The 72,089-nt window shown below is 44.4% G+C and overlaps 1 protein-coding gene across 1 annotated transcript; it reads right to left on the reverse strand.

The window, feature by feature from the left end:
* Positions 1-671: 671 nt before the first annotated feature.
* On the reverse strand, positions 672-54,945 carry LOC120983001 (NACHT, LRR and PYD domains-containing protein 12-like). The gene is made up of 5 exons (XM_040413115.1): positions 54,849-54,945; positions 17,579-17,742; positions 15,456-15,627; positions 12,847-12,912; positions 672-2,374 (listed from the first exon to the last, which is right to left on the reverse strand). The coding sequence occupies exons 1-5, from the start codon at positions 54,943-54,945 to the stop codon at positions 672-674; spliced, it is 2,202 nt and encodes a 733-aa protein (XP_040269049.1).
* Between the last annotated feature and the right edge of the window lie 17,144 nt (positions 54,946-72,089).

Genomic DNA, 72,089 nt, shown 5'->3' on the forward strand with positions numbered 1-72,089 from the left:
CCCCCCTTCCAAATGTATTTCTGTTAAAATGAGAAAAAATTAAAGGATGCCCTTGCCTGTAGCTGCTTCGAGATTTGCAGCAGTTGCAGTTTTGCTAGGAGGCACAACAAGCCTCAGCTCCTCACTGACAGCTTTCCCTGCCTGTCCCATTTCTACACACACTATTCTTCTTCTTTGTAATTCTATCCCTTCCCTTCTCTGTCCCTGGAAGTACAATATAAGCTTGATTGTGACTTTTCACTGTCCCTGACTCCCTAAGATCATTTTCCTGGCAGACATTGACACCCAACCACCCTCATTCACAGCCCCACACACAGTGACTTTCTGCTTGTTCTGCTAGGGCACCTCCCTGCCTGCTGCAGCACTGATTGGCTCCCAGGTCAACAGACAGCCTAGATGAGCCAATCAAGGCAAACCTCCCCCCATCTACCTATCATGGTCATGTGAGAACCCTTCTTCCTCCCTAGTGATTTTTCCCACTGATATGTGCAGGAAAATGGTGCTATGTGCTGTTTTACTGCATTTGTCCAAAACTAACCTGAAAAAGTTTGGGTTGGTCTGTCAGCCAAAAATTTGCAAAGTTCGTGACAAACCGGTTTGCTTATCTCTAATACATACAATAAATCTTTCAGATCCTGAATACTGCAGAAAAATGAAATATAATTAGTATTTTACCTCAGAAACTGCAGGTTATGTAATCCTGGAGCAAGTCTTTCTAATCCTTCATTGTCTAAGGAACATCCATATAGATTCAGGTCTTCTATATTTTTGCAAGTGTCCAGAATAAATGCTAACACTGTGCTGTCTAGAGTCGACATACGAACATCAGAAAAGTCAAGACTTTCATGTGATTGTAGTGATTCCTTCACTAGATTCTTATTCCGAGATTCGTATAGATAGAAAAATGCACTGAGAAGACATTGCTTGTTCTTCTTACTTTGCATTGGCCTCTTTTCTACTAGAATGAAGTTCTTTAGCCAAGTGATGACATCTATAGATGTCTGAGTTGCTTGTCTGTCCAGGTATCCAGTTAGCATTGACCTGGTGGAGCCGTCTGATAGACCACACAGGAAATGGAGGAACATCTCACCTCGTCCATCAGGATAGGATTTGGCATCTTTTAGTGATTTCTGTAACTTCTCAGGAGAATAATCCACATAATGCACCAAGGCAGAGAAGAATTCCTGAACTGTGAAATGTAAGAAGGAATAGGACACAGGTTCCTTCGATTCCATCAGAAAACTTGATAAGAGCTTTGACTTATTGTCCACATGGAAACAGTCCAGATCTCGTTCATCAAAGATAATCCTGTGATTCATGACTCCATGTTCTGCCATCCATCCGATGGACTGCAGGATCTTCTGGGCGTCACTTTTGTCCAGGCAGTGATTGGACAGGATGTTGGCGACAAATATTGCAAAAAGCTGGGTGACAGTTTTAGGTAATAATGACACCGGTTGATCACTACTTGTTGGCTGGAAGCTCCTGGATAATACTGTACAGATGATCCAGCAGTAGGACGGGAGGTAACAGAACGTGTACAGGATGTCATTCTGCTTCACATAATTAAAAGCCTTTTCCGCCAGTTCAGGGTCAGGGAAGAAATTTTTAAAGTACATCTGTCGTTCTTCAGGTAAAAATCCAGTGATTTCTACTATTCTCTGGAAAACTCTACAATCAATTAATGCCAGTCTGGTTGGGCGACTGGTCATTAGGACAGAACAACCATCAAGAAGAGACTTTCTCACCAAACTAACCACAATCTGACCACAAGGTTCAGGCTGTGTAGGATTAGAGCACAAGTGACGTGATGAGAAATCCATGTTATGAAGACTTTCATCTAAACCATCAAATATAAAGAGAAGTTTTTCTGGTTCCAGTAAGATGTTACTAAGCTGCTCCTCCAGATATGGGTAATGATGAAGGATTAGAGAGTCCAGACTAACTTTATCCAGTCTGTTGAGTTCTCGGAATTTGAAGAAAAAGACAAAGGAGAATCTTTGATAGAGATCCCCCTTCACCCAGTCATAGACAACCTTCTGCATCAGTGTGGTCTTCCCTACACCAGGCACTCCGCTCACCATTACCATATGTGGCACTTGTTCGGATCGGTGGCACCAGCGGAACAGTTTGTTGGGGGAAATGCGTAGTAATTCATTTTGTTTTCTCTTTAAGTGTTCCTCATGTTTTACCCCGGTCTCTATGAGCTCATTCTCAGAGCGTTTTCTGAAGTGACCAGTGGAGACAATGATAAGGTTGACATAACGTGTACAGAATGAAAAACTTTCCTCTCGCTGGTCACATCTTGGAGGTTTGTTCTCTAGAAGTTTCTCAGTTCTTTCCTCTAAATGTTTCTTGTGACTGATCTGGAATTCTATAGGAAATAGGAAAATAAAAGGTGAAGATAAGAAGCTGAAACAGAACTAAATATCTTGATTAAGAAATGTCAGATATCTGTACATTGCTGAATTTTCCAGCTCCTCTTGGCCACTTTTCTAGACACATTGGAGCATATTTACTAATAGCGTCTGAAAGTAAGACAGTGTAAACTAAGACCAGACCGCCTGACACTGCTCCAGATTTATCACACAGACTGACACTGGATGATAAATCTGGATAATAACTTTACACAACATCAAGGGCACCACAAACCTGGTAGATCTTAAACCAGGGTTTGCAATGAGGGGGACAAAGGGTGCTCTATTCACTGTGCACGGTCCAATGAGTACCAGGGAGGACCATAGTCACAGTGAGTACTAGTACCACCATCACACTCACCTCCCACCCGGGCCACTGCTGCATGTTACTAACTAGAATACTAGGTGTGGTGGTGCTGTACGGTGTAATTTACATGAAATGCAGGCAGCATGTCATAGAGCAGGAGGAGCTGAGCAGATTGGTGTATAGTTTATGGGAAAAGATTCAGCCAGTGAAACTTGTACTTTATTAAAAGCAGCACTGTCAGCATGATCAACCCTACTAAACCAGACATAGTGCCTGGTAGGGTTGATCATACTGATACAAATTATAGTTTTTTTTAGGTATTAATAATGCATAGATATCATTACTTTTATAAATATGCAAATTACTTAGTTGGAACACCGAGGGGTGTGCTGTAGCTTTATAAGCACCCCTGGTGCGCTGAACACTGCACCCTGACATTTCATTGATAGAGCCAGACATGGGCGTAGGAAGCGGGGGGGGGGGACGGACGGATAAATAATGCGGGGAGGACAGGTTTGGTTAAATCCCCCCCAGGCTCCAGCCAGGCCAGCTGCAGTGTCTGTGTGCGGCGGGGCAGGCAGTGTGCGGCGGCAGCGGGGCAGGCACTGAGATGAGCGCTTCCATTGTGGAAGCGAAGCGCTCATCTCCATGGTGATCTGTTTCTGTTTATATCGCTGTCCTCTGGACAGCGATACAAACAGAAGGCTGCGGAGGAGCAGGGCAGGGAGGTGTGTCCCTTTCCTGTTCCTCTGATAGGCTGCCGGCACTACTAGGCCAGCAGCCTATCAGAGGCCGGCGTAGGCCTCCTGAGCCGTACAGCGCTGGAGTCAGGACACAGGCTGGAAGAGGCCTGCATCGCATCGCTCCAAAGAGGCAAGTATAAGTGTTCATTTTTTTTTTAAACTATATTATATACAATAATTTTTTTTTTTTAACTGCCACATAAAAGGGGGGCACTGGTATTATACTGGCACATGATTGGGGAATTTGGGGGGGCCCTGGAAATACTGGCACAGATTGGGGGGGGGTGTTTGGTATTACTGCCACATGATTGGGGGGTCTGTCTGGTATTACTGGCACATGATTGGGGGGGTCTGGTATAGTGGCACATGATTGGGGGGTCTGGTCTGGTATTACAATACTGCCACATGATTTGGTGGGTCTGGTATTACTGGCACATGATTGGGGGGGGGGGTCTGGACCATATGGTATTACTGGCACATGATTGGGGGGGGGGTCTGGTATTACTGGCACATGATTGGGGGGTCTGGTATTATACTGGCACATGATTGAGGAATTTGGGGGGTCTGGTATTATTGGCACATGATTGGGGGGTCTGGTATTACTGGCACATGATTGGGGGGTCTGGTATTACTGGCACATGATTGGGGGGTCTGGTATTACTGGCACATGATTGGGGGGGTCTGTTATTACTGGCACATGATTGGGGGGTCTGTTATTACTGGCACATGATTGGGGGGTCTGTTATTACTGGCACATGATTGGGGGGGTCTGTTATTACTGGCACATGATTGGGGGGTCTGTTATTACTGGCACATGATTGGGGGGGGGGTCTGTTATTACTGGCTGATGAGAGGCACCCCGGGGGGGCTGATGAGAGGCACTGGGGGCTGCTATGAGGCATGGGGCTCTTATTTGAGGTCTGATTGGGGGTCATTCATATTGGGGTCTGAGCTAAGGTGTGATCTGAGGCCTTATTAACATTGGGGATCTTATTGGGGCTGTTAGCTGAGGTCTGATTGACATTGGGGGTCTGATTGGTGGTCTGACCTGAGGTGTAATGAAAAATATTTTTTTCTTATTGTGCCCACTTCCAGCCCGGAGCCCAGCTGCCCAGACCACTGATCCGGAGCAGCTTGGAGAAAAAGGCCTCACAGTCTCCCACACTCCTTCTGCCCGGCCAAGCCAGCCAGCACCCCTGAGGCCAAGCCAGCCAGCACCCCTGAGTCTTCAGAACTGTAAGTAATCTAAATCTTTTGTTATCGTACAGTATTATGATTCTTCATTTAAATTTTGTTTTTTCTGGAACCTTAAAAGTCAGTTTGAGTGAAGATCAGAATGTGAAGAAAGTCAGAATGGATATCCGCTGGTTTTTTACAAAGCCTAGTAAAGCAAATGCATCGTCATCAAGCTCAGAAGCATGTCATCAAAAAGAGGTCACTGAATCACCAGTCTGGCATCATTTGGTTGAGCCAGAAAAATAATATGCTGAGACATTGTCTTTAGAAGCAGTTGGCCTCATGAGTGACTCAAGTAGTGATGGTGAGGAAGACCATGCTTGTGGTCCTGCAATCAAAACTGTAGATGTTCATAGTAAATCTAAAACCTACATGAAAGGAAAATGCATTTCTCTTCCAGCTGATGATGAGAAAACATTACGAACGGCAGTGGTACCAAATCAACCAGACTACAAAACAATTCCAGCTCAGACCATTGTAACGCAAAAGGCAAAGAAGCGTGTTCTACATTTTCAAGAGTGCTGGTTCCAAAGCTTTCCATGGCTGCACTATAGTTTTAATCTTGAAGGGGTACTATGTTTCTACTGTGCTAAAGCAGCCGTCCTGAATCTGACTCAACTAGAAAGGAACACTGAGCCAGCATTTGTGGCTATTGAAAAGTTTAAAAAACATCAAGTTGTTCGGCTCATACATATTCTATAAAGCAACTATTGCATCATAAAGATTCACAACCGATTAATGCTCAGCTTTCACTACAAGTTCAACAGCAACAGAATGATGCATGGCTGTGTCTCATCGAGATAGTACAAACAATAGCCCTGTTGGCAAAACAAGGTCTCCCTCTTCGTGGCCATGAAGACAATGATGGCAATTTTAAACAGCTTCTGCTTGCACGAGCAGATGATGTGTCTTATCTAAAAAATTGGATCACACAAAGCAGAATACATGAGTCCCGACATTCAAAATGAGATTTTGAAGTTATTGTCTCACACCGTATTATGCCTTATTCGGAAACAGATTGGGAATAATGTTTTTGCAATTATTGTTGATGGCACACAAGATATATCTGGTCAAGAACAAGAAAGTTTCTGTATCCGCTATGTTGATGAAGACTTGTACCCACATGAGGACTTCATAGGCTTATATCAAGTTGATGAAACAAGTGGATCTGCAATCGCACAGATTGTGAAGGATGCTTTATGCCGTAATGGGCTTTGTATGTCAATGTTGCGAGGGCAAACATATGATGGAGCTTCAAATATGGCTGGTAAATATCATGGTGCCCAGGCATTAATCAAGCAGGAACATGCACTTGCCATTTATGTCCATTGCGGTGCACATTGCACAAATTTAGTTATGCAGGCCGCAGCACATCAATGTCCAATAATGGAAGATGCACTTATGTGTGTGCAAGATCTTGGCAAACTCTTTGGGCAATCTATGAAATGCAGAACCACACTTTCAGAAATTGTGCATCATGAAGCTGAAGGGCCTGTTAAAGTCTTGCATATTAAACCATTGTGCCCAACACGCTGGACTGTTAGAGTGAAGTCTGTGAAAAAAATTCAGGATAATTACCAGCTGATTTTGGAAACACTTGAAGAAATTGCAAATACCAGAAGTAGTGGAGATATAAATCCACGTGCACGTGGCCTACTACAACAATTTAGGCAAGGGAAAACTCTACTAGGTCTTCAAATCTCTCTTAGCATCATGGAGATCTTAGAATGCCTGAATGTCGCCTTGCAAGGCAGAGAACAAACCATATCAGGACTTTTAGCAAGTATACAACGGACCCATGATGCTATACAAAAGTTACGATGTGACACGTCCTTTGAAAGAGTTCTTGCTACCACTATTAATTTAGTGGAAAAATACCAGCTAAAAGAGGTTACTGTACCAAGGCAACCTAATATTCCTAAACGTCTTCAACATGGGCCAACTGAACAATTTCATGCAAAGACTGTGAAGGAATACTATTGTCCTCAGTATTTCCAAATAATGGATATTATATTGACACAGTTAATGCAGCGCTTTGACCAAGAGGGCTTACTTGTATATGAAAAACTGGAACATTATCTGTTGACAGGACAAGCTAGTGAAGTTCTTCCCCAGTATCCAGAGATTGAATATCATCTTCTCTCTGCCCAGATAACCACCTTATCAAGTGTTTACAAGTACACTTCAGTCTCTGAGGTTGTAGATATTTTGCGAAAGATGCCTGCCAGAATAAGATGCTTTTTCTCTCATGTAGAAAAAATGGTCAGAATCCTATTAACTATTCCTGCTTCTTCCTGTGAAGCTGAGAGAAGTTTTAGTGCACTGCATAGATTAAAAACCTGGTTGAGGTCCACAATGACCCAGAAACGTTTGAACCATGTTGCTATATGCAACATCCATAGAGACATAATGGATAAAGTAGACATCGAAGCCATAGCAAAGGAATTTGCAATGTGTTGTGATCGTCGCAAAAAAGTTTTTGGATTTTAAAAACTTGCGTTCTTTAGATTTGGCTTAAAGGAAACTTTATGGAGGGTACTTATTTGTTCCATTGTGCCTTGTGTGAATGTGTGCACACTTACCACATATCTCCTGTAGCTTTAGTGTGTGAGCTGGCAGTGGCAGGCACACATTTACAGGAACAGCTACCTTGCACCTAGTTAGCTGAAGTACGCTGCTGTGGTTGTGGTGCTTAGAGGGTCTCGCTCTGTCTGCAGTTAGAAAATTGTTTCTATTTATATAGTTATAGTATTTAATTGTATTTATACAAGATCTTTTGTTTTGTTAAAATCAGGCAAAGTGCATTACTTAGGGCTCTTTCACACTTGCGTTGTCCGGATCCGGCGTGTACTCCATTTGCCGGAATTACACGCCGGATCCGGAAAAACGCAAGTGAACTGAAAGCATTTGAAGACGGATCCGTCTTCAAAATGCGTTCAGTGTTACTATGGCAGCCAGGACGCTATTAAAGTCCTGGTTGCCATAGTAGTAGTGGGGAGCGGGGGAGCAGTATACTTACAGTCCGTGCGGATCCCGGGGCGCTCCAGAATGACGTCAGAGTGCCCCATGCGCATGGATGACGTGTCCATGCGATCACGTCATCCATGCGCGTGGGGCGCCCTGACGTCACTCTGGAGCGCCCGGGGAGCCGCACGGACGGTAAGTATACTGCTCCCCCGCTCCCCACTACACTTTACCATGGCTGCCAGGACTTTAGCATCTTGGCAGCCATGGTAACCATTCAGAAAAAGCTAAACGTCGGATCCAGCAATGCGCCGAAACGACGTTTAGCTTAAGGCCGGATCCGGATTAATGCCTTTCAATGGGCATAAATTCCGGATCCGGCCTTGCGGCAAGTGTTCAGGATTTTTGGCCGGAGCAAAAAGCGCAGCATGCTGCGGTATTTTCTCCGGCCAAAAAACGTTCCGGTCCGGAACTGAAGACATCCTGATGCATCCTGAACGGATTTCTCTCCATTCAGAATGCATTAGGATAAAACTGATCAGGATTCTTCCGGCATAGAGCCCCGACGACGGAACTCTATGCCGGAAGAAAAGAACGCAAGTGTGAAAGAGCCCTTAGGGTACTTTGACACTATCGTTTTTCTTTTTTGGCATAGAGTTCCGTCACAGGGGCTCTATACCGGAAAAGAACTGAACAGTTTTATCCCCATGCATTCTGAATGGAGAGTAATCCGTTCAGTTTGCATCAGGATGTCTTCAGTTCAGTCGTTTTGACTGATCAGGCAAAAGATAAACCCGCAGCATGCTACGGTTTTCTCTCCTGTGAAAAAAACTGAAGACTTGCCTGAATGCCGGATCCAGCATTTTTTCCCATAGGAATGTATTAGTGCCGAATCCGGCATTCAAAATACCGGAATGCCGGATCCGTCCTTCCGGCCTGCGCATGCGCAGACCAGTAAAAATGTGAACTAAATATACAAGACGGATCTGTCTGTCCGCATGACAAGCGGAGAGACGGATCCGTCCTTGCAATGCATTTGTGAGACTGATCCGCATCCGGATCCTTCTCACAAATGCTTTCAGTCAGCGGCAGATCGGCGGATCCGGAGGGCAGTTCCGACGACGGAACTGCCCGCCGGATCACACTGCCGCAAGTGTGAAAGTACCCTAAAAGTATTATTACCACTAGTTTTAAGTGGAATAACTGAAATATATGTCAAATGTTTGGTTCATTTCTGTGACCTAATAAACAAAGAACTGTTCCTTTTTGCATACTTTGTTGTTGTGAGATTTTTCACACACAAACTTAAAATTTAACGATATAAACAACTCGCAGTTTACTGAATAAGAATATACCAGGCGAGCAAAAATGCTGTCCCCCCCAGATTTTTGGGGGTTCCTACACCCCTGGAGCCAGACACCTCATCTTTCCCTATCTTCTGCGCCTGAGTACTACCTCTAAATATCTGCGCCTGTACTACAGCTTTGCTGCTTCTTACAGAGCATTTCATATCCATACCGCACAAGAGCTGATGACCTCATTTAACCCAGAAGCGATCCTCCTCTGTCTTTGTAGCCAGGGTCGCCCCTACTTCCGCGTTCAATTATGTCATCAGCACCTGCACTTGTAGCTGTACAGCTAAGACCTGTCCTAGGTTGCTAATATGCCTTATACTGTATAATGTTCCTATTGTTAGTATTGTAATTAGAACTGTATACTGAACTAGTTATGTGTTTACTTACAGTTCCACCAGTGCATTTCGTTGCAAATTACAAACTGCTCATACCAGTTCATACTGAGCCATAGAAAGCAAACAATCCAATCCAGATTGGTTATAATCAAACCAATAGCAAATCTCAGATATACCGTACCTCTCAGAGAGATTGCTTAAATAACTTAAAGTGAGAGTACAGATACTGAAGAGAGAAATATATCCACCATTTTATGTTGAATAACAAGATTGAACAGTTAAACCACCATCTTATGCATGCCGCCATGTTGTGAATCTTTCTGCTGCGGAGGCAACAGTGTTATATATGAAGAAAAGTTAAAGGTAATAAATAAGTTATTTCAAGCATTTGGTGTGCTCTTTAAACCTACTGCTTCCATAGAACGGTGCTAGAGGAATTACAGAGATATCAAAATTTTTCTAATGCCACAGGGCAAAAGGCACTTCACAGTGCTGTGCCTGCCACAGCACTGGTCAGCAAGCAGCAGCAAAGCTATAGCATAAGTGCAGACTTTTGGAGGGTTAATCATGCTGACAGGGTCGCTTTAAAATCTTCTGCTTTTTCATAAGTATATGACATTAATATCTAAATATCCTAATTACAGTGGATTTGATTAGACCTATAAGACACCATATTGTTATATGTTATGTATTTTAAAGATGACCGAGAGGGGTTCATGGAAAGGACACTGTTCATAAGGTTTCTTCTCATGGATGTACCAGTCTGAGAGGAAGCATTCTTGTCTCCTTATAGATTTATTACTAAGATAAGGATATTTTCCAGACGCAGCTGGTGCTCATTACCTCTACAGTTTGGTATCTATTAATGAAGCAGACAATCTGTAATATCTATATACACTTATAATCAACCTTAGTTTTTGTATAAGAAAATCAATAGGACCTATGTATTGTATTATATTGGTATGTATTAAGGACGTTTATGTATCTGATATATTTCTCAACAGGAACGCATACACTCCTAAAGTATAATGAAAACAGTTTAAGTGTAAACATTGTTAATGAGTCTCTGTCTAGGGAAAGATGCATTATTTTAACTAACCATCAATTACCCATTGGAGTAAAAGAGGGGGCACAGATGTCTGTGAGAGAACAAAGTCCATTATATTATCTGTACCATAAATTAACAGTGTGAGAAACATCCAACTGGTACCTAAAAGTCTGTGCTTAATTGGTATACGTGTCAGAACTAATCCCTGGAGCTCTGATTTTTATGTCATGTGTATGGAATGTGAGATGAAGTCAAACTTGGATATTTAACCCTTACTAGAATGATACTAATAGCTTAGGTAATAGTGTCACCTAGGGGTAAATGAGTAACATTACACCAACAGCAGAAATGCATTTTGGGTAATACAATGACATCACCGTCATTATCATATGTACACGCCTAGCCGTAAATTATTGGAAAACTCCAAGCTAGGAAGGTGTATCTAACTGATAAGTTTTGGATACTAGACCACACACTAGAGTGAGGAGGAAAACAAGGGGAACAAGGAAGAAGAAAGAAAAAGAAAGGGACAAAAGAATGGAAGCACACCCCGGATAAAATCCCAATGACCAGAACGCACTTTAGAGCTGACTTCCCTTAGACTCTGCATATCATCTGCATTCTCTGGTAACATATAACTTTATTATGCGTAGTATTGATATAAATTAATAAGCCTGATATTTAGAAAATATGTAGGGCGGATGTATAGTACATCAATATTATCACTATTCAGTAAAGATGCATATTACTGAATAAAAGATCTAATATTGATTTCAGAGCAAACTCTGACTGGAATAATTTTATTCCATAGTCAATACCAGGCTTGATAATTTATAAGTTGTGTGGCAATACTACCCGATTATCCGAGATTTGTCATAGTTTGTGCAGAGCAAGGGCTCATATCTATCATTAACATTATTGAGTTATTTTATATCTCATAATTGTGGTCGAGTCGGTTATATTACATTCTTCTGTTTGAGAGGTACTGTGTATACGTTGGTATTTGTGTTAGTGCCATCTAGTGGCCAATTTTGGGTATTGTTATTGCATATTATATGTTATTGAATCTTATATTCATTAAGCTTTGCTTGTATTTTAAGTTATTGAATTAAAAATTATCTATATTTTTGCATAGACGCTTGTACCATGTTTTACTGATTGCACAATCTAATTAAATAACCGATTAAACTCTTTTTGAGGTGTTTTATATGTCCACCTCGAGGATAAATTCCATTTGAAATTTTTTTGTTTTGATCCATTTTTTTTTTATTTAAAGCATTTGCTTTATATCCCCGACAAAAATCATTCTCATTCTGGGATAAGTCAAGGAGGTGGTCCTATCAGTGATTGTCAGCCTTCCCTCTATGAGGAGGAGGTCCTATCAGTGACTGACAACGTTCCCTCTATGAGGAGGAGGTCCTATCAGTGACTGAAAACCTTCCCTCTATGAGGAGGAGGTCCTATTAGTGACTCACAGCCTTCCCTCTATGAGAAGGAGGCCCCATCAGTGACTGACAGCCTTCCCTCTATGAGGAGGAGGTCCTATCAGTGACTGACAGCCTTCCCTCTATGAGGAGGAGGTCCTATCAGAGACTAAGAGCCTTCCCTCTATGAGCAGGAGGTCCTATCAGGGACTGAGAGCCTTCCCTCTATGAGGAGGAGGTTATACAAGAAAACATTGTCACAGAAAACTAAATATGAATCTGCTCAGCTCCTCCTGCTCTATAACAACTCCCTGCAGTCAAAACACCATGTTCTATGTTACAGGTGTAATATAATGTAGCAGGGGTCAAGTCCTGGGAAAAAAAGTGTGGGAACTCCCCCGTCAGTGCCTCTGATCAGAGCCCCCCCCCCCGTCAGTGCCTCTCATCAGCCCCCCCCGTCAGTGCCTCTCATCAGCCCCCCCCTGTCAGTGCCTCTCATCAGCCCCCCCCGTCAGTGCCTCTCATCAGCCCCCCCCTGTCAGTGCCTCTCATCAGCCCCCCCCGTCAGTGCCTCTCATCAGCCCCCCCCTTCAGTGCCTCTCATCAGCCCCCCCAGTCAGTGCCTCTCATCAGCCCCCCCCCCGTCAGTGCCTCTCATCAGCGCCTATAGTATAAATAAAATATGGAAAAAAAAAACCACTTACACTTACCTCTCCTGCTCCTGGACGCAGACGCTCCTCTTCTACTGCTGTAGGCTGCGCACGGAGTGACGTGACAGAGCGACTCACTCGGCTCCTGTGCGCAGCCCTCACAGCCGACAGCCGAGGACCAGGAAGGCGGCGGTGAGTACAAAGCCTTCACCGCTTCCTCCTGGTCCTTTTGCCCTGAAAGGGAACGGCGTTCCTGCCATGAAAAAAGTGCAGGAACGCCGTTCCCACGCGTTCCCCCTCGACTCGACCCCTGTAATGTAGACAATGAGCAGTTTTATTATAAAAGGGCTATATAAATCTCACTTACCTTTGAGTTGTGGGGACAGTTGGTGTCCATGTTCATCCAGCAGGATTTGCTCCACCAGAGTGTCACCTAATAAGAAATTATATGGACGTCATCAGTGCTGGATGTAGACATATAATGTACAGGAAATATCACATTATACAGGGCCCGCATGAGGTCTAATGGTCCTAAATGTACAGCTGTGAAATAATGTCCCCCACACTGTGCTAGTCACTGTGTATGATCACATTGTGGTAGCCATTGTATGTCCTGGCATTGTGATGGATACTGTATGAAGGGGCACTAACGTCGTTACTATGAGGGTGCTGTAGTATTATTATAGCGCCATTCATTCCATGGGGCTGCAGATATGATAAGGGGTATGCATACATAATAGAAAACAATTGCAATAAGCATGAACAAGACGAGTTACAGACTTGTACAGAAGAAGAGAGGTCCCTGCCCGTGAGGGCTTACCATCTATAACAGGGGTGCACAACCTACGGCCCGGGGGCCACTTGCAGCCCTTGATACCATTTTGTGATGCCCCCAACCATGTGGTAACAGACATGTATGTCCATGTTTTGTGGCTGCTCACATGTATCTTTCATGTATTCTCCCATCGGATGGGAGTACTAGAAGTGTAACTAGACATTAATGATATACAGTATACTGCATGTTCAATGTGCTATAAATATAGTATTTCAGTTGGTAATACCCCTTTAAATTTTATTTTCGGCCCTTGGAATTGGTTCAGGATGACAATTTGGCCCCCAACCAGAAAAGGTTGTGCACCTCTGATCTACAAGGTATGGGAGAAGGACACAGTAGGCGAGAGTAAAGTTGGACATAGCGGTATAGTGGCAGAGGAGTTACTGTAGGTTGTAGGCTTGTCTGAAGAGGTGGGTTTTCAGGTTTCTTTTGAAAGTTTCCACTGGAGGTGAGAGTCTGATATGTTGGGGTAGAAAGTTCCAGAGTATAGGGGATGCACGGGAGAAATCTTGGCGGCGATTGTGGGAAGAGGTGATAAGAGGAGAGAAGGCGGTCATGTGAGTATCGGAGATTACATGTGGGGATGTATCGGGGAAGTAGCTCAGAGATGTATGCAGGGGACAGGTTGTGGGTGGCCTATTGTCTACTAGCATTTTAAACTATTCACATGGCAGTGGGGGGCAGAAAGGAATGGCAAATCCATGGGACTCCATGAGCTGTCCCTGGCCGAAGGTGTACATTGAGAAGAGCAGGGGTCCTAAGACAGAGCCTTGAGGGACACCAACATAGTGGGGACAAGATGAAGAGGTGGTGTGCAAGTGGGAGACACTAAATGTCCAGTATGTGAGGAATGATGTGATCCAGAAGAGGGCCAGGTCTGTAATGCCAAGAGATTAAAGAGTTTGTAAGAGAAGGGAGTTGTCAACGGCAGGGGTGGATTGGCAATGTATTGTACCAGGAAACTTCCCGGTGGGCTGGTGGAGCCCAGCTATTCTTTTAAATGCTTGCAGCCAGTGCCAATACACATACCGCCGGCTGTGCTGGCTGACCAAGATCCCAGCTGCTGCGCTTCTCAGTCCCAACTGTCTGACACTTCTGGGGCTATAAGTGTGTGTGAAGGTGGGTGGTAGTTGAGGCCGTGTGGTGTGCACAGTGTCAGGGATTTACTGAGTGACTCAGTCACTGCCTGCCAGCCCTGCTGCGCTACACTGACTGGACTTACTAAGGGTGGGGCTCGGCCCCTCGGGTGTGTGAGATCTCTCACCTCGCTGCCGCTCTACGCCTAGGCTGCCCGAGTGAGTTTGACATTTCCAATTGTGAAGTTCCACACAAATGAGATTATAGGGCTGGCTGGCGTGCGCAACCTGGGCTGAACTATTCAGACATATCACTCGCCGTCCCTAGTGATGTGACCCTGTGCATGCTGCCGGCATGCTGCTGTGAAATGTGATCTGGACAGTAGGGTGAAAAGGCTTTCCTCTATAATGGTGGACAAGCAGGTTTTGGGGGGAAGAGGAATAAGTAGTTGTGTAGAGGGGCTGTGGGGACTGTAGGCTGAAGCTTCTCTGATGTCAATCTTTTCTCTAAAGTCTGTGGCATAGTCCTCAGCTGAGATGAGGGGTGAGGGTGGAGGCACTGGGGAACAGAGGAGAGTTACAAGGGTTAAAAAGTTGTTTAGGGTTGTGAGACAGAAGATATGATGTGAAGTAGGTCTGTTTTGCAGCAGTGAGTGCGGACTTGAAGTTGAGAAGGGATTGTTTGGATGTTATAAAGTATATAGGGGCATTGTGGTGGTCACTATGAGGACACTGTGATGGTCACTGTATGTGGCGGTCATTACATGAGGGTCCCTGAAGCCTCATCGGCAATTGCTGCTATCATTTATATATGTTTGTCATGTTCACATTGAGTAACTTTTGGGCTATTTTTTAATATCACCGGTGGCTTGTTTTGGCATCAAATCCTAAGCCAGACCCAAATCAATTCAGGCCACAGGCAAGACCTAAACTTCAAACCCCAGACTAGACTCCAAAATGGGTTCAGATCCCTAATAAATCCAGAGGGAGACCTTTATTACTGTGGACAATGTAAGTCATGAAGACCTCTATTTCATGGGTGACACGTCTCATACACAATGTTACCTCTATGACGGAGTTCCTCCAGTACAGCGTTCAGGCCGGGGGAACCATGATCCTTCTGTAATACATACAGACTGACCCACAGTCCTATCACAGCTTCTCTTCCTCTGAGACAAATATCCTGTAGTAAAATCTGCGCCAATCTTCTTCTATCGTGTTCTAGACTCCGGTATTTCTAGAACCCAAGAAAGATAAGACATAAAAGGGCGTTATACACAGATACATAATACAAAAGGTTAATACACGGCAGATATTACATGTCTTCTCTATAATGTGTTGTCCAGAGAAAGACAAATCTATGGAATAGTTGTAGAGAAAATCCTTCCTGAATCCACAGATAACAATCAGAATTTTTCCAGGATGTAGTGACCCCTACTGTACATGTTCGGGGGAGGGGATAAATCCTCCACAATACTCGATTATACACACTAATGGTGTCATCTAAGCAGCCCCTCTGGTCTTCACCCTTTAACCCCACCAGAAAGCTACTGTAAAGCCCTGCATGGGGGCATTACCACTCTTTTTACCCCTCCACTATCGTTAATGGTGCACCCTGTATCATCTTGTGTATGTATCCTTATGTCCTGCATAATGTGTAAATGTATTTATGGTTTTGTACTGGTTGTCATGCAATGTGCCTGGTTCACCAGCAGATGGCGGCACGTCTGGTAGAGCTGTGTTAGATAGAATGGAACCCCTCTTCCATTTCAGCCCTCTCTCTGGACAGGGAGGAGTTCAATGTTAATGAAGGTCAGAGTAGCTTACCCACTGCAAAGGGAAGCAGCAGGCCCTCGTCCCTGCTGGGCGAGGCTTGCTCAAGCCAGCTTGAGCACCATCAGCTCAGCTCGATCTAGAGGCTTCAGCCTTAAGCCTTACAAACCAGGAAGAAGTTCCCTTGTCAAAGATAGAGAAAGATAAAGACAAAGACATAGAAAGATATAGATCCAGAGAAAGATAGAGTCAGACTACAGAAAGCTTAGTACAGCCTACATCAGAAAGTTTAAGTTTTTATGTAATCCAGCCAACAGAGCCGAGAGAGTTCACATGTAGCAGACTGAGTTTGTTTGCCAGCCAGAAGTTAAGCCAAAATCTACTGATAACCAAGATAAAGTTGTAAGATTGTTCTATGATGCAAGCTTATACAAGGAAAGCCGTTAACTACTTCAATACCAGTCTGGACTCACTTTATTCTACCAATCCCTCAACTGTTCATCCTATTTGCACTTCTTCAGATTACAACACCAGGATATCCAGGTAGGAGCACCGTGATATGTGCAGCCATCACACCTAAAGGGACATTCTAGGCTACCCTTACACCACTCTGGCATTCCTACACCTGGGGTCCACTATTGCCATCTAGGGGGACTACATCCCTTGTTGCTGAAATGCAACTGGCGTCACAAAAAACTCACTTTAAAGGGACCCCTTGCACCACCACGTCCATTGCACTAGCTCCTGGAGTAGTCTCTGTTCAAGTGATTGGCGACACACAGGGGTCAAGAGATGCTGAGGCAGAGCATTCAGCGATCAGGCAAAACTGTAGTTGGGGAAGGCAGGCAGAGTTCATGTAATCTATTAAACATAACGAGGTCAGGACAGGCAGCTCAGGGTCAGTATAGAGATAGGTGGTCAGGTCAGGCAGTGAAGGGTCAAATATGGAAAAACAGGCAATAGTCAGTACACAGGTAAATAGACATAGCTTCTTTGCAGGGATCTAGTCACTAGAAGCCATTGTTCAGAGGCTCTCTCCTGTGGGAAGGCTCCTTAAATACCCTAGGGAGGTCTGCCATAAGTTAAAGTAGATGATATGCGTGTATGGTGCATGTGCCCCTTCAGGTATGGAGAAGCATAGCCATAGAAATTCAGGCTGCAGCCTGGATGGAGTAAAGAGAAGAACTACTCCAGAAGTTGGAGTCCTCAGAGTAGGAGAGAAATATTTGTGAGTCCAGACCTCTGGCATCCAGGAGCTAGAAAGCAGGTGACCACAGCGATAGCCATGCCCGCTAGAGGGAGCGAAGCGGTGGCGGGCATCAACCACCACTATAAAAATGACATAAACTGTGCCTGTAACACGTGATATCACTTGGGGCATTTATATACAATACCGGCGGCTCATGTCCTCTTACCTCAGGATCAGCAAGACTTCGGGGATGTAGCTCATTCAGAAGTGGTGGAAGACTCATGTTCTCCACAATGTGGAGCAGATCATCCTGGAAATATTCATACGTCATCCTCAGGAAGTGACCTTCATACTGACGGAGCTGCTGGTAGAACTGCCGGGTCTCATCATCTAGGAAACGGAGGGGACACAAGAATGAAGTCGTCTAGAACATGGAGGAGACTGATGGCAGTTTATGTGGAATATTCCTGTCCTGGATCATTTTACAGGTTTTCACTAATGTGAAATCCACAACCCCCTGTAATTCACCAGCACAATCACTTCAGGACACATTCACAGGAGACATCTTTACATTGATTTCAGTATTTCTATACATGTAGATACATGGCAGATGTCACTCACTGGTGAGAAGTGAGGGGAACGCTCCTCTTATTCAAGAGAGAGAACCAGTCTCAATAATACACTGCCCTCAGAGGGAGTCGGTCAGCGGTTCTGTCAATACTAAATTGGACTCCTGGCATCTATTTTGGTGGGTACACCTCTGCCATCATTTGTACCTCTGCCTCATGTATATTTATTTACCGCTATACTGTGACTGTGCCTGAAGAGGTGGTTAGTTTCATGTCACACTTGCTGGATGCTATTTAAAACATAAAAACTTGACTGAGACAACAGGTCATTTCCTGAGGACACACTCCCTTTAAGGACGCCGTCTAATTTGGTAGTTAATCCTTGGTGACTTTATTTCACTTTTTCATCTCCACATTTCAAAAGCCATAACTTTTTTGCTCTTTCATCCACATACCCGTATGAGGGCTTGTTGTCTGCAAGATGAGTCTTATTTTGTAATGGTATCATTTTGGGGTACATTTAATAAACTGCATAAATTTAAAAAAAAAATTGGGATGACGACAAGAAAAAAAACTGCGATTCCACCACAGCTTTTGAGTTCTGTGTTTATGTTGATTTATATAGTGTTTATGTATTTCTACTTTTATACAGCAAAAATTATTTTTCTTGAAAAAATGTATTTAGTATGTCCCTTCACCCAGAACATTTTTATTTTTCCACTGATGGACATGTGGACCCTGATGGACCCTGCAATTTTGTCATTTTTATGCAGTTTACCGTATGAGATAAAAAATGTGATGATTTTATGGTTTGGGTCGTTATGGATGTGGTGATAAAAACCATCTATAGGCTTTTTATTTATTTTTTCACCTTTTTACATTAATAAACAAGGGAATAAAGGTGTTTTTGGGGGGGTGCTTGATTTTTCTTTTTTCCTCTAAGAGGTTCTGTCACCATGAACAACCCTATTAAATTAGTTATACCGCCTGGTAGGGTTCATCATGCTGATTAAACGATACCTTTCTTTTTTCTGTATGATAAACAGCTTTATTCATATGCAAATGAGAAGTTGGAGAATCCTTTGAGCACTGCTGTGTAACGCCCCCTGTTCTCTGCACACGCCCCTTCCTTTTCATTGACAAGGCTAGACAGCAGGCTGAGGGCAGAGCCCTGTCTAAGAGCTGTGCACTAGCATCTACATATCATATACACTATGTACTATAGCTTCACCACGCTGAGATCTGCTCAGAAAGCTAATCTGCATATTACTGCTTTATTTACAGGCACCATATAGGATCATACAGACACCAGTCATATGTGTTAGCTTATAAACATAGAAAAAACATGTTTTTTCTATATGGTAATATTATAGCTTGGTGGTATAGTTGTCTACCATGTATGTAGAGATTCTCAGTTAAAGTCCCAGGAGAGGCTTTTTTTTCTGATTTTTTTTCTCTTTTATTTAAAACCATATTAAAAAGGATATAATATAATAAATAATTTATCATATAATAATATTAAGGTTCCCTGATGAAGGAATCTGTGCATTCCGAAACACGCTGGAGGAAGTGTGTACTCAGGAGGCATCCGTAGACACGAGCATATCACGTCATACTGAAGGCCCGTTCTCCTGGTAACTACAGTGCGGCTTCCTTCCGTGCGCGCAAGCTACGGGCCGGAGCAGCACGCTTGAGAAGGAGGAAGCTGAAGACAGTGGAATCCCTTACATCGATAGTGAAAGCAATCGGGATGGGATCTATTATACTTCGTTAATGCCAAGTATTTGCACTCTATAATATCTGTTGGATTTATTTACAGTCAGCGCGGGTTCTCCTCTTTCAACCATTAGTCTTTTGCAACATTAAGGGTACCAGCAGTTAACCCTCATGGACTCAGCAGCGACAGAACTTACTTGCAACTTGGTGAAGCTTTTACGGCGGCAGCACTGGTATCCAATTACTGTAGTTCATATACTATATAAAGCTTAATAATGATGTAATAATACAGTACTGACCTTTCCTCCCAGATTTTCCAGCTGAGCAACTCATGATTTCCTCAGTGCAAGAACAGCCTTCAGAACAAAGTTATAAAATAATATCTCAGTGTAGAGTGTGTTATACAGCATGTATCATTGCAATATAGTTCCGAACCCCTTGTTTTACATTTATTATGCCCTATACACAAGAGTCTACGCCTCCCAACATGACCAGTCTAGTATACTCTATATATACACACACAACACTACAACTCCCAACATGACCACACCACTGGGAGTGAACATACAGTAATATGTCTAGTATACTCTCTCTCTCTCTCTATATATATATATATATATATATACGAGGACATGAACATAAGTCCAGTAGTTATCGCAAGAAGATGAAGTACAGGTACGCTGTCATCCCTCCTAAATATGCAAAACAACTGATCGAGCAATGACTTCTGGAAATACACATATTTCTCAAAAAAATCACAGACAATATGAATTTGCAGACGTTCTGTCTTGTTGCCTTTTACCTCACCTCTCCTGGTTGTCCACGAGGTTTGAAATGAGTCACTGGAAAGTCTTCACTCATCCACATCCAGGCAGCTTGTAAACTTTAGTTAAGAAGTGCGGGTGTGTTAGATACAATGTGCTAAACTATAAAAGAGGCGAAAAACTGGTTTATCTACACGTAGTACGGAAACATCAGGGAAAATGGAGTAAGGGTTCAAAGCATACTGGTGCATGGAAGGCCAATGAGGTGAATTTTACTCCAACGCAAAGTAGATCAAGACTGGCGTACAAAATATCAGTGCTCCAGACTAACAAAAAATATCAAAGAGCCATTGGCTCCTAACCTAAAAGGTTTAGGAGCCAAATGAAATTTTTAGTCGCTAAATTTAAAATACATATTATAATATAGCTGGAATGCTTAGGAGTTATGCACTCATTTCCATGGCCTGTCAGACTAGCCGGATTTGCGTTGGTTATCCCTAGGTGCTGGGTCCTGACTCATTCGCTTCCAGTCTTGGGCTGCTTATCTTGGATTTCTCCATGAAAACGATTGGCTGCAGTGGCATCAAGACAATCACTGGCCACAGTGGAGATCTGCTCCCCTTGCATCACATGACTATTTAACATAATGCAAGAGAAGCAGACAGGAGTCCATGGGTGCAGCCACTGGCATCTAATGTGTATGAGGACCTTAGTCCTGAAGAGGGGCGTTACCAGATACAGCGACTGTGACTGGACTATCAGATATGGCAGAGGGTGGCTATGGCTGTGACTGGACTATCAGATACGGCAGAGGGCGGCTATGGCTGTGACCGGACTATCAGATATGGCAGAGGGCGGCTATGGCTGTGACCGGACTATCAGATATGGCAGAGGGCGGCTATGGCTGTGACCGGACTATCAGATACGTCAGAGGGCGGCTATGGCTGTGACTGGACTATCAGATACGGCAGAGGGTGGCAATAGTTGTGACCGGACTATCAGATACGGCAGAGGGCGGCTATGGCTGTGATCAGACTATCAGATAAGGCAAAGGGTGGCTATGGCTGTGACCAGACTATCAGATACGGCAGAGGGCGGCTATGGCTGTGACCGGACTATCAGATACAGCAGAGGGTAGTTATGGCTATGACCGGACTATCAGATACGGCAGAGGGCGGCTATGGCTGTGACTGGACTATCAGATAAGGCAAGGGGTGGTTATGACTGTGACTGGACTATCAGATATGGCAGAGGGCGGCTATGGCTGTGACCAGACTATCAGATACGGCAGAGGGCGGCTATAGCTGTGACCAGACTATAAGATACGGCAGAGGGCGGCTATGGCTGTGACTGGACTATCAGATACGGCAGAGGGCGGCTATGGCTGTGACCGGACTATCAGATATGACAGAGGGCGGCTATGGCTGTGACTGGACTATCAGATACGGCAGAGGGCGGCTATGGCTGTGACTGGACTATCAGATATGGCAGAGGGCGGCTATGGCTGTGACCGGACTATCAGATACGGCAGAGGGCGGCTATGGCTGTGACCGGACTATCAGATACGGCAGATGGTGGCTATGGCTGTCACCGGACTATCAGGGGGCTGACTGTAGGGACTGTCACCAGGTCCCCAAACACAGCAAACAGCCCTGACGGAACGTCACCTCCACCCCACTGCCTGTATCCTGCACAGTAGGGGTTGTCAGAGCACCATTCAGAGAAAACTCCAGTGGGACACTTTACCTAACATTGTGGCCCCTTGGGTCTATGGACTGGTGGGGGCCCTATTGTAAGAAAACCCCTACTTTGCTGTAACATATGGCAGTAAAATATAAAATAAAAAAAAGTTAAATCTCCAGGAGAGCAGAATTACATACATAAAAAAGTGTGGTTACTGAAAGGAATCCATGTTTTTATATGTTAAAACTAATTCTGTTTTCTGTAACCATGAATCTTATCTCTTTGGCACTACTCCCGGACAATACCCCAAATATGGAAGTTCCGCTTCTTGCTCTATTTGCCTGTAGAATAGAACGTGTTAATATATGATAGGTTGAATAAATAACTTACGTTGATATGCTAATAAAGAGGGTAAAACCCCCTCTATATAACCTGTGTGCACTAAGAATAAACTCCAGAGCGTTCATTCAGTACACCATTGTTGTGTCTGTTATTCCCTACTGAGTGAAGCGCTCTCCTGACGTCAGAACAAGACTCAAACCAAGCCGATACTAGAAGTTCGGTACCAGGGGTACCAATTGGGACGTTGAGATTTCCTATCAGTTTGGGGGCTCGTGTCCGGGATCGAGAAGGTCATCCCCGGGTCCAGTAAGAAAGACATCTGTTATTGTCCCCTGGCCGATCTGAGGACCACGTCTCGATCTAGTAAGTAGAACCCAGAACTTCTAGTATAACTACTGTATCAGGGATACAGGGAACAGACTCCAGGAGTCTGGGGAGAAGTGACCCGGGGACTCCGGTAGTCCGCCGTGAGGATCACTCAGAGAAAATATAGTGCGCACTAGAAAATATTGTCTCAGGGAGACAAGGACGGAGCTTGGTTTGACTCTTTTTAAATTGTTTAGAGTATAAGAATATTAGAGTTGATATAAGGATACTGATGTCCAGGTGGTAAGTGTACAGACTAAACTTGACTATTTGCATAGAGTTATAAGAACATTGTATTGTTGTTTTACTGTGTTGCAAGACGCCCCACCCCCCCGGCTAGAAGCAATCCGTTGACCCGGGGATAGGTGAACGCAAGTGGCGGACCAAAACAACAAATTATATGTTTGATGAAACTCTCTGATATTTTGTGATCGGACCTGAGTCCTTCATCTAAGTTGACAGGATTTGTCGGAGCCTTCACGGTTCAGTACAGCCAGTCCTAGAGAAGTGACATCATTAAAATATCAGATGGAATGGGGGCACAAGGGTCAAAAACAGATTACCCCAAACCTGAGACGGGAGAAACATGTAAAGTTTATGTTGCACGGTGTAGTCCCACAAATAACTTCCTAGTTAACGCATGGGTAGACAATTTGGCAGGATGTGATATTAATGGAGAATCAAAAGTTAAAATGCAAAAAAGAATGTTACAGAGAAAGTGTGGCCCCGGACAGCAGGTTGCCCGGCTGGTAACAGGGATGAAAATCTGTAAGAATCTGTGAAGTTAGAGCTTACAGACTGTGGACATCAGAACTCCTGTGATGGTGAAGGGGGGAGGGAATCATGCAGAGTAAGTGATGTTATATGTGTAATAACATTATAGAAAATAAAGAATTGTTTAATAATTTTCTTTCTTCTTTCCCAAGCAGTGTAATGTGGGAATCCAACTTTTAACAAAAATTATTATATACACTCACCTAAAGAATTATTAGGAACACCATACTAATACGGTGTTGGACCCCCTTTTGCCTTCAGAACTGCCTTAATTCTACGTGGCATTGATTCAACAAGGTGCTGATAGCATTCTTTAGAAATGTTGGCCCATATTGATAGGATAGCATCTTGCAGTTGATGGAGATTTGAGGGATGCACATCCAGGGCACGAAGCTCCCGTTCCACCACATCCCAAAGATGCTCTTTTGGGTTGAGATCTGGTGACTGTGGGGGCCATTTTAGTACAGTGAACTCATTGTCATGTTCAAGAAACCAGTTTGAAATGATTCGAGCTTTATGACATGGTGCATTATCCTGCTGGAAGTAGCCATCAGAGGATGGATACATATTCTCATTCTGTTTATGCCTAATTCGGACTCTACCATTTGAATGTCTCAACAGAAATCGAGACTCATCAGACCAGGCAACATTTTTCCAGTCTTCAATAGTCCAATTTTGGTGAGCTCGTGCAAATTGTAGCCTCTTTTTCCTATTTGTAGTGGAGATGAGTGGTACCCGGTGGGGTCTTCTGCTGTTGTAGCCCATCCGCCTCAAGGTTGTGCATGTTGTGGCTTCACAAATGCTTTGCTGCATACCTCGGTTGTAACGAGTGGTTATTTCAGTTAACGTTGCTCTTCTATCAGCTTGAATCAGTCGGCCCATTCTCCTCTGACATCTAGCATCCACAAGTCATTTTTGCCCACAGGACTGCCGCATACTGGATGTTTTTCCGTTTTCACACCATTCTTTGTAAACCCTAGAAATGGTTGTGCGTGAAAATCCCAGTAACTGAGCAGATTGTGAAATACTCAGACCGGCCCGTCTGGCACCAACAACCATGCCACGCTCAAAATTGCTTAAATCACCTTTCTTTTCCATTCTGACATTCAGTTTGGAGTTCAGGAGATTGTCTTGACCAGGAGCACACCCCTAAATGCATTGAAGCAACTGCCATGTGATTGGTTGACTAGATAATTGCATTAATGAGAAATAGAACAGGTGTTCCTAATAATTCTTTAGGTGAGTGTATGTGCAACACTAACTAAGAACACCTGGCATATAAGATGATTTGGGTTTAACAAAATTACTGTATGATTATAACATGTATATTGTCTTCTTATAAGAGTTTATTAATCACAGAGTGAAGACCAGAAGACATTGGAAAACACAGCACAACAGCGACATAGACCATCAGCAATTCTGGGTGTGGTATGCCTATCTGTTTCCAGGAAAGCTGTGTTTGTCTGTGCTGCAAGTTTTGGGATGAAACAAAGAAAACTATGTTTTCATAAATGATTCAGTGGAATGTGAATGGGTGTGGCTTTGAGTTGTAGTTGAGTCGAAAATGTGTGAAGACTGATGGATGTTTTTAGCAGAGCTGTGTATGCAATTCATATTTTATGTATAAGGGCGTGGTTATGAGGTGTTTGTGAAAAGGAGTACATGAAAATGTGAATGTGTATGGAGTACGATATTTGTTTTCATATAATATGCGCATTGAGAATTTTATTTTATTTTTCTTGGAAGATTTTGGGGTTTTATTGGTGCCAACAGTGTTGATTGAGCTGTACATTTTTTATTTTTTTATTGAAGTCAATGAAAAGTTTCTTATGGGCCCTTTGTGTGTTCATGTCTGTATTGTCAGATCTGTTTGTTTCAATGTTTGAAGTTACGTGTTACATGTTAAGTGTTGTGCTTCACATCAGAGCTCTGTTCTCATGGACAGCTGGAACACTACTGACGGACAGAAGGAGGACCACAGCGTCCGACTAAAAGGGGTGGACTTAGATGACTGAGAGTGGGAGGAAGGAGGGTAGGATTCATGGTAGATAGCAGTGTAACCTCAAGTGTGTTAAGTAAGGATTTGTACAAAGGACCATTGAGAAAATCTGAGCCCTCTATGGGAATTAATGGGGTATTGACAAAAAAACTTACAAAACTGACTCACTACCACTCGAGACCATGGACAGGGAATACATCACAGATCATGTATTCAGCATTATACCAGATTGCCCAGTCAGCCTTTTAGGGAGAGATTTGTTCATTAAGCTTGACATGCAGGTATCAGCAAAGAATCAGGGCATAAAAGTACACTCAGATCTCATTTCAACCTCTACACCCGTGCCACTGATTCTTGCAAACATACAGAACCACCCAGAACTTAACAACATTAACCCTGCATTATGGTCCTCAAATGAATATGACACGGGGCTCATAGATTGCACACCTTACAAAGCTACTGTAAAACCAGGTGTCATCTCAGTGTTCCAGAAACAATACCCGTTTTGAGGGCTTAAGGCCAATGATTGAGGAAGTTTTAAACAAGGGCATTTTGGAAGAGGTGATTTCACCCTTCAGCACTCCCATAAATCCTGTGGCAAAAGCAGATGGTTCAGTTCGCTTTGTACAGGATTTAAGGGCCATCAACAACATCATTGTGCCTATAGCCCCTGTTGTACCTGAAATCACTCAACTACTATCTGCCATCCCAGCAGACGCTGTTTTTTTCAGTGTGATAGATCTGAAAAATGCATTCTTTTCTATCCCATTTGACAAGCGGACCAGACTACTTTTTGCTTTTTCCTTCGAAGGGCGACAATTGACCTGGGGCAGGATGCCCCAAGGATATGCTGATTCACCTGTAGTGTTCAGCATCGTCCTCCAAATGACTTTAAAACCATGGCACCCCCCCCCCCCAAGGTTCCGTGTTGTTGCAATATGTGGATGATTTACTGTTATGCAGTATGTCAGTGGAGGCCAACATTGAGGATGGTATATCACTGTTACAATGGTTGTTTGAATGTGGACACAAAGTGTCATTGGGGAAAATGCAATGGTGTAAAAAAAGCAAGTTGAATACTTGGTATTTGTCCTCACAAAGGGAGAAAGGAGGATCAGTCCGGAGAGAGTCCAGTCTGTAGCGGGTCTGGTCTCCCCGCACTCCAAGAAGGAAATGCTGTCCTTCCTTGGTATGATTAACTATTGCAGACAATGGATCCCCGACTGTTCCTACTATGACAATGTCTTGAGGCAGGCAACATTGGAGGACAAACCAGATTTAATAAGATGGTCTTCAGAAATGTACAATGAATTTGATTATTTGAAATGTGCATTAATGTCAAGTCCAGGATTGGGCCTCCATGACTACAAACTGCCCTTCCACATGTTTGCATGACAAAATTGTAAAACCATGGTGGGCGTACAGACACAAGAACATGGAGGAAAGTTGCGCTCATGTGCATTTTTTTCGAAGGTAATGCCCACCTCTGTCCAAGGGATGCCGGCATGTCTGCGTTCTCTTGCAGCCTGTGCTCTGATGGTAGAGTTGGCAACTCCTTTCACAATGGGACATTACACCATTTTGCACACCACTCATGATGTTGTAGGCCTACTCAAGGGCATCCATACTCAACACATGTCTGCACAGAGGCTTTCAGAATATGAGGTAATACTACTCAGTTATCCCTCACTCGAAATCAAATATGCTTCCCACACCTCAGGTCCAGCACCAATACTGAATGCTCTCTTAGGCCTTAAAGGACAAGGAGATTGCCTCGCAGACACACATGACTGTTTACAGGTCCTAGAATATAAAACTTCTCCAAGACATGATTTGTCATCCACACCCATTGAAGGAGCTCCAGAGGTTTTTGTGGATGGGTCATGCACCAGACCAAATGACACCAAATACTGTACAGGCTACGCCATTGTTATGATCCCAGATGTCGTCCTAGAGGCGAAACCCATAAAATTCCAGTCTGCACAGGCAGCTGAACTCATCGCCCTTACTAGGTCATGTATTCTACATGCTGACAGACCTGTCACCATCTATACTGATAGTAGGTACGCACATGGAGTAGTGTGGGAGAAGAGGATTCACGGCAGCAGATGGTAAGCGCATCTCACACTAACAGTTGGTCACAGATCAACTTGAAGACATCAGACTACCCTCACAATTAGCAATTGTCCACTGCAAGGCACACACCAACGGCAAGGATCATGTCTCACAGGGCAATGCGCTGGCAGATAAGGCGGCAAAACGAGTGGCCAAATGCAACCCCACAGGTCCGTGTAACCATTGGGAGATGCCATGTTTGGCACCCCCAACACCTGAGATGTCACAGATGCTTACTGACCTTCAAAGATACGCCACTGAACAGGAACAGCAAGACTGGTGTTATCCAGTATTGCAAAAAAATCCTAAGACAGGATTAGTCTGCAAAGAGGGGAAGCCATGCATTCCCCCAACACAGTACTTCCATCTTTATAGCACATTTCCACGGAGTAGGACATAACAGCATTCACCTCTAAACTCAACAAGGAATTTGCTAAATTAATACAGATAGAATGGAAATTTCACATTCCATATCACCCACAGAGCTCAGGAATTGTAGAACGCATGAACAGGACAATTAAAGATAAATTGAGGAAGGCCACTGCAGGTACCTTTGAAAAATGGAAAGAGACCCTACCCATAATACTTGCAGAGATAAGGATGACATCTAATTAGAAGTTAGGATTATCACCATTTGAGATACTCATGGGGAGGCCTTTCCCCACCCCCTGGGCCAGATGCCCAATAATAGTACAGGAAGGGGACCTTGATTTAATAAAGGAAGAATATGTCACCAAATTGATACAGGTACTTAATAAAACTGAGGAAAAAGTTGCTTGTAAGTCTCCCTCTCTTCCACAGGAACCCACCCACCCATACAGGGTGGGGGATGAGGTGGTGATCAAAACACTGAAGAAAGGAAGAGCCCAAGGTGATTTCGTATATGGCCAACCTTCTACCGTGGTCGCAGTAACCAGAACAGCCGTGGTGAGAGAACAATCTCCAACGTGGATCCATGCCACCCGAGTGAAGCTTGTGAGAGCAAGAGAGGAGGCTGAAATGGGGGCAGACAGCCCTGACCTCCAACGAGGCCCAGAGGTACTAACGGGGGCAGACAGCCCTAACCTCCAATGAGGCCCAGAGGTACTAACGAGGGCAGACAGCCATGACCTCCAACATGAAGATCCTCTCCCCCTGTTTTGGGAAATGGTCGAGCGCATTGATTAAGATTGCAATGGCCTCGTTGACTTTATTGAGTTTACTAACCAATAGTAATAGGTGTAGTAGCATTATGTGTTATTCCTTGTGTGAGACGAATGCTTGAAAAGGGGATCTCTAATATGTCATTATATCAGACTACTCGACCACAGGAGGATCGAAGCCCAGATGGGTATAAGAATTACCTAATATTTATATAGAGAGAAAAAGGACAAGAAAGGAAAGAACCATGTAGTGTGATACACTAAAGGTTCTAAGAGGGGATTTGAAAGGAATCCATGTTTTTATATGTTAAAACTAATTCTGTTTTCTGCTAAGTTTCTGTTCTCTGTAACCATGAATCTTATCTCTTTGGCACTACTCCCGGACATTATCTCAAATATGGAAGTTCTGCTGTTTGCTCTATTTGCCTGTAGAATAGAACGTGTTAATACTGTATATGATAGATCACATAAGTAGAGGAGGGGGCGGCACAGTTACACCTACAATCCACAAGGCAGCGGGGCGGTTATCTGGGCTGCTGGGGATCTACACACTCGCGGTGGTGCACAGCTGATCACAGCAAGCAAGGTAGTTATAATCACAGTATAGAAGAAGGAATATGCAGCGGCACTCACCAGTGTGTTCTTACAAACAGGTAGTTTTATTCCATGTATAGAATGTAGCAGGGGGCAGACAATATTTAATCACGCATCTGAACAGCGACGGCCATTTCGCGCTAACAATCGCTTCCTCAGGCTCTGCGTCGGCGCATACATGCGCGTCACCCTTTTAAATACCGGCGCTGCCAGTTGTCATGGTAATCGACAACATAGCTGCTCCTTTATCAAAGGTTAATAGAAAAACATACATACAACAAAAACAACTATAAATGCCCAGCAATACAGTTACATATGACAATTGCATCTGCAATATATAACTACAGGAATGGACTCAAATCATTCCTGTCATTTAGTCCAAGCTCACCCAGAGCCTGAGTGCGCAAAATCCATCTCGCTTCCCTCTGCAAAAGGAGGCGATGTCTGTCCCCCCTTCCCTGCAGAGGGGTGGACACAGTCTCCAACCCTGTGAAGGAGATACAATCAACATTACCTCCATGCACACTTCTTACGTACTCTATAAATCTCGGGCAACCTTTGCCTGTTTTTACTGACTTGAAGTGCTCCCTCACTCTTTCAAACATGCACCTGATTGTCTTCCCAATATAGAATCGCCCGCAGCTGCAGAGTAGTAAATAGACCACATACGTGCTCCTACAGTTAATGAAACTATTGATTCTATGTTGGGTGCCAGCAAACTCAATGTATTTCTTTTGGGAGTTATGGGAGCACAGTGAACAGCTGCCAAATCGGAAATTGTTTGAAAGAGTGAGGGAGCACTTCAACTCATTAAAAACAGGCAAAGGTTGCCCGAGATTTATAGAGCACGTAACAAGTGTGCACGGAGGTAATGTTGATTGTATCTCCTTCACAGGGTTGGAGACTGTGTCCACCCCTCTGCAGGGGGGGGGGGGGACAGACATCGCCTCCTCTTGCAGAGGGAAGCGAGATGGATTTTGCGCACTCAGGCTCTGGGTGAGCTTGGACTAAATGACAGGAATGATTTGAGTCCATTCCTGTAGCTATATATTGCAGATGCAATTGTCATATGTAACTGTATTGCTGGGCATTTATAGTTGTTTTTGTTGTATGTATGTTTTTCTATTAACCTTTGATAAAGGCGCAGCTATGTTGTCGATTACCATGACAACTGGCAGCACCGGTATTTAAATGGGTGACGCGCATGTATTCGCCGACGCAGAGCCTGAGGAAGCGCTTGTTAGCGCGAAACGGCCGTCGCTGTTCAGATGCGTGATTAAGAATTGTCTGCCCCCTGCTACATTCTATACATGGAATAAAAGTACCTGTTTGTAAGAACACACTGGTGAGTGCCGCTGCATATTCCTTCTCCTATACTGTGTTAATATATGATAGGTTGAATAAATAACTTACGTTGATAAGCTAATAAAGGGGGTAAAGCCCCCTCTATATAACCTGTGTGCACTAATAATAAACTTCAGAGCGTTCATTCAGTACATCATTGTTGTGTCTGTAATTCCCTACTGAGTGAAGCGCTCTCCTGATGTCAGAACAAGACTCAAACCAAGCCGATACTAGAAGTTCGGTACCAGGGGTACCAAGTGGGACGTTGAGATTTCCTATCAGTTACCATTAACAACCCCCCCCCCACCTGCAGACCAGCGTTCCTTCCCCTGGAACGAGTCCGCATCACAGCTCCCGACCTGTACTCCCATGGCTCCAGGGGTCACATAGCATTATATTGATTTATGATGCAATGTAACCCTTACAGTTCTGGAATGTATTGGATAACAATGGCATAATGCTGTCAGTGTTATCCAATGCATTCCAGAACTGTAAGGGTTACATAGCATCAAATCAATATACTTCTATGTGACCCCGGCAGTGCAGGGAGTTCAGGCCGGGAGCTGCGATGCAGACTATTTCTGGGGGGAACACTCGTCTGCAAGGGGACAGAGATTCCATTAAAAAGAGCCCAGCCTCTGCTTGTCAGCCTCGTTACCGGGTAAGTGGAGGCTTCTTCATGCTCGATAGAGGCACAGTCGTGAGGCAATGCGTCAGGTCGTGTCAGGGGGAGCATTACACTATACAAGAATTATAATACACAGCGCAGAGCGGACACATGACCCTGGAGCTCCCCGACATGTCTGCAGTGTATGGGCAGCTCTGCCAAATCAGTTGGAGGAGCTCTCCTCACCTACCAGACTGGCAGATTGTAGTTCGCAGGTTAGGCTACTTTCACACCTGCGTTTTGGATTCCGTTTGTGAGATCCGTTTCAGGGATCTCACAAGCGGTCCAAAACGGATCAGTTTTGCCCCAATGCATTCTGAATGGATAAGGATTCGTTCAGAATGCATCAGTTTGGCTCCGTTCCGCCTCCATTTTGTTCTGGAGGCGGACACCAAAATGCAGCTTGCAGCGTTTTAGTGTCCGTCTGACGATGCAGAGCCAAAAGGATCCGTCCTGACTTACAATGTAAGTCAATGGGGACGGATACTTTTTCACTGACACAATATGGTGCAATTGAAAACGGATCCGCCTCCCATTGACTTTCAATGTAAGTCAGGACGGATCCTTTTTGACTTAGACTTTTCTTTGAAAAGATAATGCAAACGAATCAGTTCTGAACGGATACAAACGTTTGCATTATCAGTGCGGATCCGTCTGTGCAAATACCAGATGGATACGCACCGAATGCAGGTGTGAAAGTAGCCTTAGACCCGTAGCCAATGGTAAAGTGTGTAGGTGGGGCTTTCTCCTGACGCGCGCCGGCTTTTTCTTCCGTGGTTCCTTTTAAAAGCCGGCGTGCAGCAGACGTCTTGAAAGAAAAAACTAGACAGAGCAGCGGAAGGTCTAGGCGCAAAATCACGTAGCTACTGGTGGCAGCGTTCACAGTTGTCACATGCACCTACAGGTCTAGGTGTGAGGTCTGGTCCCTCATCCTACATTTTCTATCTACATGGCTGATGATGATGCGGCACAATTACCCCTGCGTGCTCTAATTGTCTTTCACAGAAATGTTCACCCACCCTAACATTTCAAGATTTCTGGCAAATGCTGACTTTAAGGGGTTCTGCCATGATTGATGTAAAAAAAAAAAAAAATCAGACATCATATAGTCCATGGCAATCTCTTTCTAACAAAGCTAGAACCAGCCCTGTACCTCACATGGAACCAGAGATCTCCATATTCATTGCTGCAGTTGCTCCGCTAGATCTTCCTCAGGCTGGTAGTTTCGGGTGCATGTCCTTTCCACTACAGCTCTTTCCTGATCACAGCATAGGGAGTACGTCCTTTCTCAGGGGGCATATCCTTTCTGCTGCAGCTATCTCCATATCACAGCTGAGGGGGCATATCCTTTCTGCTGTAACTATCTCCTTATCACAGCTGAGGGGGCATATACTTTCCATTGCAGCTCTCTCCCTATGGCAGCTCAGGGGGATGCTCTTTCTGCTGCATCTCTCCCTATCATAGCTCAGGGGGCATAACCGTTCTACTGCAGCTCTTTCCTTGTATCTGTCACAGCCTCTAACAGGTAATCTGGCTGTTGGTAACTGAAGGATGGAACTGAGCATGTGTGACCATGCTCATTCAGCTCAGTAGGAGGACGTGCACTTTACTACATGCATTGAACACCAGGGGCGCGATTATAATGAAGAGAAGTGAATATCTCACAAATAAAGCACTTTTCTAACAGAAATTAGAGCTTTGGACTCATCTGTGTCAGACCGCTGGCTGTAAAGTAAACTGATCACATTGAATATGATTTCCGAACCACAGGAAGCATGTTTTGGAGTTCAGGAGCTCAGCAGGTCGGTTTTAAGGAAAAAGATTCAGTATAAGGCCTCATGCACACGACCGTTGTTTGTTTCCACGTCCGTTCCGCCGATTTTAGTGTATCTGATGCGGACCCATTCATTTCTATGGAGCCGTTGAAAATGCGGATAGTGCACCGTTTGTTATCCGCGTCCGTGGTTCCAGTCTATTAAAAAAATATAAGCTGTCCTTTTCTTGTCCGCGAAAAACGGTTTGCGGACCCATTCAAGTCAATGGAACCGCAAAAAATGCGGATGCACAACCGTATGTCATCCCCGTCCGTTTTAGTAGAATCAGTTGCCTGGCATTCCGAGAAGTTCGGCCGAACTTCCCGGAAATGTTCGGGTTCGGGATCCGAACCCGACCCGAACTTCGTCCCGAACCCGAACCCCATTGAAGTCAATGGGGACCCGAACTTTTCGGCACTAAAAAGGCTGTAAAACAGCCCAGGAAAGGGCTAGAGGGCTGCAAAAGGCAGCAAAATGTAGTTAAATCCCCTGCAAACAAATGTGGATAGGGAAATGAATTAAAATAAAAATAAAATAAATAAAAATGAACCAATATCAATTGGAGAGAGGTCCCATAGCAGAGAATCAGGCTTCATGTCAGCAGAGAATCAGTCTTCATGTCATAGCAGAGAATCAGGCTTCACGTCAGCCAAAACTGGAACAGTCCATTGTCAGATATTTAGGCCCCGGCACCCAGGCAGAGGAGAGAGGTCCCATAACATAGAATCTGGCTTCATGTCAGCAGAGAATCAGTCTTCATGTCATAGCAGAGAATCAGGCTTCATGTCATAGCAGAGAATCAGGCTTCACGTCACCCACCACTGGAACAGGCCACTGTCAGATATTTTTAGGCCCCGGCACCCAGACAGAGGAGAGAGGTCCCATAACATAGAATCTGGCTTCATGTCAGCAGAGAATCAGTCTTCATGTCATAGCAGAGAATCATGCTTCACGTCACCCAACATTGGAACAGTCCATTGTCATATAATTTAGGCCCCGGCACCCAATAAGAGGAGAGAGGTCCCATAACATAGAATCTGGCTTCATGTCAGCAGAGAATCAGTCTTCATGTCATAGCAGAGAATCAGGCTTTATGTCACCCACCACTGCAACAGGCCACTGTCATATATTTTTAGGCCCCGGCACCCAGACAGAGGAGAGAGGTCCCATAACATAGAATCTGGCTTCATGTCAGCAGAGAATCAGTCTTCATGTCATAGCAGAGAATCATGCTTCACGTCACCCAACATTGGAACAGTCCATTGTCATATAATTTAGGCCCCGGCACCCAGACAGAGGAGAGAGGTCCCATAACATAGAATCTGGCTTCATGTCAGCAGAGAATCAGTCTTCATGTCATAGCAGAGAATCAGGCTTCATGTCACCCACCACTGGAACAGGCCACTGTCAGATATTTTTAGGCCCCGGCACCCAGACAGAGGAGAGAGGTCCCATAACATAGAATGAGGCTTCATGTCAGCAGAGAATCAGTCTTCATGTCATAGCAGAGAATCATGCTTCACGTCACCCAACATTGGAACAGTCCATTGTCATATAATTTAGGCCCCGGCACCCAGACAGAGGAGAGAGGTCCCATAACATAGAATCTGGCTTCATGTCAGCGACTCAGCAGAGAATCAGTCTTCATGTCATAGCAGAGAATCAGGCTTCATGTCACCCACCACTGGAACAGGCCACTGTCAGATATTTTTAGGCCCAGGCACCCAGACAGAGGAGAGAGGTCCCATAACAGAGATTCAGGCTTCATGTCAGCAGAGAATCAGTCTTCATGTCATAGCAGAAAATCAGGCTTCATGTCACCCACAACTGGAACAAGCCACTGTCAGATATTTTTAGGCCCCGGCACCCAGACAGAGGAGAGAGGTCCCATAACAGAGATTTAGGCTTCATGTCAGCAGGGAATCAGTCTTCATGTCATAGCAGAGAATCAGGCTTCACGTCACCCACCACTGGAACAGTCCATTGTCACATATTTAGGCCCAGGCACCCAGGCAGAGGAGAGAGGTCCCATAGCAGAGAATCTGGCTTCATGTCAGCAGAGAATCAGTCTTCATGTCATAGCAGAGAATCAGGCTTCATGTCACCCACCACTGGAACAGGCCACTGTCAGATATTTTTAGGCCCCGGCACCGAGACAGAGGAGGTTCATTCAACTTTGGGTTGCCCCGCAATATAATGGTAAAATGAAAATAAAAATAGGATTGAATGAGGAAGTGCCCTGGAGTACAATAATATATGGTTAAGGGGAGGTAGTTAATGTCTAATCTGCACAAGGGATGGACAGGTCCTGTGGGATCCATGCCTGGTTGATTTTTATGAACGTCAGCTTGTCCACATTGGCTGTAGACAGGCAGCTGCGTTTGTCTGTAATGACGCCGCCTGCCGTGCTGAATACATGTTCAGACAAAACGCTGGCCGCCGGGCAGGCCAGCACCTCCAAGGCATAAAAGGCTAGCTCTGGCCACATGGACAATTTGGAGACCTAGAAGTTGAATAGGGCCGAACCATCAGTCAGTACGTGGAGGGGTGTGCACAGGTGCTGTTCCACCATGTTAGTGAAATGTTGCCTCCTGCTAACACATTCCGTATCAGGTGGTGGTGCAGTTAGCTGTGGCGTGGTGACAAAACTTTTCCACATCTCTGCCATGCTAACTCCGCCCTCAGAGGAGCTGGCCGTGACACAGCTGCGTTGGTGACCTCTTGCTCCTCCTCTGCCTTCGCCTTGGGCTTCCACTTGTTCCCCTGTGACATTTGGGAATGCTCTCAGTAGCGCGTCTACCAACGTGCGCTTGTACTCGCGCATCTTCCTATCACGCTCCAGTGCAGGAAGTAAGGTGGGCACATAGTCTTTGTACCGTGGATCCAGCAGGGTGGCAACCCTGTACTCCGCACACGTTAAAATGTGGGCAACTCTGCTGTCGTTGCGCAGGCACTGCAGCATGTAGTCGCTCATGTGTGCCAGGCTGCCCAGAGGTAAGGACAAGCTGTCCTCTGTGGGAGGCGTATCGTCATCGTCCTGCATTTCCCCCCAGCCACGCACCAGTGATGGGCCCGAGCTGCGTTGGGTGCCACCCCGCTGTGAACATGCTTCATCCTCATCCTCCTCCACCTCCTCCTCATCCTCGTCCTCCTCGTCCTCCAGTAGTGGGCCCTGTCTGGCCACAATTGTACCTGGCCTCTGCTGTTGCAAAAAACCTCCCTCTGAGTCACTTTGAAGAGACTGGCCTGAAAGTGCTAAAAATGACCCCTCTTCCTCCTCTTCCTCCTGGGCCACCTCCTCTTCCATCATCGCCCTAAGTGTTTTCTCAAGGAGACATAGAAGTGGTATTGTAACGCTGATAACGGCTTCATCGCCACTGGCCATGTTGGTGGAGTACTCGAAACAGCGCAACAGGGCACATAGGTCTCGCATGGAGGCCCAGTCATTGGTGGTGAAGTGGTGCTGTTCCGCAGTGCGACTGACCCGTGCGTGCTGCAGGTGAAACTCCACTATGGCCTGCTGCTGCTCGCACAGTCTGTCCAGCATGTGCAAGGTGGAGTTCCACCTGGTGGGCACGTCGCATATGAGGCGGTGAGCGGGAAGGCCGAAGTTACGCTGTAGCGCAGACAGGCAAACAGCGGCAGGATGTGAACGCCGGAAGCGCGAACAGATGGCCCGCACTTTATGCAGCAGCTCTGACATGTCGGGGTAGCTGCGAATGGACTTGTGCACCACCAAATTCAGCACATGCGCCAGGCAAGGGATGTGCGTCAAATCGGCTAGTCCCAGAGCTGCAACGAGATTTCGCCCATTATCGCACACCACCAGGCCGGGCTTGAGGCTCACCGGCAGCAACCACTCGTCGGTCTGTTGTTCTATACCCCGCCACAACTCCTGTGTGGTGTGGGGCCTGTCCCCCAAACATATGAGTTTCAGAATGGCCTGCTGACATTTACCCCGGGCTGTGCTGAAGTTGGTGTTGAAGGTGTGTGGCTGACTGGATCAGCAGGTGGAAGAAGAGGAGGAGGAAGCTGAGTAGGAGGAGGAGGAGACAGGAGGCAAAGAATGTTGCCCTGCGATCCTTGGCGGCGGAAGGACGTGCGCCAAACAGCTCTCCGCCTGGGGCCCAGCCACCACTACATTTACCCAGTGTGCAGTTAGGGAGATATAGCGTCCCTGGCCGTGCTTACTGGTCCACGTATCTGTGGTTAGGTGGACCTTGCCACAGATGGCGTTGCGCAGTGCACACTTGATTTTATAGGATACTTGGTTGTGCAGGGAAGGCACGGCTCTCTTGGACAAGTAGTTTCGGCTGGGAACAACATACTGTGGGACAGCAAGCGACATGAGCTGTTTGAAGCTGTCTGTGTCCACCAGCCTAAATGACAGCATTTCATAGGCCAGTAGTTTAGAAATGCTGGCATTCAGGGCCAGGGATCGAGAGTGGCTAGGTGGGAATTTACGCTTTCTCTCAAATGTTTGTGAGATGGAGAGCTGAACGCTGCCGTGTGACATGGTTGAGATGCTTGGTGACGGAGGTGGTGGTGTTGGTGGTACATCCTCTGTTTGCTGGGCGGCAGGTGCCAACGTTCCTCCCGAGGTGGAGGAAGAAGCCGAGGCGGCAGCAGCAGAAGAAGTAGCAGGGGGAGCCTGAGTGAGTTCCTTGTTTTTAAGGTGTTTACTCCACTGCAGTTCATGCTTTGCATGCAGGTGCCTGGTCATGCAGGTTGTGCTAAGGTTCAGAACGTTAATGCCTCGCTTCAGGCTATGATGGCACAGCGTGCAAACCACTCAGGTCTTGTCGTCAGCACATTGTTTGAAGAAGTGCCATGCCAGGGAACTCCTTGAAGCTGCCTTTGGGGTGCTCGGTCCCAGATGGCGGCGGTCAGTAGCAGGCGGAGTCTCTTGGCGGCGGGTGTTCTGCTTTTGCCCACTGCTCCCTCTTTGTCTTTTGCTACGCTGTTGGCTCGGCCTCACCACTGCCTCTTCCTCCGAACTGTGAAAGTCAGTGGCACGACCCTTATTCCATGTGGGGTCTAGGACCTCATCGTCCCCTGCATCGTCTTCATCCCTGACCTCCTGTTCAGTCTGCACACTGCAGAAAGACGCAGCAGTTGGAACCTGTGTTTCATCATCATCAGAGACGTGCTGAGGTGGTATTTCCATGTCCTCATCATCAGGAAACATAAGTGGTTGTGCGTTAGTGCATTCTATGTCTTCCACCGCTGGAGAAGGTCTAGGTGGATGCCCTTGGGAAACCCTGCCAGCAGAGTTTTCAAACAGCATAAGAGACTGCTGCATAACTTGAGGCTTAGACAATTTCCCTGATATGCATGGGGGTGATGTGACAGACTGATGGGCTTGGTTTTCATGCGCCATCTGTGCGCTTTCTGCAGAAGAATGGGTGGGAGATAATGTGAACGTGCTGGATCCACTGTCGGCCACCCAATTGACTAATGCCTGTACCTGCTCAGGCCTTATAATCCTTAGAACGGCATTGGGCCCCACCAAATATCCCTGTAAATTCTGGCGGCTACTGGGACCTGAGGTAGTTGGTACACTAGGACGTGTGGCTGTGGCAGAACGGCCACGTCCTCTCCCAGCACCAGAGGGTCCACTAACACCACCACGACCATGTCCGCGTCCCTTACTAGATGTTTTCCTCATTGTTACCGTTCACCACAATAAGAAAAATATTATTTGGCCCAATGTATTGAATTCAAATTCAGGCCTTTTTTTACAGACACCTAAAACTATCTGGCTATCTATTTAGGTACCGTATTACACTAATACAGGCACAGCAGTAATGACAGATTTAGCTGAATATAAATTTGAGGCCTATTATTTAGGCGCTGGGTGACAGGTATACATTTACGGACAGAATTAGACTTGGATCTGCACAGTAGCGTGTGTGTGAAGTTATTGAGAATTACCCTATCAGCACCTTGAATCTAATATACCCTTTTAGGGATAGATTTAAAGTAGGCCTGATACAGCGGAAACCACTAATTTAGAGAATTGCAAAATTGGAAAATTGTATTTCAAATCAGAACAAAAACTGTGCATTGACGGACATTAAATAACTTGACCAGCTAAAGCAATAATGACAGATTTGGATTAATATAAATCTGAGGCCTATTTTTTAGGCGCTGGGTGACAGGTATACGTTTACACACAGAATTAGACTTGGAATTGAACTGTAGCGTGTGTGTGAAGTTATTGAGAATAACCCTATCTGCACCTTGAATCTTATATACCCTTTTAGGGATAGATTTAAAGTAGGCCTGATACAGCAGAAACCACTAATTTAGAGAATTGCAAAATTGGGAATTGTATTTCAACCCTGAACAAAAATATATCCTTTGCCAGACAGCAGACAGTATTACAATTGGCTGGCCACAGCTGAAAGACCAGATTTAGGGTACTGCTATTTTGGCAATTGTATTTTACCCCTCAATAAAATAGCAAGCACAGCCAAGCCCCATATGTAGGATATAGCCAAAAAATAACCACACTATTGATGGTTAAATGCACTTGGTGTGACAGCTTGCCCCATATGTAGGATATAGCCAAAAAAACAACCACACTATTGATGGTTGAATGCACTTGGTTAAAGGCTCAGCTTGCCCCTGATGTAGTATATGGCCAAAAAATAACCACACTATTGATGGTTAAATGCACTTGATGACAGCTTGACCCTGATGTAGGATATAGCCAAAAAATAACCACACTATTGATGGTTAAATGCACTTAGTGACAGGCTCAGCTTGCCCCTGATGTAGTATATGGCCAAAAAATAACCACAATATTGATGGTTAAATGCACTTGATGACAGCTTGACCCTGATGTAGGATATAGCCAAAAGATAACCACACTATTGATGGTTAAATGCACTTGGTGACAGGCTCAGCTTGCCCCTGATGTAGAATATGGCCAAAAAAATAACCACACTATTGATGGTTAAATGCACTTGATGACAGCTTGACCCTGATGTAGGATATAGCCAAAAAATAACCACACTATTGATGGTTAAATACACTTGGTGACAGGCTCAGCTTGCCCCTGATGTAGTATATGGCCAAAAAATAACCACACTATTGATGGTTAAATGCACTTGATGACAGCTTGACCCTGATGTAGCATATAGCCAAAAAATAACCACACTATTGATGGTTAAATGCACTTGGGTGACAGGCTCAGCTTTCCCCTGATGTAGTATATGGCCAAAAAATAACCACACTATTGATGGTTAAATGCACTTGATGACAGCTTGACCCTGATGTAGGATATAGCCAAAAAATAACCACACTATTGATGGTTAAATGTACTTGGTGGCAGCTTGTGCTGGCGCACCACAAGACACAAAATGGCCGCCGATCAACCCAGAAAAAAGTGAATGAAAAACGCTCTGGGCAGCCTAAAAACAGTGAGCAATTGAATAGCAGCAGTTCAATGATCCACAGCTGTAGATCGATCACTGAATGAAGTCTTTTGGAGGAGTTAATCACTGCCTAATCTCGCCCTAACGTCGCAGCTGCAGCCTCTCCCTAAACTTGTAACAGCAGAGTGACGTGCAGCGCTACGTGACCCAAGCTTATATAGAGGCTGGGTCACATGCTGCACTGGCCAATCACAGACATGCCAATAGTAGGCATGGCTGTGATGGCCTCTTGGGGCAAGTAGTATGACGCTTGTTGATTGGCTGCTTTGCAGCCTTTCAAAAAGCGCCAAGAAAGCGCCGAACAACGAATCCGAACCCAGACTTTTACGAAAATGTTCAGGTTCGGGTCCGTGTCACGGACACCCCAAAATTCGGTACGAAACCGAACTATACAGTTCGGGTTCGCTCATCCCTAATAAGAAGGCTTTTGTGTTCTGGGTCTGCTAATAGACGCTGGGCAGTATTCCATTTTTTCCTCAAACAAATCTTTCCATAAACTGACACCTTTGTTTGACACACACAAAAAACGCACCCTTACCTGTTGATTGGCACCCATACCTGTTGATGTGCATGGATCCAAACATGACTGAAGAATGAAGGATCATGGCTGCTGCCAGGAAGGAAAACAGCAAGGGTCCAATGTGATGTCATCATCCATGGATGCTGAAGGGTTCCATTGTGACACGCTCTGTGTTCCATCTATTAAAATTTTCATTGGGGCTGACATATGGATTTTCTGGAGGCAGCCATTTTGTTTTGCACTTAAACAAAGCTGTCATTTCAATGGATAAGAAATGCTGGGAAGGGTCAGGATTGTAGCCACAGAAGTCAGCATGGATGTATTCTAGTCTCTGAGCACTATTGTTTATAGCTACAATGAAATTCTGCGTTAGAATCTGCTTTTGGACTCCTGGAGCAGGTAGAGCAATTGCAGAGGTGCTAAGTACATTCCATAATAGCACAGAACTTTGATTGGACAACAGGCGCATTCTCATTCTGCCAGCTACAAAAATCCATAATAGGTATGGAATCTCATGATAGGTGTTGAGTTGCAGCTGATAAACTGATCTGCACCTGCATTGCAGTGGCCAAAAAGCAAAAACCAGAAAAGGCATAGCTCAGTCGGTGGCCGCTTTTTTCCCCCCTAATTGCGACAGAGGGTAAAGAGGGGTACTCTTGGAGTTTATATGGCCATACCGTCAGAAACAGATAAGAAGGCTTTTGTGTGCTGGGCCTGCTAGTAGACACTGGACAGTATTCCATTTTGCACAGAAGCCCCAATTTTTCCTCAAACAAATTTTTCCATAAACTGACACCTTTGTTTGACACACACAAAAACGCAACCTTAACTGTTGATTGGCAACCAAACCCTGTTGATGTGCATGGATCCAAACCTGACAGAAGAATGAAGGATCATGGCTGCTGCCAGGAAGAAAAACAGCAAGGGTCCATTGAGATGTCATCATCCATGGATTCTGAAGGGTTCCATTGTGACACGATCAGAGTTCCATCTATTAAAATTTTCATGGAGGCTGCCATATTGATTTTCTGGAGGCAGCCATTTTGTTTTGCAGTTAAACAGAGCTGTCATTTCAATGGATAAGTAATGCTGGGAAGGGTTAGGATTGCAGTTCCTGAAGTCAGCATGGATGTATTCTAGTCTCTGAGCACTATTGTTTATAGCTACAATGAAATTCTGCGTTAGAACCTTCTTTTGGATTCCGGGAGCAGGTAGAGCATTTGCAGAGGTGCTAAGTACATTCAATTATAACACAGAACTCTGATTGGACAACAGGCACATTCTTATTCTGCTGGCTACGAAAAAACATAAAAGGTATGGTATCTCATGTTAGGTGTTGAGTTGCATACGATAAACTGATCTGCACCTGCATTGCAGTGGCCAAAATGCAAAAACCAGAAAAGGCATAGCTCCATCGGTGGCCGCTTCTTTCCCCCAAGTTGCGACAGCGGGTAAAGAGGGGTACTATTGGAGTTTATATGGCCATACCGTCAGAAACAGATAAGAAGGCTTTTGTGTTCTGGGCCTGCTAATAGACGCTGGACAGTATTCCATTTTGCACAGTAGCGCCAATTTTTCCTCAAATAAATCTTTCCATAAACTGACACCTTTGTTTGACACACACAAATGCGAACCCTTACCTGTTGATTGGCACCCATACCTGTTGATGTGCATGGATCCAAACCTGACTGAAGAATGAAGGATAATAGCTGCTGCCAGGAAGGTAAACAGCAAGGGTCCATTGTGATGTCATCATCCATGGATGCTGAAGGGTTCCATTGTGACACGCTCAGTGTTCTATATATTGAAATTTTCATGGAGGCTGACATATTGATTTTCTGGAGGCAGCCATTTTATTTTGCAGTTAAACAGAGCTGTCATTTCAATGGATAAGAAATGCTGGCAAGGGTCAGGATTGTAGCCACAGAAGTCAGCATGGATGTATTCTAGTCTCTGAGCACTATTGTTTATAGCTACAATGAAATTCTGGGTTAGAACCTGCTTTTGGATTCCTGGAGCAGGTAGAGCAATTGCAGAGGTGCTAAGTACATTCAATAATAGCACAGAACTCTGATTGGACAACAGGAGCTTTCTCATTTTGCAAGCTACAGAAAAACATAAAAGGTATGGTATCTCATGATAGGTTTTGAGTTGCAGTTGATAAACTGATCTGCACCTGCATTGCAGTGGCCAAAAAGCAAAAAACAAAAAAGGCATAGCTCAGTCGGTGGCCGCTTCTTTCCCCCAAGTTGCGACAGAGGGTAAAGAGGGGTACTCTTGGAGTTTATATCGCCATACCGTCAGAAACAGATAAGAAGGCTTTTGTGTTCTGGGCCTGCTAATAGACGCTGGGTAGTATTCCATTTTGCACAGAAGCGCCATTTTTTCCTCAAACAAATCTTTCCATAAACTGAAACCGTTGTTTGACACACACAAAAAACGCACTCTTACCTGTTGATTGGCACCCATACCTGTTTATGTGCATGGATCCAAACCTGACTGAAGAATGAAGGATCATGGCTGCTGCCAGGAAGGAAAACAGCAAGGGTCCATTGTGATGTCATCATCCATGGATGCTGAAGGTTTCCATTGTGACACGCTCAGTCTTCTATATATTGAAATTTTTATGGAGGCTGCCATATTGATTTTCTGGAGGCAGTCATTATTATTTTTTTGCAGTTAAACAGAGCTGTCATTTCAATAAATAAGAAATGCTGGGAAGGGTTAGGATTGCAGCCACAAAAGTCAGCATAAACGAATTCTAGGCATTGAGCACTATTGTTTATAGCTACAATGAAATTCTGTATTAGAACCTGCTTTTTGATTCCTGGAGCAGGTAGAGCAATTGCAGAGGTGCTAAGTACATTCAATAATAGCACAGAACTATGATTGTACAACATTCTCATTCTGCCAGCTACAAAAATCCATAAAAGGTATGGTATCTCATGATAGGTGGTAAGCTGCAGACTATGAACTGATCTGCACCTGCATTGCTGTGGCCAAAAAGCAAAAAACATTAAAGGCATAGATCCGTCGGAGGCCGCTTCCTCCGTCCAATTTGCGACAGCGGGTAAAGAGGGGTACTCTTGGAATTTATATGGCCATACCGTCAGAAACAGATAAGAAGGCTTTTGTGTTCTGGGCATGCTAATAGATGCTGGACAGTATTCCATTTTGCACAGAAGCGCCAATTTTTCCTCAAACAAATCTTTCCATAAACTGACACCTTTATTTAACACACACAAAAACGCACCCTTACCTGTTGATTGACACCAATACCTGTTGATGTACATGGATCCACAGTTGACTGAAGAATGAAGGATCATGGCTACTGCCAGGAGGGGAAACAGCAAGGGTCCATTGTGATGTCATCATCCATGGATGCTGAAGGGTTCCATTGTAAAAAACACTCAGTGTTCCATCTATTGAAATTTTCATGGAGGCTGACATATTGATTTTCTGGAGGCAGTCATTTTGTTTTGCAGTTAAACTGAGCTGTCATTTCAATGGATAAGAAATGCTGGGAAGGATTAGGATTGTAACCACATAAGTCAGCATGGATTTATTCTAGTCTCTGAGCACTATTGTTTATAGCTACAATGAAATTCTGCGTTAGAACCTGCTTTTGGATTCCTGGAGCAGGTAGAGCAATTGCAGAGGTGCTAAGTACATTCCATAATAGCACAGAACTTTGATTGGACAACAGGCTCATACTCATTCTGCCAGCTACAAAAATCCATAAAAGGTATGGTATCTCATGATAGCTGGTGAGTTGCAGACGATAACCTGATCTGCACCTGCATTGCAGTGGCCATAAAGCAAAAACCAGAAAAGGCTTAGCTCCGTCGGTGGCCGCTTCTTTCCCCCAAGTTGTGACAGAGGGTAAAGAGGGGTAGTCTTGGAGTTTATATGGCCATACCGTCAGAAACAGATAAGAATGCTTTTGTCTTCTGGGCCTGCTAATAATCACTGGACAGTATTCCATTTTGCACTGAAGCGCAAATTTTACCTTAATCAAATATTTCCATAAACTGACACCTTTGTTTGTTACACAAAAATGCTCCCTTACCTGTTGATTGGCAACTATACCTGTTGATGTGCATGGATCCAAACCTGACTGAAGAATGAAGGATCATGGCTGCTGCCAGGAAGGAAAACAGCAAGGGTCCATTGTGATGTCATCATCCATGGATGCTGAAGGGTTCCATTGTGACACGCTCAGTGTTTCATCTATTGAAATTTTCATGGAGGCTGCCATATTGATTTTCTGGAGGCAGCCATTTTGTTTTTCAGTTAAACAGAGCTGTAATTTCAATGGATAAGAAATGCTGGGAAGAGTTAGGATTGCAGCCACAGAAGTCAGCATGGATGTATTCTAGTCTCTGAGCCCTATTTTATATAGCTACAATGAAAATCTGCGTTAGAACCTGCTTTTGGATTCCTGGAGCAGGTAGAGCAATTGCAGAGGTGCTAAGTACATTTGTCACGGCTGAGGATGGGGAAAACCCTCAGCCGTGCGATGTCAGAAGATATTAATGGATGCTCGGCCAGGATGACAGATTTAGGAAGCAGGTCACCTCCTATTGCGTCCCTAATCTGACCCTGACTCCTAACCATATGAGCCTACCCTGATGGTGGGAGGGCTCATACACAGGAACCTAATAATCCCTGCTAGCCCTCAGGATTGTTCTGGAACAAGGAGCATGGTAAAAAGACCTGTTCCTCCTAGGCACGGAGGAACAGGAGTCTCACTGGCCAAGCTGCAAGGAAAAGGGGTACCAAAAACAGATCTATGGATATGGCAGGTGAACTGCACTACTTCCACTTACCTGCCACAGCCTTGCTGACTGGATCCCTGTGCTGACACGCTGATGTCCACACCATACTTAAATGGACACAGCCAACACACATACACACACACAGGAACCCAGATCCATAGCTGCAGAAATAACGAAAGGTATACAACATCAACTTAACGTATAACATCTATGACCACAAGGGTGGCCCTCACTGGCAGATGGTATAAAGTAGGAGGATGACTCCAGCAGACCATGGCTGAAATACCCCCCTAACTACTCCTCTCAGCAGAGGCTATATAGGCCCAAGTAGCCACACCCACACAGAAGCACCCAGTTTTCACACACACAGAAGGGAGTTAACCCTTCCTAGATCAGGAAAGGGAAAACAGCCACATACAGGGGAAGTGTACAAAACCCTTATAACACTGCAGCTGTTACCGCAGGCAACGACATGCGTGGCAACCGTTTCCTGGGAGTCAGCCAGAATGCCGAAACACTGCCACCACATGTACAGAATACAACACGTTGCCTCTGGCAGCCACAAGTGAAGGGAAACTATCACAGTGCACACACCCAAACTTCGTGCACACAAAACATTTAAAAAGGCACACCTACAAAGACAGGTTGCCAGGTGCAACCGCATGCAGATTGCAGCAAGCCGCCTAGCAACAGCTCAGGCTGCTATGCTGCCAAGTACAAACATGTTGCCAGCGGCAACCACATGTGAGGCAACAATCCAGCCGCCCTCACAATGTGATTGACAAAAACCAAACCGCAGGCAACTGCATGCAGATCAGGAGTCACGACCATAACCATGGTCGTGACAACATTCCATAATAGCACAGAACTTTGATTGGACAACAGGCGCATTCTCATTCTACCAGCTACAAAAATCCATAAAAAGGTATGGAATCTCATGATAGGTGGTGAGTTGCAGACGATAAACTGATCTGCACCTGCATTGCAGTGGCCAAAAAGCAAAAAACAGAAAAGGCATAGCTCCGTCGGGGGCCGCTTCTTTCCCCCAAGTTGCGACAGAGGGTAAAGAGGGGTACTCTTGGAGTTTATATGGACATACCGTCAGAAACAGATAGGAAGGCTTTTGTGTTCTGGGCCTGCTAATAATTGCTGGACAGTATTCCATTTTGCACTGAAGCGCCAATTTTATCTCAAACAAATCTTTCCATAAACTGACACCTTTGTTTGACACACACAAAAACGCACCCTTACCTGTTGAGTGGCACCCATACCTGTTGATGTGCATGGATCCAAACCTGACTGAGGAATGAAGGATCATGGCTGCTGCCAGGAAGAAAAACAGCAAGGGTCCATTGTGATGTCATCATCCATGGATGCTGAAGGGTTCCATTATGACACGCTCAGTGTTCCATCTATTGAAATTTTCATGGAGGCTGCCATATTGATTTTCTGGAGGCAGACATTTTGTTTTGCAGTTAAACAGAGCTGTCATTTCAATGGATAAGAAATGCTGGAAGGGTTAGGATTGTAGCCACAGAAATCAGCATGGATGTATTCTACTCTCTGAGCACTATTGTTTATAGCTACAATGAAATTCTGCGTTAGAACCTGCTTTTGTATGCTGGAGCAGGTAGAGCAATTGCAGAGGTGCTAAGTACATTCCATAATAGCACAGAACTTTGATTTGACAACAGGCGCATTCTCATTCTGCCAGCTACAAAAATCCATAAAAGGTATGGTATTTAATGATAGCTGGTGAGTTGCAGACGATAAACTGATCTGCACCTGCATTGCAGTGACCAAAAAGCAAAAACCAGAAAAGATATAGCTCCGTCGGTGGGCGCTTCTTTCCCCCAAGTTGTGACAGAGGGTAAAGAGGGGTAATCTTGGAGTTTATATGGCCATACCGTCAAAAACAGATAAGAAGGCTTTTGTGTCCTGGGCCTGCTAATAGACGCTGGACAGTATTCCATTTTGCACAGAAGTGCCAATTTATCCTCAAACAAATAATTCCATAAACTGACACCTTTGTTTGACACACACAAAAACGCACCCTTACTTGTTGATTGGCACCCATACCTGTTAATGGGCTTGGATCCACACCTGACTGAAGAATAAAGGATCATGGCTGCTGCCAGGAAGGAAAACAGCAATGGTCCATTGTGATGTCATCATCCATGGATGCTGAAGGGTTCCATTATGACACGCTCAGTGTTCCATCTATTGAAATTTTCATGGAGGCTGCCATATTGATTTTCTGGAGGCAGACATTTTGTTTTGCAGTTAAACAGAGCTGTCATTTCAATGGATAAGAAATGTTCAGAAGGGTTAGGATTGCAGCCACAGAAATCAGCATGGATGTATTCTAGTCTCTGAGCACCAGTGTTTACAGCTATAATACAATTCTGCGTTAGAACCTGCTTTTGGATTCCTGGAGCAGGTAGAGCAATTGCAGAGGTGCTAAGTACATTCCATAATAGCACAGAACTTTGATTGGACAACAGTCGCATTCTCATTCTGCCAGCTACAAAAAAACATAAAAAGGTATGGTATCTCATGATAGGTGGTGAGTTGCAGATGATAAACTGATCTGCACCTACATTGCAGTGGCCAAAAAGCAAAATCCTTGAAAGGCAAAGCTCCGTGGGTGGCCGCTTCCTTCCACCAAGTTGCGACAGAGGGTATAGATCGGTACTCTTGGAGTTTATATGGCCATACCGTCAGAAACAGATAAGAAGGCTTTTGTGTTCTGGGCCTGCTAATAGACGCTGGATAGTATTCCATTTTGCACAGATGCGGCAATTTTTCCTTAAACAAATCTTTCTATAAACTGACACCTTTGTTTGACACACACAAAAACCACCCTTATATGATTTTTGGCACCCATACCTGTTGATGTGCATGGATCCACACCTGACTGAAGAATGAAGGATCATGGCTGCTGCCAGGAAGGAAAACAGAAAGGGTCCATTGTGATGTCATCATCCATGGATGCTGAAGTTTTCCATTGTGATACGCTCAGTGTTCCATCTATTGAAATTTTCATGGAGGCTGCCATATTGATTTTCTGGAGGCAGCCATTTTGTTTTGCAGTTAAACAGAGCTGTCATTTCAATGGATAAGAAATGCTGGAAGGGTTAGGATTGTAGCCACAGAAATCAGCATGGATGTATTCTAGTCTCTGAGCACTATTGTTTATAGCTACAATGAAATTCTGCGTTAGAACCTGCTTTTGTATTCCTGGAGCAGGTAGAGCAATTGCAGAGGTGCTAAGTACATTCCATAATAGCACAGAACTTTGATTTGACAACAGGCGCATTATCATTCTGCCAGCTACAAAAATCCATAAAAGGTATGGCATCTCATGATAGCTGGTGAGTTGCAGACGATAAACTGATTTGCACCTGCATTGCAGTGGCCAAAAAGCAAAAACCAGAAAAGGCATAGCTCCGTCGGTGGGCGCTTCTTTCCCCCAAGTTGCGACAGAGGGCAAAGAGGGGTACTCTTGTAGTTTATATGGCCATACCGTCAGAAACAGATAAGAAGGCTTTTGTGTTCTGGGCCTGCTAATAGACGCTGGACAGTAATGCATTTTGCACAGAAGCGCCAATCTTTCCTCAAACAAATCTTTCCATAAACTGACACCTTTGTTTGACACACACAAAAACGCACCCTTACTTGTTGATTGGCACCCATACCTGTTAATGGGCTTGGATCCACACCTGACTGAAGAATGAAGGATCATGGCTGCTGCCAGGAAGGAAAACAGCAAGGGTCCATTGTGATGTCATCATCCATGGATGCTGAAGGGTTCCATTGTGACACACTCAGTGTTCCATCTATTGAAATTTTCATGGAGGCTGCCATATTTATTTTCTGGAGGCAGCCATTTTGTTTTGCAGTTAAACAGAGCTGATATTTCAATGGATAAGAAATGCTAGGAAGGGTTAGGATTGCAGCCACAGAAGTCAGCATGGATGTATTCTAGTCTCTGAGCACTAGTGTTTACAGCTATAATACAATTCTGCTTTAGAACCTGCTTTTGGATTCCTGGAGCAGATAGAGCAATTGCAGAGGTGCTGAGTACATTTGTCACGGCTGAGGATGGGGAAAACCCTCAGCCGTGCAATGTCAGAAGATGTTAATGGCTGCTCGGCCAGGACGACAGAATTAGGGAGCAGGTCACCTCCTATCGCGTCCCTAATCTGACCCTGACTCCTAACCATATGAGTTAACTCTGATGGTGGGAGGGCTCATACACCGGAACCTAATAATCCCTGCTAGCCCTCAGGATTGCCCTGGAACAAGGAGCAGGGTAAGACGACCTGTTCCTCCTAGGCACAGAAGAACAGGAGTCTCACTGGCCAAGCTGCAAGGAAAAGGGGTACCAAAAACAGATCTATGGATATGGCAGGTGAACTGCACTACTTCCACCTACCTGCCACAGCCTTGCTGACTGGATCCATGTACTGACACGCTGATGTCCACACCATACTTAAATGGACACAGCCAACACACATACACACACACAGGAACCCAGATCCATAACTGCATAAATAACAAAAAGTATACAACATCAACTTAACGTATAACTTCTATGACCACAAGGGTGGCCCTCACTGGCAGATGGTATAAAGTAGGAGGATGACTCCAGCAGACCATGGCTGAAATACCCCCCTAACTACTGCTCTCAGCAGAGGCTATATAGGCCCAAGTAGCCACACCTACACAGAAGCACCCAGTGTTCACACACACAGAAGGGAGTTAACCCTTCCTAGATCAGGAAAGGGAAAACAGCCACATACAGGGGAAGTGTACAAAACCCTTATCACACTGCAGCTGTTACCGCAGGCAACGACATGCGTGGCAATTGTGTCCTGGGAGTCAGCCAGAATGCCGAAACACTGCCACCACATGTACAGAATACAACACGTTGCCTCTGGCAGCCACAAGTGAAGGGAAACTATCACAGTGCACACACCCAAACTTCGTGCACACCAAACATATAAAAAAGCACACCTACAAAGACAGGTTGCCAGGTGCAACCGCTTGCAGATTGCAGCAAGCCGCCTAGCAACAGCTCAGGCTGCTAAGCTGCCAAGTACAAACATGTTGCCAGCGGCAACCACATGTGAGGCAACAATCCAGCCGCCCTCACAATGTGATTGACAAAAACCAAACCGCAGGCAACTGCATGCGGATCAGGAGTCACGACCATAACCATGGTCGTGACAACATTCCATAATAGCACAGAACTTTGATTGGACAACAGGCGCATTCTCATTCTACCAGCTACAAAAATCCATAAAAGGTATGGAATCTCATGATAAGTGGTGAGTTGCAGATGATAAACTGATCTGCACCTGCATTGCAGTGGCCAAAAAGCAAAAACCAGAAAAGGCATAGCTCCGTCGGTGGCCGCTTCTTTCCCCCAAGTTGCGACAGAGGGTAAAGAGGGGTACTCTTGGAGTTTATATGGCCATACCGTCAGTAACAGATAAGAAGGCTTTTGTGTTCTGGCCCTGCTAATAATTGCTGGACAGTATTCCATTTTGCACTGAAGCGCCAATTTTATCTCAAACAAATATTTCCATAAACTGACACCTTTGTTTGACACACACAAAAACGCACCCTTACCTGTTGAGTGGCACCCATACCTGTTGATGTGCATGGATCCAATCCTGACTGAGGAATGAAGGATCATGGCTGCTGCCAGGAAGGAAAACAGCAAGGGTCCATTGTGATGTCATCATCCATGGATTCTGAAGGGTTCCATTATGACACGCTCAGTGTTCCATCTATTGATATTTTCATGGAGGCTGCCATATATATTTTCTGGAGGCAGCCATTTTGTTTTGCAGTTAAACAGAGCTTTCATTTCAATGGATAAGAAATGCTGGAAGGATTAGGATTGCAGCCACAGAAGTCAGCATGGATGTATTCCAGTCTCTGAGCACTATTGTTTATAGCTACAATGAAATTCTGCGTTAGAACCTGCTTTTGGATTCCTGGAGGAGGTAGAGCAATTGCAGAGGTGCTAAATACATTCCTTAATAGCACAGAACTTTGATTGGACAACAGGCTCATTCTCATTCTGCCAGCTACAAAAATCCATAAAAGGTATGGTATCTCATGATAGCTGGTGAGTTGCAAACGATAAACTGATCTGCACCTGCATTGCAGTGGCCAAAAAGCAAAAACCAGAAAAGGCATAGCTCCGTCGGTGGCCGCTTCTTTCCCCCAAGTTGCGACAGAGGGTAAAGAGGGGTACTCTTGGAGTTTATATGGCCATTCCGTCAGAAACAGATAAGAAGGCTTTTGTGTTCTGGGCCTGCTAATAGACGCTAGACAGTATTCCATTTTGCACAGAAGCGCCAATTTTTCCTCAAACAAATCTTTCCATAAACTGACACCTTTGTTTGACACACACCAAAACGCACCCTTACCTGTTGATTGGCACCCATACTTGTTGATGTGCATGGATCCACACCTGACTGAAGAATGAAGGATCATGGCTGCAGCCAGGAAGAAAAACAGCAAGGGTCCATTGTGATGTCATTATCCATGGGTGCTGAAGGGTTCCATTGTGACACGCTCAGTGTTCCATCTATTGAAATTTTCATGGAGGCTGCCATATTAATTTTCTGGAGGCAGCCATTTTGTTTTGCACTTAAACAGAGCTGTCATTTCAATGGATAAGAAATGCTGGGAAGGGTTAGGATTGCAGCCACAAAAGTCAGCATGGACAAATTATAGGCACTGAGCACTATTGTTTATAGCTACAATGAAATTCTGCGTTAGAACCTGCTTTTGTATTCCTGGAGCAGGTAGAGCAATTGCAGAGGTGCTAAGTACATTCCATAATAGCACAGAACTTTGATTGGACAACAGTCGCATTCTCATTCTGCCAGCTACAAAAAAAATTAAAAAGGTATGGTTTCTCATGATAGGTGGTGAGTTGCAGATGATAAACTGATCTGCACCTACATGCAGTGGCCAAAAAGCAAAATCCTTGAAAGGCAAAGCTCCGTGGGTGGCCGCTTCCTTCCACCAAGTTGCGACAGAGGGTATAGATCGGTACTCTTGGAGTTTATATGGCCATACCGTCAGAAACAGATAAGAAGGCTTTTGTATTCTGGGCCTGCTAATAGACGCTGGACAGTATTCCATTTTGCAAAGATGCAGCATTTTTTCCTTAAACAAATCTTTCTATAAACTGACACCTTTGTTTGACACACACAAAAACACACTTTTACCTGTTGATTGGCACCCATACCTGTTGATGTGCATGGATCAAAACCTGACTGAAGAATGAAGGATCATGGCTGCTGCCAGGAAGGAAAACAGCAAGGGTTCATTGTGATGTCATCATCTATGGATGCTGAAGGGTTCCATTGTGACACACTCAGTGTTTCATCTATTGAAATTTTCATGGAGGCTGCCATATTTATTTTCTGGAGGCAGCCATTTTGTTTTGCAGTTAAACAGAGCTGTCATTTCAATGGATAAGAAATGCTGGGAAGGGTTAGGATTGCAGCCACAGAAGTCAGCATGGATGTATTCTAGTCTCTGAGCACTAGTGTTTAGAGCTATAATACAATTCTGCGTTAGAACCTGCTTTTGGATTCCTGGAGCAGGTAGAGCAATTGCAGAGGTGCTAAGTACATTCCATAATAGCACAGAACTTTGATTGGACAACAGGCTCATTCTCATTCTGCCAGCTACAAAAATCCATAAAAGGTATGGTATCTCATGATAGCTGGTGAGTTGCAGACGATAAACTGATTTGCACCTGCATTGCAGTGGCCAAAAAGCAAAAACCAGAAAAGGCATAGCTCCGTCGGTGGGCGCTTCTTTCCCCCAAGTTGTGACAGAGGGTAAAGAGGGGTAATCTTGGAGTTTATATGGCCATACCGTCAGAAACAGATAAGAAGGCTTTTGTGTTCTGGGCCTGCTAATAGACGCTGGACAGTATTCCATTTTGCACAGAAGCGCCAATTTTTCCTCAAACAAATATTTCCATAAACTGACACCTTTGTTTGACACACACAAAAACGCACCATTACCTGTTAATTGGCACCCATACCTGTTGATGTGCATGGATCCAAACCTGACTGAAGAATGAAGGATCATGGTTGCTGCCAGGAAGGAAAACAGCAAGGGTCCATTGTGATGTCATCATCCATGGATTCTGAAGGGTTCCATTGTGACACGCTCAGTGTTCCATCTATTGAAATTTTCATGGAGGCTGCCATATTTATTTTCTGGAGGCAGCCATTTTGTTTTTCAGTTAACCCCTCAGGGACGCATGACGTACCGGTACAGCCTGTTTCCCGAGTGCTTAAGGACCTATGACGTACCGGTACGTCATGAGTTTAAAATGAGATTGCGGCGCTGCGGGTGTTAATCTGAACAGGATACCGGCTGAAATCATTTAGCCGGCATCCTGTCACAACGCCAGAGGGGGTCATATGACCCCCCCCCCGATCGGCGAGCGCAGCAAACCACAGGTCAATTCAGGGGATCAAACTTTAAAATGCCCCATATAAAGTTTTTTCACCCCCCTTGCAGCCCTGAATGCTTTTATGGCGGCGGGTGGTGCAGGGGGGGTGTTGCAGGCGGTGCGGGAGGCGGGCAGTGCGGCAGGCTGGATCGTGATTGCCCGCCTCCTCTTGAATAATCGTTGGTGGCCTGTGGGTATACATGAGTGTCAGCACATTGCTGACACCCTGGTATAAATGGCTGACATCTGTGATGTGATGATTGATTAAATGGCCAAAGAGAAAAGGGGAGAAGGCGCTCATAGGTGGTGGTAGACAAGATATGTTGTTATTTGTTCCTAGTCAGGGTGAGTGGTTGCTACTCACCTTGGTTAGGTTGTACTTTTGGTAGTGCAGTTCTGGTGGAGGTAAAATCGTGGGGTGATGTGGGTTGGTGCAGCCGGTTGTCGTCCAAGTTGACCATGGGCCGGAGCCAAGCCGCCACTTTGGTGCGAATTGTGGTGTATGGGGAGGGGGCTCGTCTGCACTGGGTTCATGCAGTGAGCGGGTGGACACAAGGCGCAGTTCACAACCCAGTTGAGGATACGAAGTATTTTTTATTTTTTGATTAGCAAAGACGACGCGTTTCGGGGTACGCAGACCCCTTTATCAAGTCTTGGTAATGCGGCCGGTGGGTGTCCTCCAGTGGTAGCGCTTCTGCACGTGTAGCCAGTGGTGGCATGGTTATGTTACTTTCCCCGCACAGTGAACGCCATAAAAAATTAAATAAAAACTATGAGGAAATTGAAATTTTGCCCACCTTACTTCCCAAAAAAGGTAATAAAAGTGATCAAAAAAGTTGCATGTACGCCAAAATAGTACCAATCAAACCGTCATCTCATCCCGCAAAAATCATATCCTACCCAAGATAATCGCCCAAAAACTGAAAAAACTATGGCTCTTAGACTATGGAAACACTAAAACATGATTTTTTTTGTTTCAAAAATGAAATCATTGTGTAAAACTTACATAAATAAAAAAAAAGTATACATATTAGGTATCTCCGAGTCCGTATCGACTGGCTCTATATAAATATCACATGACCTAACCCCTCAGATGAACACCGTAAAAAAATTAAAATAAAAACGGTGTAAAGAAAGCAATTTTTTGTCATCTTACATCACAAAAAGTGTAATAGCAAGCGATCAAAAACTCATATGCACTCCAAAATAGTGCCAATCAAACCGTCATCTCATCCCACAAAAATAGAGACCCTACCTAAGATAATCACCCAAAAACTGAAAAAACTATGGCTCTCAGACTATGGAGACAATAAAACAATAAAACATGATTTATTTATTTTTTTTAAACAATTTATTTTATTTTTTTAATTATCCATACATATAAATATTATAAAATAACACATTGTGGTGCAAAGACAATATAAAGCTTGAGTTACAATCGTCAGTTTTGTGTAAAGACAAAATATAAATATCAAATACAGATATTATTATATGCATATGACAAAAAACCTGAGTGGAACATAGAACATCGGAACACCTGGATACAGAATATGGGATGTTAAGCAAAGTTTCTATATAATTTCCATAAAGACCAGATATTAAGGAATGTACTTCTGGATTTTAACTCCCAATGTGAGAGTTCTTCAAGGCGATAGAATTTATCGACTTTGGCTATCCAGTGGTCTATAGTAGGGATGACTGAACTACGCCAATTTATGGGGATATGTAGTCGTGCCGCTGAAATCAGGAAGGAAAAGAGGATTCTTTTGTGAGTGTCCACCCCCTGTATGCCGAAGGACAATAGTGCGATCTCAGGGGAAGTAGGGAAATTGGTCTTGCATACGTTATTGCATAAGTTGAATATTTTCTCCCACCAGGGTTTTAGCAGAGGGCAGTCCCACCAGATATGGAAATAAGAACCTTTATTTTTTTCACATCTCCAGCAACTGTCTGGGACGATAGGATAATACGAGGAGATCTTGTCTGGGTTTCTGTACCACCTAGATAAAACCTTGTAACCATTTTCCTGTACTCGGACACATCTTGAGAGTTTGTGTGGAGTAATGAAGAGTTTGGTCATTTCAGATTGAGAGAATTGTCTTCCCAGATCCTTTTCCCATTGTGCTATTACTGCTGGTTTGACGCTCGAAGTGGGTAGGGTAAGTTTTTTATAGAGAACGGAAATTAACTTAGAAGGGTAATTTGTGGATTTCAACAGACTTTCAAACCAATCTAGGGGTTTCTGCATATTTAGGGATTTAGCTCTAAGGCTAATTTCTTTACTAATATAAGTGAGGAGTAAGGTATGTGAGGGAGTAGCTTCCAGAGTGTTTAAAAGAGACTCTTCAGAGAGGACACACCCGTTATTGTCCAGTAGATCAGTTATTAATTTAGTAGAAGATCTGATCCTTAGAGGACATGAATCCTTCAGCTCTTTTGGAGCTAATGAGATAATATCTCCTACCTGAAGGAGAGGGGAGGGCAGGGGTAGGGCACAGCAATTGGAGGAAAACCACTTCCATACCTTTAATGAGGTGCGAACTATAGGGTTTGGAATAGAAGAGAAGGCAGGAAGTGGGCTGTCCGACAATAACAGGGCTCTAATAGTAGAGGGAAAGAAAATATTTTCTAACGGTAGCCATTGTTTGTGATTTGAGGGCCGAAGCCAATCAATCACTCTATTTAAGTGTATAGCCTTCATATAAAGCTCAGGGTCGGGTAAACCTATCCCACCTAGTTGTTTAGGTTTTGTTAAGGTAGAAAAGGAAATTCTAGGTTTTTTACCTTGCCAAATAAATTTCTGGATCTGGGAGTTCAAAGACCTAAAAAAGGACCTAGGGATGGCGATTGGGAGGACTTGCAGGAGGTAAGTGAGTCTTGGAATTACCAGGGACATCACCAGGTTCTTCCTACCAAACCAAGACAAGTAAGGGTGGTCCAGGGAATCAAGCTGAGCAACAATGGCCTTCAGGAGGGGGTTATAGTTGAGCTGAAACAATTCTGAGAGATGGGAGGTTAATTTAATGCCCAAGTATGTCAGATGCCTGTTAGACCAGTTAAAAGGGGAGTTTAATTGAAGGGTAGAGATTTGGGTCGGGGATAATCCAATATGAAGGATCTGGGACTTATGGGGATTAATTTTGAAGTTTGAGAGGAGACCGAATCTATTTAGGAGGGATACTATTAGGGGCATAGATTTAGTGGGGTTTGTTGTAGTGATAAGCAGATCATCTGCAAAAGCCGCCAATTTAAATTCTTTTGGGCCTAATTTTAGTCCAATGATGCCCTCTTCTTGTCTCAAAGCCTGCAGAAGAGTCTCCATCACTAGGACAAATATAAGGGGGGAGAGAGGACATCCTTGACGTGTACCGTTTTAAATTAAGAAGCGGGTGGAAATGAGGTTATTGACCAGGACTGAGGCAGAGGAATTTGTGTACATTGCAAAAACAGCATTGATGTAGGGGCTAGGGATATTAAATTTATGTAGGGTATGTCTTATGAACGACCAGTCTATTCGGTCGAATGCTTTTTCAGCATCGGTACCGAGTAAGACCAAGGGCCTTTTTTTATGAGAAGCATAGAAGAGGGCATCAAGAACTTTAGTGGTGTTATCCTTTCCCTCCCGACCTTTCACAAATCCCACTTGATCAGGGTGGATTAGGTTGGGGAGAAAAGATTGAAGTCTAGTGGCTAACATTTTCGCCAATATTTTTAAGTCTGTGTTCAGTAAAGATATAGGACGATAATTAGCGCAAGAGGTAGGGTCCTTACCTTCTTTAGGTATTATAGTAATTAGTGCGTTAGTCATATCAACTGATAAAGGTTGGTTGTGAAGGGAAGAGTTACAGACGGGGAGGAAGTAAGGGATCACAGAGTCTTGGAAGGTGGCATAGTAAGTGGTGGGGAAACCATCCGGGCCCAGGCATTTATCTTTTGGGGAGGCTTTAAGGGCTGCCGCTAACTCAAATGAAATAAAGAGCTTTTTTAGGGCATTTTGCTGATCTGGGGATAGTTTAGGCAGATTTAATGTATCCATAAAGGCCTTAACTGACATTTCTCTACTCTGAGTGAGTAAGTCTTCTGCAGGAAGGAGTAAATTATACAGAGTTTCGTAAAAAAGCTTAAATTGCTCCGCTATAGCCTCTGAGGAGAAGAGCTGTTGGCCTTGGGAAGTTTTGATGGAAGATACATGTCTAGCTAATTTTCTACGTTTGATCCGTTGCATCATAAATTTAGAGGCCTTGTTACCATGAGCAAAAAACTTGTGTTGGGAGGATAAATAATATTTAGCGGCTTTGGCGTTTAGTAGGTTTTTAAGCTCTGTTCTAAGAGTGATCAGTTCTGCTAAGTGATGGATTGCGAGGGATCTCTTGTGGAGAGACTCCAATATGTGAATCTGGTCCAAAAGAGGGGAGAGGTGTTTGTCTGCTTGCTTCTTCAGATAGGAACATTTGCTAATGAAGTGCCCTCGTATAAAAACTTTGTGGGCATCCCAAAGGGTCTGTGGGGAGATATCTGGATTTTTATTGAGGGAAAAATATTCCTCTATAAGGGATTTGAAGTATTTTTTAAGGCCATCGTTGCTCAGCACAGACTCATTAAGTCTCCAAATAGGAGTCCTACCTGGTTCAGAAGACGGTCTTATAGTACAGAATATAGGGGAGTGTTCTGATAAGGTGATGTTACCAATTTTTGCATCCAAGAAGAAAGGTATCTGGTCCTTCGGTACGAGTATATAGTCTATCCTGCTATAGGAGTGACCTGGAGCGGAATAAAAGGAATAGTCAGTATGGTTAGGGTTAAGGCAGCGCCATATATCTATAAGTCCTAGGTCATATATCCTGGAATTCGGCTTTTTGAGAGATTTAGCTGAGAAAGAAGACTTTTTGGAGGATGTATCAACAAGGGGCTGTAAGACGATGTTAAAGTCACCTGCCAAGACGAGGGTTCCCTCCTGCAAGTCCTTTACCAGGGTCAAAAGGGACAGGAGCCAACCAATCTGGTCGATATTAGGGGCGTAAATATTGACAAAAGTGTACATTTTACGACCAATAGTACCCTTGAGTATTATGCATCTGCCATCTGGGTCTTGTGTATGTGCAGTATAAGTGAAGGGAACATTTCCTCTGAAACCTATACTCACTCCTCTAGAGGCCGCTCCCCCCGCTCCACAATGATACCAATTTGTATATTTGGAAAATGAAAGGTCAGGATATTTACCATGTTTATAATGGGTTTCCTGTAAAAACAAGACTGAACATCTTTCCTTCCAAAGGAGGGAAAAAATTGGGATCTTTTAGATGGAGATCTAAGGCCCTTTACATTAAAGGACGCTAATTTGAGGTCATTCATGGATAAGTAATTGGGCCGTTGTGGCGGCCCCCAGAGAAGTGAGCATACTCTCCCCACTCAACAAATATAGATGTGACTGATATTCAGCTGTTCCACAAATGTAAAAACTAAAATGAAAAACATAAACATTAATAAAACAGTAACGCGGCATTAGGATGTCAAGTTGCCGCCTTAATAACAATATGAAGCTTGATGGCTTCTTCAGAGAGGGGGGAAAAAGTTGGGTTAACCCAGTTATAGGATCCTGCTATTAAAGGGAACAAATAAAGCATTTGAATATGTACTCCAGATAAAAAAGGAGGGGGTGGGAGGAGGGAAGGGGAGGTTAGGGGGAGGAATATAGATGAAAAAAGGAATGTTGAAGGGGGAAAATGAGAGAGAGGTAGGAAGGTGGGCTTATTGGAGAGTAGAGACAGAGATATTGCTTATACTGTGCCAATAGAATTAGAATGGAAGAACTATGACACAGTGTCAGTTATCCTCCTCGGGGTCAGGATGGCGCTGCGATGCTTCATTCGCTGTCTTTTAGGAGTAGCAGACTTCTCCCAAGGGGTCAGCTTCGGAAGATCAGGTAATATGGAGATCTCAGACACTGCATCCCAGCTTGTTATGTCCATTGGAAGAATGTCCATGAAAGAAAAAGCATCCTGAAGATCCATATAGGATGAAATTTTGATCTGTTTTCCTGCATATTTGTGGTCTGTGTTCTTCTGCCCTCCGATTTTAACCATTCTGGAGTATTATGGCTAGTGTAAGCGAGTCCCTTCAGCAGGCAAATAAGCGGAGCTCAGCAGAGCATGTCTTCACAGCTCAGCCGTTGGCTCCGCCCCCCACTAAAACATGATTTTTTTTTTGTTTCAAAAATGAAATCATTGTGTAAAACTTACATAAATAAAAAAATTGTATACATATTAGGTATCGCCACGTCCGTGACAACCTACTTTAAAAAATACCACATGATCTAACCTGTCAGATGAATGTTGTAAATAAAAAAAATAAAAAAACGGTGCCAAAAAAGCTATTTCTTGTTACCTTGCCTCACAAAAAGTGTAATATAGAGCAACCAAAAATCATATGTACCCTAAACTAGTACCAACAAAACTTCCACCTTATCCCGTAGTTTCTAAAATGGGGTCACTTTTCTGGAGTTTCTACTCTAGGGGTGCATCAGGGGGGCTTCAAATGAGACATTGTGTCCAAAAAAACAGTCTAGCAAAATCTGCCTTCCAAAAACCGTATGGCATTCCTTTCCTTCTGCACCCTGCCGTGTGCCCGTACAGCAATTTACGACCACATATGGGGTGTTTCTGTAAACTACAGAATCAGGGTCATAAATAATGAGTTTTGTTTGGCTGTTAACCCTTGCTTTGTAACTGGAAAAAAAATATTAAAATGGAAAATCTGCCAAAAAAGTGAAATTTTGAAATTGTATCTCTATTTTCCATTAAATCTTGTGCAACACCTAAAGGGTTAACAAAGTTTGTAAAATCAGTTTTGAATACCTTGAAGGGTGTAGTTTCTTAGATAGGGTCACTTTTATGGAGTTTCTACTCTAGGGGTGCATCAGGGGGGCTTCAAATGGGACATGGTGTAAAAAAAAACAGTGCAGCAAAATCTGCCTTCCAAAAACCATACGGCGCACCTTTCCCTCTACGCCCTACTGTGTGCCAGTACAGTAGTTTATGGCCACATATCTGGTGTTTCTGCAAACTACAGAATCGGGGCAATAAATATAGCATTTTGTTTGGCTGTTAACCCTTGCTTTGTTACTGGAAAAAATGGATTAAAATGGAAAATTTGCCCAAAAATTGAAATCCTCAAATTTCATTTCAATCTTGCGCAACACCTAAAGTGTTAACAAAGTTTGCAAAATCAGTTTTGAATACCTTGAGGGGTGTAGTTTCTAGAATGGGGTCATTTTTGGGTGGTTTCACAAAGTGACTTCAGACCTGAACTGGTCCCTAAAAAGTGAGTTTTTGAAAATTTCTGAAAAATTTCAAGATTTTCTTCTAAACTTCTAAGCCTTGTAACATCCCCCAAAATTAAAATATCATTCCCAAATTGATCCAAACATGAAGTAGACATATGGGGAATGTAAAGTAATAACTATTTTTGGAGGTATTACTATGTATTATAAAAGTAGAGAAATTGAAACTTGTAAATTTGCAATTTTTTAAAAAAAATTGCTAAATTTGGTATTTTTTTATAAATAAAAAAGATTTTTTTTTTACTTTATTTTACCAGTGTCATGAAGTAAAATATGTGACGAAAAAACAATCTCAGAATGGCCTGGATAAGTCAAAGCGTTTTAAAGTTATCAGCACTTAAAGTGACACTGGTCAGATTTGCAAAAAATGTCCAAGTCCTTAAGGTGAAATAGGGCTGAGTCCTTAAGGGGTTAAACAGAGCTATCATTTCAATGGATAAGAAATGCTGGCAAGGGTTAGGATTGCAGCCACAGAAGTCAGCATGGATGTTGTCACGAGGGTGTCAAGACCCACGCCTGACTCCGTTATACCCGGGGTCAGGAAGTCGCAGCGGTTGGCTGCGCGCTCTATGTAAGATAGGGCTGTTTCCTTATGGTACCTTTTGGGTTTGCTTTGCAACCTTTTTGGCTCACTCAGGGATCCGTAGCTCCTTCTCCTCAGCTGTTCCTTGTCCAGCACTCCCAACCTTCTTATATTCCCCTCTCACACTTCTCTGGTTGCCAGATATAGAACTTCCTGCCTGGACTTCTATACTGACCCTCTGGAGCTGTGTTGCTGCGTTCTCTGGTAGTTGGTCCAGAACGTTACCCTCCGGATCCCTGTTGGACCTTGGTGGTCTGCTGTAGTCGCCCACCTGGGTGTATGTGTTTGTCTGTCCTCTCCCTGGTGTTTCCCTCTTAGTGTCAGTGGTGCGGACTAGCGATCCCACCGGCCCGTTCACTATCTAGGGCTCATTCTAGGGAAAGCCAGGGTTTAGGCACGTGATCGCCGCTCGGGTGAGGAACCCGTCTAGGGGCGCTAGGGCAGTCAGGTGCCAGCCGCAAGGTGAGTCAGGGGTCACCACCTTTCCCTCTCCCTTGGGCATGGCTTTCCCTTTTCCCTCCCTGTGCGTGACGCCGGTCATTACATTATATCAGGCCCTTATTTTGTGTAGGTAAAAAAATAAATAAAATAAAAAATATATATATTTTTTTACCTACTTAGAATCCAGTATGGATCCAATTGCTGCTCTGTCCAAACACTTTCATGGCCTGTCTTTGGAGGTGGCAGGATTGAAGGCGTCGGTCCTCCAGCAACAGCAGCAATTACAACTGACCGCAAGCCCAGCGGTTGCTACTGGTAACCAGGTTGTTGCGGAACCCAAGGTCCCTCTCCCAGATAGATTTTCTGGGGGAAGGGACAAGTTTTTGACATTCCGTGAGGCCTGTAAATTATATTTTAAACTGCGCCCTTACCCCTCTGGTAATGAAAAACAGCGGGTGGGGGTTGTTATTTCCCTGCTGCAGGGGGACCTGCAGTCCTGGGCATTCTCTTTACCCTCTGATTCCAAGGCTTTTTGGTCAGTGGATGAGTTTTTCAGGCCCTTGGGTCTCATATATGACGACCCTGACCGAGTCGCACTGGCTGAATCAAGTTTACGGAGACTCCTACAAGGAGAGCGACCGGTAGAGGAGTATTGCTCTGACTTCCGTAGGTGGGCTACGGATACCCAATGGAACGACCCGGCTCTCAGGAGTCAGTTCTGCTCTGGGTTATCCGAAAGGGTTAAGGATGCGCTTGCATTATATGAGACCCCCTTTTCCCTTGATGCGGTTATGTCCCTTTCTATCCGAATAGATAGACGCCTTAGGGACAGGTTGAAAAAACCGGAGCAATTGGTAACCCCTCCCAAGCAGCAGTTAGTCTGTACAGACTTAGACGAGCCTATGCAGCTAGGAGGAACTACTCGTCAGGTCGGTCCTCCTGAGGCTCGCCGTAGGCGTGGGGTTTGTTTTTTTTGTGGGGAGAGGGGTCATTTCATTAATGTCTGTCCATCTTTCCTCAGAAACAAAAGACCGTCGGAAAACTACTAACCCCAGGCTGTGTGGAGGATGTCAGCCGGGGGGTATATGTTTCCTCCATACGTACATCGCAATTTGTGTTGCCAGCAGTTATTGTTTTTGGTGTTAAGACGGAGACTATTTCTTTCTTTCTAGACAGTGGAGCAGGGGTAAATTTGATAGATGCCCATTTTGCCCGCACTATGGGTTTGTCTCTCTGTACGCTACAGAGACCTATTCCCATATTCGCTATTGATTCTGCTCCTCTGTCTCAGAGAAACCTCACCCACATTGTTCATAATTTACACCTTTGGGTAGGGGACCACCATAACGAGATGCTTTCATGTTATGTTCTGGAGGGACTTCCCACTCCGGTAGTGCTGGGCCTTCCCTGGTTGGTAGCGCACAATCCAGTGGTGGATTGGCAGGCCAGGGAGATACCGGAGTGGAGTGAGCATTGCAGAGAAATTTGCTTAAATAGCAATTGCTTAGTCGCCTCCATAACTACCCTACCTACATTTATTTCGGACTTTGAGGACGTTTTTTCTGAAAAGGGTTGTCAGAAGTTACCACCTCACCGTCCTTATGATTGCCCGGTTAACCTTATTCCCGGCGCAAAATTACCCAAGACCAGGTTATAATCTTTCGGGTCCAGAGAGACAAGCCATGAAGGATTATATCTCTGAGAGCTTGGCTAAAGGACACATCAGACCCTCTTCTTCACCCGTGGCTGCAGGGTTTTTCTTCGTTAAAAAGAAAGATGGGGGCCTGCGTCCTTGCCTAGATTTTCGCGAATTAAATCGGATAACCATCCGAGACCCATACCCTCTTCCTCTCATTCCTGACCTGTTTAACCAGATTGCGGGTGCTAGGTGGTTCTCCAAACTCGATCTTAGGGGGGCCTACAATCTGATTCGTATCAAGGAGGGGGATGAGTGGAAGTCAGCTTTTAACACCCCTGAGGGGCATTATGAAAATCTAGTTATGCCTTTCAGTCTGACCAATGCTCCTGCCGTCTTTCAACATTTCGTTAATGACATTTTTAGTCATCTAATCGGCAGGTTTGTGGTAATATACCTAGATGATATTTTAATTTATTCGTCTGATCTGAGAACACATGAGGTGCATGTCAGACAAGTACTGACCTACGGACGAATGAATTATATGCTAAAATTGAAAAATGTGTCTTCGCCGTTCAGGAGATACAATTCCTAGGTTATTTTTTATCTGCGTCAGGTTTCCGTATGGATCCTAGGAAGGTCCAGACAATTTTAGATTGGGATCTTCCTGAGAACCTCAAAGCTCTGCAACAGTTGGGCTTCGCAAATTTCTATAGGAAATTCAATAAAAATGATTCAGTAATTGTAAAACCCCTTACTGACATGACTAGGAAGGGGACTGATTTTTCTAAATGGTCTGACGCCGCTAAAGTTGCTTTTTCCTCTCTAAAAGAGAGGTTTACCTCGGCACCTGTACTAGTCCAACCTGATGTCTCTCAGCCTTTTATTGTTGAAGTCGATGCGTCAGAGGTGGGAGTGGGGGCGGTGCTGTCTCAGGGTCCGTCTCCTGGCAAATGGCGTCCTTGTGCTTTCTTTTCTAAAAAACTATCTACAGCAGAAAAGAACTACGATATTGGCAATAGGAAACTATTAGCTATTAAACTAGCGTTTGAAGAATGGCGTCACTTTTTAGAGGGGGCAGTCCACCCCGTCACTGTGATTACGGACCACAAAAATCTTCTGTACCTCGAATCAGCTAAGCTTCTCACCCCTAGACAGGCTAGGTGGTCGCTATTTTTTACCAGGTTTAAATTTGTTATTACCTATCGTCCTGGGGCAAAGAATACCAAGGCTGATGCACTATCTCGTTGTTTCCCTGGAGGGGGTAATGTGAGTGATCCGGTACCCATTCTTCAAAGAGGAGTGGTTGTTTCTGTGGTACAGTCTGCTCTGGAGGGGAAGGTGTTAGAGGCCCAGGGGGACGCCCCGGTCTCTTGCCCCTCAGAGAAATTGTTTGTACCGTTGAAACTGCGTTTAGAACTATTAAAGGAACATCATAATTCGGCACTTGCTGGGCACCCGGGTAGTAAAGCAACCTTGGAGCTATTGTCTCGTCGTTTTTGGTGGCCAAGGTTGCGTCAGGATGTATTGGATTTTGTGTCTTCTTGTTCTACCTGTGCGCGCGCAAAAGTTTCACATACACGTCCTGCAGGGTCTCTATTACCACTCGTCATTCCCAATAGACCATGGACACATCTGTCAATGGATTTTATCACTGACTTACTTACCTTTGTCTGCGGGTAAAACAGTTATTTTGGTAGTAGTGGACAGGTTTAGCAAAATGGTACACTTCATTGCGTTACCCGCACTACCTAATGCTAAGACTCTTGCTCAGGTATTCGTCAGTGAAATCGTGAAGCTTCACGGGGTCCCTTCCGATGTTGTTTCGGATCGGGGTACCCAGTTTATTTCTAAATTTTGGAAAGCTTTTTGTTCCTGTTTGGGGGTACACTTGTCCTTTTCCTCAGCTTTCCATCCTCAGTCGAATGGACAGACTGAGCGTACCAACCAAAACCTGGAGACATATCTAAGATGTTTTGTGTCTGAAAACCAAGAGTTGTGGCCATCATATTTACCGTTAGCTGAGTTTGCCATAAATATTCGTCGTCAGGAATCCACTGGCAAGTCACCATTTCTTGGTGCATATGGTTTTCATCCCCAATTCTGTACTTTCAAAAAGGGGGGGTCTTCTGGGGTTCCCGAAGAGGAACGGTTTTCGTCATCTCTTTCATCGGTATGGCAGAAGGTGCAAGCTAACTTAAAAAATATGGGAGGTAAATACAAATGCATGGCTGATAAGAGACGGTCGCCAGGTCCGGACCTAGGAGTGAATGACTATGTGTGGTTGTCTACTAGGAATATTAAATTAAAGGTTCCCTCTTGGAAACTGGGTCCTAGGTTCATTGGCCCTTACAAAATTGTAGCCATCATCAACCCCGTGGCTTTTCGCCTGGAGCTACCTCAGACTTTTAAAATCCATAACGTCTTTCATAAATCGTTACTCAAAAAATATGTTCCACCTCTAGAACCGTCACCGCTGCCACCCCCTCCTGTTGTTGTGGATGGTAATCTAGAATTTCAGATATCCAAAATTGTTAATTCTCGTCGGGTCCGCCGCACTCTTCAATATCTGGTGCATTGGAGAGGTTACGGTCCCGAGGAAAGAATGTGGGTTCCTGCATCTGAGGTAAACGCTGACAGGCTAGTTCGGGCTTTTCATGCCTCTCATCCTGAGAGACCTGGTCCTGAGTGTCCGGAGGCCCCTCGTAGAGAGGGGGGTACTGTCACGAGGGTGTCAAGACCCACGCCTGACTCCGTTATACCCGGGGTCAGGAAGTCGCAGCGGTTGGCTGCGCGCTCTATGTAAGATAGGGCTGTTTCCTTATGGTAGCTTTCTGGGTTTGCTTTGCAACCCTTTTTGGCTCACTCAAGGATCCGTAGCTCCTCCTCAGCTGTTCCTTGTCCAGCACTCCCAACCTCCTTATATTCCCCTCTCACACTTCTCTGGTTGCCAGATATAGAGCTTCCTGCCTGGACTTCTATACTGACCCTCTGGAGCTGTGTTGCTGCGTTCTCTGGTATTTGGTCCAGAACATTACCCTCCGGATCACTGTTGGACCTTGGTGGTCTGCTGTGGTCGCCCACCTGGGTCTATGTGTTTGTCTGTATTGTCTGTCCTCTCCCTGGTGTTTCCCTCTTAGTGTCAGTGGTGCGGACTAGCGATCCCACCGGCCCGTTCACTATCTAGGGCTCATTCTAGGGAAAGCCAGGGTTTAGGCACGTGATCGCCGCACGGGTGAGGAACCTGTCTAGGGATGCCAGGGCAGTCAGGTGCCAGCCGCAAGGTGAGTCAGGGGTCACCACCTTTCCCTCTCCCTTGAGCAGGGCTTTCCCTTTTCCCTCCCTGTGCGTGACGCCGGTCATTACAGATGTATTCTAGTCTCTGAGCACTATTGTTTATAGCTACAATGAAATTATGTGTTAGAACCTGCTTTTGGATTCCTGGAGCAGGTAGAGCAATTGCAGAGGTGCTAAGTACATTCCATAATAGCACAGAACTTTGATTGGACAACAGGCACATTCTCATTCTGTCAGCTACAAAAATCCATAAAAGGTATGGTATCTCATGATAGGTGGTGAGTTGCAGACGATAAAGTGATCTGCACCTACATTACAGTGGCCAAAAAGCAAAAAACAGAAAAGGCATAGCTCTGTCGGTGGCCGCTTCTTACCCCAAAGTTGCGTGAGAGGGTAAAGATCGGTACTCTTGGAGTTTATATGGCCATACCGTCAGAAACAGATAAGAAGGCTTTTGTGTTCTGGGCCTACTAATAGACGCTGGACAGTATTCCATTTTGCACAGAAGAGCCATTTTTTCCTCAAACAAATCTTTCTATAAACTGACACCTTTGTTTGACACACACAAAAACGCATCCTTATCTGTTGATTGCCACCCATACCTGTTGATGTGCATGGATCCAAACCTGACTGAAGAATGAAGGATCATGGCTGCTACCAGAAAGGAAAACAGCAAGGGTCCATTGTGATGTCATCATCCATGGATTCTGAAGGGTTCCATTGTGACACGCTCAGTGTTCCATCTATTGAAATTTTCATGGAGGCTGCCATATTGATTTTCTAGAGGCAGACATTTTGTTTTGCACCTAAACAGAGCTGTCATTTCAATGGATAAGAAATGCTGGGAAGGGTTAGGATTGCAGCCACAGAAGTCAGCATGGGCATATTGTAGTCACTGAGCACTATTGTTTATACACTGCGTGCAGAATTATTAGGCAAATGAGTATTTTGACCACATCATCCTCTTTATGCATGTTGTCTTACTCCAAGCTGTATAGGCTCGAAAGCCTACTACCAATTAAGCATATTAGGTGATGTGCATCTCTGTAATGAGAAGGGGTGTGGTCTAATGACATCAACACCCTATATTAGGTGTGCATAATTATTAGGCAACTTCCTTTCCTTTGGCAAAATGGGTCAAAAGAAGGACTTGACAGGCTCAGAAAAGTCAAAAATAGTGAGATATTTTGCAGAGGGATGCAGCACTCTTAAAATTGCAAAGCTTCTGAAGCGTGATCATCGAACAATCAAGCGTTTCATTCAAAATAGTCAACAGGGTCGCAAGAAGCGTGTGGAAAAACCAAGGCGCAAAATAACTGCCCATTAACTGAGAAAAGTCAAGCATGCAGCTGCCAAGATGCCACTTGCCACCAGTTTGGCCATATTTCAGAGCTGCAACATCACTGGAGTGCCCAAAAGCACAAGGTGTGCAATACTCAGAGACATGGCCAAGGTAAGAAAGGCTGAAAGACGACCACCACTGAACAAGACAGACAAGCTGAAACGTCAAGACTGGGCCAAGAAATATCTCAAGACTGATTTTTCTAAGGTTTTATGGACTGATGAAATGAGAGTGAGTCTTGATGGGCCAGATGGATGGGCCCGTGGCTGGATTGGTAAAGGGCAGAGAGCTCCAGTCCGACTCAGACGCCAGCAAGGTGGAGGTGGAGTACTGGTTTGGGCTGGTATCATCAAAGATGAGCTTGTGGGGCCTTTTCGGGTTGAGGATGGAGTCAAGCTCAACTCCCAGTCCTACTGCCAGTTTCTGGAAGACACCTTCTTCAAGCAGTGGTACAGGAAGAAGTCTGCATCCTTCAAGAAAAACATGATTTTCATGCAGGACAATGCTCCATCACACGCGTCCAAGTACTCCACAGCGTGGCTGGCAAGAAAGGGTATAAAAGAAGAAAATCTAATGACATGGCCTCCTTGTTCACCTGATCTGAACCCCATTGAGAACCTGTGGTCCATCATCAAATGTGAGATTTACAAGGAGGAAAAACAGTACACCTCTCTGAACAGTGTCTGGGAGGCTGTGGTTGCTGCTGCACGCAATGTTGATGGTGAACAGATCAAAACACTGACAGAATCCATGGATGGCAGGCTTTTGAGTGTCCTTGCAAAGAAAGGTGGCTATATTGGTCACTGATTTGTTTTTGTTTTGTTTTTGAATGTCAGAAATGTATATTTGTGAATGTTGAGATGTTATATTGGTTTCACTGGTAAAAATAAATAATTGAAATGGGTATATATTTGTTTTTTGTTAAGTTGCCTAATAATTATGCACAGTAATAGTCACCTGCACACACAGATATCCCCCTAAAATAGCTAAAACTAAAAACAAACTAAAAACTACTTCCAAAAATATTCAGCTTTGATATTAATGAGTTTTTTGGGTTCATTGAGAACATGGTTGTTGTTCAATAATAAAATTAATCCTCAAAAATACAACTTGCCTAATAATTCTGCACTCCCTGTAGCTACAATGAAATTCTGCATTAGAACCTGCTTTTGGATTCCTGAAGCAGGTAGAACAATTGCAGAGGTGCTAAGTACATTCAATAATAGCACAGAACTCTAATTGGACAACAGGTGCATTCTCATTCTGCCAGCTACAATAAATCATAAAAGTTATGGTATCTCATGATAGGTGTTGAGTTGCAGACAATAATCTGATCTACACCTGCATTGCAGTGGCCAAAAAGCAAAAACCAGAAAAGGCATAGCTCCGTCGGTGGCCGCTTCTTTCCCTCAAGTTGCGACAGAGGGTAAAGAGCGGTACTCTTGGAGTTTATGGCCATACTGTTGTAAGAAACAGTCATGTAATGTCTCTATGTTTCATTATCCTGGTAAACTGTGTTAAAATTTAATGTAAAATGCCTGCAGTATTTGTTTGGTCAGTAGATGACTGCATAGGACCAATTTGCATTGGAGGTTACCATAGAGAAAGTGTATTAATGTGATACTGGTCCTTTAAGGCAGCAGCTAAGTGTTGAAGTGACATGCCCCTTGTGATGTCACCCTGCCTCAGTGTGAGCAGGAAGAAGGAGGAAGAGGGACTGAACTGCAGCTGCCGCCATATTGGCAAGATAGAAAACAAATTCTGTGTTGTGTAAGACTTGTGTGGAGATACTAAAGGACATTCCTGTACAGCCAAGCTGTGTGAACTTCGGTCTAGTGACGGATGGAGTACAAAGAGACCGTGCATTTAGTGAAGCCAAGTTAAAAGGACTGTGTGCAGCAACTAACCTGTGGAGCTGACATTGGGCTGTGTGGATTGCCCCAAACAGTAAAGAGACTCACAGTGCTGTCGAGGTACCGGACAGTAACTGTAATAATCCTGGATTATATTCAACTGGTTTTCCGGCCTGCTGAGGAGGACTTCTTTGTTGCGGATCCTGCGCTGATTAAAGAAAAGGACGACATCGGGCCCCACCGTGCACTTCCACAAACTGTAAGCGGTCCACCTGGACCACTGGGATAAGGGGGCTGCGCACCCGCTTGAAAGTTAGGGTCAGTTAGGGATAGTTTCTGGGACTATTCTTTCTTAGTGTCTGCACTGCAAATACGGACACAGCAAAGGTTAAAATCCCGCCATATAATGTACACAGAAATACTGCTACCATACACTTTGCTCCATATAGTATAAAAGCAAGTTCTACATATAATGTAAATATAAGATTTATTGTACACATTAATAATGTCGCCATACACTGTACATAAAGTCAGTCCCTCTATATAGTGTACATATAAATGCCACCATATGCTGCAAACACAAACACCATCATATACCGGACACAATAAATCCTTTCTGCATAGAATATGACCGCGCTGTTATCAGTTCCACAAAGTAAAGCTACGAGCATGGTCTCCTCCCTGTGTTTAGAAGGAGTCTTAAGAGCGTCATGCTCTATTAACAAATAACAAGTATAAGATGTGCTCTGTTGTCTACTATACGTCTAATATTATTTCAGTGATACATCTTTACCATGTAGACGTAGATTAATCATATTCTTAGTCAACAGGGAGAGGAACTTTGTCTTGATTGTCGGATATGGAAGCCTTTTGATCATCATGTTTGTCAGTAAAGTCTAGTGCAAAAAATAAATTAATAACTTCCATTATACGCATGACAAAATAATTTACATGTTTTCTCACTTTATGCAGTACGTCCACCCTTAAAAGGGTTGTCTCACTTCAGCAAGTGGCATGTATCATGTAGAGAAAGTTAATACCAGGCACTTACTAATGTATGGTAATTGTCCATATTGCCTCCTTTGCTGGCTGGATTCATTTTTCCATCACATTT

Source organism: Bufo bufo (assembly GCF_905171765.1).
Source record: "Bufo bufo chromosome 11 unlocalized genomic scaffold, aBufBuf1.1 SUPER_11_unloc_1, whole genome shotgun sequence".
Classification (NCBI taxonomy): domain Eukaryota; kingdom Metazoa; phylum Chordata; class Amphibia; order Anura; family Bufonidae; genus Bufo; species Bufo bufo.

Bases quoted from the DNA above. Each gene is read 5' to 3' on its own strand.
- LOC120983001 (XM_040413115.1), bottom strand. From the start codon at position 54,945: ATGGTCAACTTGGACGACAACCGGCTGCACCAACCCACATCACCCCAC. The intron at 15,628-17,578 runs GTAAGAGGACAT...CTTGGGTTCTAG, and splicing joins GAAGTCTTGCTGATCCTGAG to AAATACCGGAGTCTAGAACA. The intron at 12,913-15,455 runs GTAACATTGTGT...ATTTCTTATTAG, and splicing joins GGAGGAACTCCGTCATAGAG to GTGACACTCTGGTGGAGCAA.